Raw genomic sequence first — 67,363 nt, 5'->3', positions numbered from 1 at the left:
TAAGTACTACCTTTTTTATTTTATAAGTCACAAGCGTGATTTCTCTTTGGACTATATTTTTGGAGCTAACTTTTGTTTGCCTACAGGCTCCTGGAGGGGACAAAGGACCAGATGGAGAATCTGGCTCTAAGGTGGGATAGCTGTTGGGAAAATTGAGAGATGTAGTTATGTACAGATCTCCAACCGTCCCATTTAAACCTTGTTGACTAACCTCCATCCTCCCCTTCTCTCTACAGGGAGAAATAGGTAGACCAGGGATGCCAGGAGAGAAGGGAGATGTTGGTGATGTGGTAGGTGGCTTCCTCCAATAATAAACATAAAAAGTATGTGGCATCCAACACTTGGTGCACCTGCTGAAAAAACTGTCCGTTTATCCCATTTCTTTCTTACAGGGCAGGATTGGCGACCCTGGTCCTGTCGGTTACAGTGGAATGAAGGTACAGTGCACTTAATAAAACATGCTGATAGATTGGAGCTGGGATCTAAGGGAGCCTTCATGATATTTTGAAGCAAAGTATTTATTTGTTTTTTAAATTTTCTGCACTATTAAGTAAACTAGAAGGATATTAATCCTGCTCCAAGTAAATTAAGTTTGACTTCTCAAGAGGAGGCAGTCTGGTAACTCTGAGTATGTGTATGTTTGTCTAGTCATGACCGCTGACCTCCAGTCAGTTTTCCCACCTTATCATTCACCTCATCCCCCATGCTGTGTAATAATAATGACGTATGTGTTTCTGTTTCTAGGGAGACCGTGGCCCAAGAGGAGGGAAGGTACTGTCAGATACCCCCAAAATATATATTTTAGTAAGATTCAGTTCTGTGCTTTAATATTCTCGAGTGACTGACTCTGTGTTTGTGTGTTTTCTGCAGGGTGACAGAGGACACAAAGGCTACAAGGTGAGCTAATATTGACTTCTTGTCTTCAGAGAGAGAGGCCGTTGTACCGGCGGTTGCCCTGGAATCTTATGGTTTCCTCTCGCTTTAATTCTTTCTATTCTTTCCATCTGTTCCATCTTCTCAGGGAGACAAAGGTCAAAGGGGAAAGGATGGAATCGACGGACGCAAGGTGAGTAAAGTCCGGCCATCTGATGCGTCCATCTTTCTCCTCTCAGATGTATCCGTTTTTTAGATGTTTTTGTGTGTTTTCCCCTTTAGGGTGAACCTGGTTTCCCTGGACTTGCTGGCTGTAAAGGCTCTCCTGGACAAGACGTGAGTTTAAATATATACATTGAACCTTTTATGACCTTTAATCGAGCACCATTAACACTCATGGCCAAGTGCAAATGGGAGCTAATCATGAGATCCATGACACTAATTAGAAAAGTTGCAAATGTGCAATCAGATGTGTCGACATTGGGACAAACAGAGTTTATGTTTTGTCTTAATTACACTCCTGAACACTTTAACACACCCTCAGATAAGCCAATGCTGTTTTCAGCGTCTTTGTTTATAGATTAGCCGTTAGCTATTGTGTGCATGCCTAGGAATGTCGCTCTCTTTCTTTTTATTTGGTCCAAACACAAATTCTGCCTGGTATCTCCAGCAGACCACACCATGTGCTCTTTAATCTTTGGCTTAGTTTACATTCTTTTCTGTCAGACTGTTTGGATGAGTCCATATAGCTGTACTGTAAACATACACACATATACATGAGCTTACAAGTACGGCAGCCTCCAAGATGGAGTGTTACCTCAGCTGCTTCTGATCATGCATTGAAACTGTCTCTGTGTTGTGTGTTTCCAGGGCTCGCAGGGAGAGCATGGACCAAAGGGAGACCCTGGCTCTTATGGAATTAAAGGAGAAAAAGTAAGAGAGAAGGAGTTCTGGGTGCTAGAATTTTGTGTGGCCTTTAACGCCCTGTATTAAGGTGCTGTGTGCTCATTCCAGGGAGATCCCGGGAGGGACGGCGAACCAGGACGACCTGGAAACTATGGACCATTGGGCCCAAAGGTGAGTCAGCGTACAGAGAAACACAGAAACGACGAGAGATGACAAAGCAGGAACTTTGATACAGAATTAACCATGTTTGTCGTGACAGGGTGATCCAGGCCCTCGTGGTCCTGACGGGGACAAAGGAGAGCGCGGCGAAGATGTAAGCGATAAAGCTGGATAAAACCAAAAAAAAAATGAAGTTCATGACTTTCACTGTAGCTTCTATAAGTTTCTGCTATGTTTGCATTTCAGGGATTACCAGGGAATGATGGACCTGCGGGCGAGAAAGTAAATATATTGACTTTAAAATGGTGTTTTTGTGTGTGACAGCTACCAAAATGCACGTTACCGTCTCAAAAATCTCTCGTAGGGGCTACCTGGAGAGAAGGGGGAGCAAGGTTCCCGTGGAAACCGAGGCCCAAGAGGAGAACCGGTAAGTGCTGATAAAAGGTTTAACCCCAGTCCCTCACGGGCCTTCACCAGTTCAGCATTTTCTCCTCAGAAATTCATGGGAAATTCAGTTTGGCACGTGTACAGTATAGTGAGTCCACTGTAACCACACTGACCTTAATAGAACAGTTTTTGTGTAATTCCTCATGTACTCCCACTGAGCTGACTGTTTTTTAAAGCCTGGCTCTGTCTGCGTTCCTTGTCTTTTGTTACTGTCTTGAATGCCTTTAGTCTAATTTATACATTTGTTCTTTTCCTTGCCAGGGGGATCCAGGACCCCGCGGAGAACAAGGGAGGGAGGGCACAACTGGCCCCAACGGCGCCCCCGTAAGACAGAAACACTCACTCAAATATGAGCAACCATGCAGGCATTCGAGCAGGCACGAGCAGTTAGCGGCCCTGCTTACAATGCTGCGTGGTGTAGCACGGCACAGCCCCAACTATAAACCACTCGCTCTTTCTCTTGAATGATCCTTTTTTTCCTTTCGTAGGAACATGTTAGTGGCTGCATGCGCACATGTGAGCAGTTGTGCATATTTCATGTTAAGTGGGGATAAACTGGCCAGGTTTTCCAGAAGTAAGACCTGGCTGTGTCCCCGCAGTGCTGCCCACTCCTCCCTGCTTTAACCCCAACTCCCCTCCTCTTATTCTCCATTTAACTCCTCTTCCTGGGAACATCAACAGTCACTCTTTCCCCTCTGACTCAGTTCTTCTCTCCGTCCTCTCAAGCCAAAGCCTCACCATGGTTTTTCTTAATAAGGCACCAGGCAGTGTAATAATAATAATACGTTACAAGCATCAGCTGCGGCAACCTCCGTGATGTCAGAGCGTTCAATGGCTCTTTTGTGCTTCTGACTGTGCTACTTTCCTTGTCAGTGAACACTAAGGAAATGATTAGTATGGAAAACATGGAATAACGGACAACCGGAATAATGGCATAGCATTACTCTACAGGAGTGTTTAACAGTATTTTTTGTGTGTTAACTAGAATATAAAGAAGTGCTGTGGTGTGTTTGTCTTATTGCTTGAAAGTCCAAAACCTAAATCCAAACCTAAATATCGTATACGGCATTTCAGATTGATCCAGATGTTACCAGATCTTAGCAGTGACTTTTAATTGTTTCACAACATCCTACTGAATAATGTTACAATGCAGAGAACATAATTTCTTTTTTCACTGCTCTCCGGGCGATTATCTGCTCACATAGACACAGCGATGGGAAGAGTTGAGTAAATTGAGAAACTTTTCCTCAGGCAAAGACTCATGGGAAGTGTAGTTGTTAAATAGTGACGCTGTTAAAACTTTATTTTTTTTAAAATCCCCCTTTTTGTTATGTACAGTAAAAGTGTTTAAACAGTTTGTCATTAATGTTGTTGTTTTCCAGGGTGAAGCTGGCAAGCCCGGGCCTCCCGGGTACAGAGGAGATGAAGGCCAAGCCGGATCAGAAGTGAGTCCAACAAAACAAATGTACAGGTTATAATGAAAGTGCAGGAGTGTTTGAAGACTCTGGGAGTTTGTTGTTCCTCCATGAGCGAGAGGCTCCTAAATGAACTGCCCTTTATCTGCCAAAGTTAAAACTGTAATTTTACATGAGAGACTTTTTTGGTCTGCCTTTTTGTTTAAAGTTGACGAACGTTAGAAGCAAACAGAGACTGTCTCATACTTTCATGTCATTTACAAAGTAATAGTAAAGATTTGACTCTGTGTTTTCAGATAGCAAAGGCTAAAGTGCTACAAACCCGCTGATGTAGCTTTAAATCCATAAAAATTTTGTGAGTCAGCTTTGTTTTCATTTGTCATGTCTGTTGGTGGTTTGATGCTCGTTATCACACAATCTAGGCAGTCAGCTTGCCAGAATCTCTGACAGATTGCAGATACTAATAGTTACTGTTAAGCCTTTATATGGGACTGACGTGTCTGTTATTAAAACGGATCAGTGCTCAGTATTACTGTCAGTAAAACAGATGCTGCACTTTTGTTTGTGTTTCTTTTCTGATTAATCAAATTTGGTTTTAGAGCTCACTGAATCACATGATTATTTACTGAATCATCACGAGAGAGGCTGCTATTTACTTTCTGATTTAGAATTTGAACTTCCGTCTGATCCCACTGATGTGATCAGGGAGAGGTTTTTTTTAGGTGTTTTTCAGGTGGAAATTTCAAGAAATAGAACTGGTTCACAGTCTTGGTCCACACATTAACTCAAAGACACACACACACACACACACACACACACACACACACACACACACACACACACACACACACACACACACACACACTCAGTATCTGTCAGCAATATCCAAATGTTTTCATGTTGCATTTCATGTGTTTCTAATCTCATCATTCCTTTCTTCTCTCAGGGACCCAGAGGGCCGAGAGGAATCAAAGGAGCTCCAGGAGACAGAGGCCCTATGGGAGAGAGGGTGAGTGAGAAAGGGGGGAGACAGATGTGTGCTATCGATCATAACTCCGGTCGTGTGTGTGTGCAGATGGATCTGTAAGTGTCTCTCTTTCTTATTTTCAGGGAGCGGATGGTGCTCCAGGAAATGGCACAGAAGGTTGTCATGGTTTCCAGGTAGGTAGTTAGGGCATCTCAAGTGTGGAGCAGCTTTCTCGCTGTAACTATGTATATTTTTGATGCTTATGTGGTTTTATTTTTTAGGGTTATCCTGGGCCCCGTGGAGACCCGGGTGAGCCGGTAGGTTCTTCTTTTTTTTTTTTACATAGACAATCAGGGCACTCTTTTTTTAATTTGAGATCAGATGTTGGGATGCACGTTTGTTAGAGACAGCGATTAACTGAGCTAAAATTAATGGGCTTTGTTAGCCCTTTTATCATCATTATCATTTAATCATCTGTCTTTGCCAGTGCTCCCCTGTAACTGTTTATATCTGCTGTGCATTTATCAGGGTGGCAGGGGGACGCCTGGACCCAAAGGAGATGATGGCGAGCCCGGAGATCCAGGCCCCGATGTAAGTCCAACTCTGACTTCTTTTCCCTTTTTGAGTTGCTACTCGCTCTTGATCTCATTTTATCTTTCCTCCTTTCCTTTCTTGGCGCAGAGAGCTGACAGGATATGAGTCACATGGCTACTATTTTAGATATATTTTCATATCTCCTTATTCATTTGCCGTCTTTTAACACGTCTCATACTACAAAGTGACTTTTTGTCTTTTCTGCTTTTCATTATTTTTTTTCTTCTGTAGTCTAGAAGTATTTTGCTGCTCTTGTTTTTTTGTCTTTCTCCCACACTTTCCTCCTGTTCAGCAGCTGGAAATGCTTTAAGTACTTTTGAACACATTGGGGATGAGGGCTTTGAGCTGATGCAGCTGTGTATATGTTGTTGTCAAGGCTACCAGGAAGTGAGCAGAGACGATGAGGGGACTGCATTACTTTTTTTCTGGAGTGTGTGTGTGTGTGTGTGTGTGTGTGTGTGTGTGTGTGTGTGTGTGTGTGTGTGTGTGTGTGTGTGTGTTTACATTTAAATAATTTCACTTCCAGGGTTCGAGTTTCATGGCTTAAAAGTTTCTATCCATACATCGGTGCACCCTGACCTTTTTCTGCAGAACAGTCACACTCTGTGAGCTGTGGATTTACAGTGCCAGATCAGTTTACCACTCATCAAAGCTTTATGTTACTGCAGCCAGAGCAGGATAAGATGCCGTACAATTCACCCAGTCACCCAATATTTTACTAAAATTTGCTTGGTACTGTAGTAATGTTTCAGTAATGTACATGATACATTCACTCTGACAGCAGAGTAATGGGCATATTCTGTTAAATGAATACATGAGGCAACCCAAATTATCTGGTTAGCTTAGCATAAAGCATGAAGACTATAGCTTAACTCAACCCAATGATACTTGTTTGAGGTATGCCAAAAGGGCTGACCTGGTACATAAATCAGCATTCTGCACAAAAGATATATATATATATATGAGCTTTTAGAAGTGCTAGTGGGTGCATGCTGTCATTGTAAACCACTTTGAACACACAGGAATTAGTTTAGCAGAATGGGTGCTAAGCTAACCTGTTGTTGCCTGCAGCCTTGTATTTGGACAGTGGTCCAGTGGTGACTGTTCTCTTATCTAGGTTTGGAAAACAAGTCCAGTTAGTTACCAAAATGACGTACCATTTAACAATGGTTTAATTTCCACACCGCACCCTGTATCGGTCCATGACAAAATCGTAGACTAAAAAAACCATAGTTAACATAATTAGATGCCATTTTTTATATATCTCAGTGAACAGAAAGAAGTTATTATGTTCCACTCATTCTCAGAGGCATGCATGCATTTCTGTTTTCTTCTTATGTCTTTCTCCCTAGACAGTGACTTTCTTGTTTCCACATTCTCAGCTGTTCACAAAAAAGCTTTTTGTTGGATGGTGGAAGGCTGTGAACGGCGTGTGGCTTTCCCACCTATTTAAAGTTGTGGCTAACATACTTTTAAGATCATATCCTGCAAAAGGTATGACAAACAGTTGCATCTGGATGTGATCGCTAAATATAACGCCATAAAATCAAGCCTATGATTTGTCTGGCTGTTTGTGTAACTATGGATGATGTAGTTCATGTTCATTACATCCTAGCATTTGAAGTTGAGCAGTAATTGGAGTCACATGCATTGTGTGCACATGTATGTTGAGATATATGTGTGTGTGTGTGTGCGTGTGTGTGCACACGTGTGTGTTCCTATTAAAGGCTCACGTCTGTTGGCATGTGTGTGAAAAAGCCAGATGGTTGGCAGTACCGTCTCCCCAACAGCCCTCATGTCTCCGCTGTATCTGTCCACTGTAGGTAGATGGTTGTGTTGCAGGAGTGCAGATCTGCTGGTTGTGACTTTACACTGTGAGCTAGTCCCTTTTGCTTACACTGCTTCCTGCCTTACATGTCACTCCCAATCAGAAGGTTTCTAGGACAGACATTTGTCCATTAATGATCTGTAATATTTTCATTCACATTGTTTATGAAGTCGTTTTAAAAAAAGAGAGTAAATACACTTTTATCCAAAATGAGCCGTTTAAAGCACACAAGCACCCACTTTAAAACAGTTTCTGCTCTTCTCGTGTGTTTCAAAGATTTTTTTTTAAAATCTTCTTTTATTTTGGTATCTGCTTTCAGTTTTGGATTATTGTGAAATTCATTTCAGCTGCCTGCCGTCATTCTCAAATTTTTAAGTGTGTAAAAGTATCTGTGGGAACATTCAAATTCAACGATGTGATCATTGTCCTAAATCAATTTGTTTACAGTAGCTCTCACAGCGATCAGCTGTGTGTCAGGGTGCAGCAGCTGCAGGGGCTTTGGCTCCTTTAGCCCGCTGCATAGTTAGATAGCTGGCCATGATGAGACATGGCACAGCACTTCAGTGGATTTCTCCAAGATCAGGCAACAAACTCGTGCTTACAATTTCTGAAACTGTGTGTGGAGCAAGCAGGAATGCATTGTCTTTGTATACACAAAAATAAATGACGGTGCTCCACTTTCTCCTTCTCCTCCACTTTTATGATATGAACTACCACACTCGGAGACAAAACTCTTCTGAAGTTTTACATTTATTACTTATTTCCATAGTCAAGCACAGAGTCATAAAAAAAGTAAACAAATGAACACACACACACTAATCAGGTTGTTTTGCAGTCAGGTAATCACTTATACAGTAAGTCAGTATGAAGGTTTTAGTTGGACTCTGGATCTAAAAAGTGTGTGCCACTGCAGCTGTTTCCAGTTTAGACAAAACTATGAGCTGTGGTTATTGTTTAGCAGTGCTTTGCCACACAGCATTGCACGTTCATTGTGATTAGTGTGTAAATCAACTTAGTTTCTTTAAATAGCTTTTCATCCTGTAATTTGAAAAGATTTACAATCATTTATTTCAAAAGAGAAAAACAAACCAAAGGTGTGACCCTTTCTTTTAATCTCCATTCATTTTCTCTTTTTTGACAGAATAACGAACCAGGGCCTCTAGGACCAAAAGGGGCCAAAGGTCACAGAGGGCCCGAGGGCAGGCCGGTAAGAATGACATGGAGTGTGCACGTATGTTTGTGGTGTATGAATGTGTAAAACATAGATTCATGGGCAATGCTGACATATTTTTTCTGTTAATGTTATTTGTGCACTTGATTAGTTAATTCATTAAAACATTAATTCTTCTTAATAGGAAAGAAATACAGACTTAGCAGGCCTTTAAGAAAGTGAGCTAACAAGAGCACAGCCAGCTTTCAACTCTGTCCATTTCCATGTTTCAGACAGACACCACAACACCAAACCACATGCTAAGAGATGGAAAAACAATCATTCCTATGTTTCCTTAAACCTTAAACTTTGTGGTGTTGCTTCATGTGAAAATATAAACAAAGCTTAATCTAAATATGACATTAATCTAAATGATCGCACGCTCTCTGAGAGGAACCACTGAAAAGTTTGCGTCATGTGCTCCGAGTGCTGTTCTTCTCTACAATTAACGGCTGTCTCTCTCCCTCGCTCTCTTTTCCTGTCTTTCTCATTCTGTAATGTGTGTGTGCTAGTCTGGTGTCTTTTACGCAGAAACGAGTGCCCTTAAACAGAGCTTTAATGTCGGCTAAAACATAACAGATGGTTTTCCTACAGTCGAGAGAAGAAAAAAAAACGACTCCCAAAATTCTGTGGCAGTGAACTTTTGGACGTTTCAGATGTTTGCAGAACGACAGTGGCGAGCATGAAATGTGTGGGCGCGGATTGTGGGTTCAGTCATGGTGAGAACCTTGCGTACAGTCAGAGGAGTAACGTCTTTTTCAAAGAAGCCCCCCATATTTTTTAATTCCAACTAAAACACAAAAACTTTCCTCTGTCATCTTGAAGCCAGACCAGATAGACCTTTGGACAGATTTTTAAAAGAAAAAACAAAACAAAAAAAACATAGACATTTTTCAGGAGGATGAATCACTCAAGTCTCCCTATCTCCTTTTCAGGGACCACCAGGGCCTCCCGGACCACCAGGAGCCGATGTGAGTATCAAGATAAAAATTGAAGCAATCCAATTAATGTGAGCCTTCGCCCTCAATTTAGCCGTAGCACCAGAGTGCTAACACACTTAATTCCCCCTTGAGGCTGTGCAAGTTTTGCATCTGCAACTGATACTGTATGTTCAGTCCAAAGCCACACAACCAATTTCCTGAACACAAAACCCCAAGGCGCTCACTGACTTCTAAGTAAAATATCACGTAGTCATGTTTTCATTTTCTTCTCCTTTGGAGCGGCTCAAAAGCAGTCAGGGAGCTGGCTGTGTGTCGTGTTTGTATATTATGTAATGTGATGTAGGTCTGCGGCCATATTGTAATGTATCCTCTGCCTCTCTCTTCAGGATTGTGAAATTCTGGATATCATTATGAAGCTCTGCTGTAAGTTCAAGACTTAACGGTTTGCCTTCTTGAACACCCACTCACAGAATTTAAATTCTTTATGTTAAAGTTTTCTCTGTCATTCATATGTATGTATATATATATATACATTACAGTTACAGTGGTGAGTGCGAATGTTAAACATTGCAGATGTTTCAGATAATGAGGTCAGCATATGTACAAGTAATCCCTGTGAGCCAAAAGTTAAGACCTCAGATTGTCAGTTTCAGTCTTGGTTTGTATGATGTCATAAACAGGGGATCTCCCTAATGTGGTCATCTCAGGCAAAGAGCTCTGACTAAGAGAACAGAAGACCTGCTGTTTGAAGCTTCTGGTTGTCAGGATCACCCAGTCAGAAAAAAGGATGGCTTAAAGTCTAACTAAAAACACATGTATAGCCTCTTCGATTAAAAACGAACGTCATCCATTTAAATCTGATTTTTAAAAAGTCTCAGTGCAGTCTGGGTAGTGATGTTGAACAGTTGGAACAGTCTTGGACTTTACATTAAGATAAACAGGGAATTATTCTGTTTATCCTTTTCAATTTGAACCTGATTGTACTGTAACTGAGGAGGAAACCATACTGGGTATTAGTCAAACTGGACATCCATATCCAGCACTAATTTTCCTTGAGAGACCCATCCCAGTATAGGATCTAATCCCCTCCACCATGATAAGGTGATGTTTTACAGAGGGGAATTTAGAAACCTACTGTGAAAAAGTAGGTTTGTGAAAAACTGTGAAAATTGAGGAACCTAGACTTCAGTGGGGTTCAGTGTCATGTAGACTGGGCAACTTTCTCGACTGGAGGGCTGTCTAGGTTGATACACCAACGCAAAGCTGCATGGAACTCAACAATAGTGCCTCTGGTTTATCAAACTGGGGTGATGTTTCTTCTTTTTAAGAAGGGAAAACAAGGTTGTGGTCCAACTTTAGCAGAATCAGCAAACCTCAGCTCTCTGGGATGTTCTTTGTTAGGGTGCTTTTGGGAGAGTCTGTCCATTGGTCGACCCTCAGATCCACGAGGAACAATTTGATTTTCATCCTGGTTGTTGAACATATGACCAACTCCTTTTCTTCTCAAGGATATTGCATGTATTTTATAGACAATAAAATAATAAGATATCCCTCAGTGTGTCCTCTGGGATTGCTTTAGTAGTATGAAGTGTCTGCCCTGCTGTCATGGGCCATTCTGTGCCTATACAACCTTAGTAACAGCTTGGTTTGCATTGCCAAAGGTAAGAACCAGCAGGGTTGCACACAGATTTTAGTTATAAATTTTATGGATAGGCAATTTTTAGTTATTGTCAAGCAGAGAAGGGTTTCTGGTTTTGTGGCCTCGGGATCTCCTCTGCTTTTGCAGTTTATAGCCCAGTGTGAAACAGCAGGAATGAGAATTAGCATTTCCAAGCCTGAGGCCATGGTTCTCAGCTGGAAAAGAGTAGAGTGCTCATTCCAGGTCACAAAGGAGTTGCTGCTCAGGTATCTCAGGGAAATGGACAGATGGATTGGTGTAGCATCAGGAGTGGTGCAGAGTGCTGCCACCACATCATTGCTTAGGCTACTGCAAAGATGAGGCAGTCCAAATCTCTGCTTAGACTGCTGACCCTGTGTCCCAGACCCTGAAAAGTGTTGGAAAATGAATGAATGGATGTTGCTCCACTAACAGTGTTTAACAAAATAAGCATCTACTGATGTAATATAGTCCTCTACCATCATTCCTTTTTTAAAAAAATCCAAATAAACTTTGTGTTTAAACAGTTATACATGGTCCACAAACATCTGTTTATGCACATCTGCTGGCCATCATAGGTCTGCATCTGAAATATTCTTAAGAGCTTGAAAAAAAGAACACAACTGAACTTAGAGACGCTTCTTCATCACTAAAAACGAAAGGTGGAGAGTCTCAGGTATTTAATGTCTACTGAGTGTTGTCTCCTTTGGAAATGATCCTGAGAGCTGTTGTTCTGCTACTTGACCTGCTACTGACTATTGGTTAATACCATCAGCGGTGTTTAAGACTGAAACTACTGTGAGACCCTGCCCTCCTCTGTCATGTGACCTATTGATGTCACTTGAGGTGAGGTGGGGGGTTGAAGCAACAGTGAAGGGATCTCAAGACAGTGGCTACAATGTAGCAATGGACATAGGTGGCCTCCTTTACTGGTTTTACAAACCATCTGTCTACTCGGTCCAAAATATGAACATTGTCATTGTCCTTTAAGTACAAGTGTACACCTGAGGGTTGTGCTGTTGAATGATGAGAGGTGAAACGTTTTGACAAGCTAAAGAAGTTAAGACAAGCTCTTAAGGCTGCCATGACCTGGATGATGGACAGACATCTGACATACTGGTCTTAGTTGGAGGTTGCTGGTCACTTATGGACTGCTGAGCTGATTGAACTGGCAGGTTGTCATCTTCCTATTTGAACAGGGTCATGACCAAACGTTTGCTTTCGGAGGTTGTAAGTGTTGGATGTATTGGACGGTTTTGTGCCTAGCATGAGAGGATTTTATATTTACCATTGTTGACTTGAAGTCCAAAACCATTGATTCCTTTTGATTTATTCATTGTTCATAACCAGCTGCGCCATTTGGTATATTCATCCCATCAATGCAGCAAAAGTATCATAAGAGAAGTGCTCAAAACACAGCCACAGTCCTTTGGGAAGGTGCCACAAGCATTTTCCTGCTCATTTCTCGTTTCTTCACAACAGGAAAGATGTTAAGGCTAATATCGCTTCCTTTGTTTCCTTTCAACTGGAAATGAAAGCCAGATGCAGAGCAGTGTGGCACAGAAACTTGTAATAATAGCGTTTGAGTTTAGATCATCAGCCCAGAGAAAAAGTAACAGCAGCTTTCATTAGGTCATAATATGGAGTAAACATTGAGGATTGTTTCACTTTTTTTCACAGAGTATTTCAGATATTTTAAGCTAGTGCTTTAATAGAAGATGGCATTTATTGCATTTTGAGAGCTTCAAGTTTTTAGTTTAAGAAAAGAACAGCTAAAACTGAACCAAAGCAAAGCTTACACAGTCTTAAAATACAAATATGGTGCAGGAAATTGATATAATAGGGCCACTTTAAACAGTTGGCCTTCTTTAGCTCAGTGCTACGCTAACCCTAATGAAAACCGAAGCAGATTGTATCATGATACATTTATTTCTGCATTTCATTAACTTTGATTTGTGGTTTTTTCCCCCCATGCTCTTCTAATCACCCCCAGCTTGTTGTGGTGAGTTTGGAGTCATTGCCTATATTGTTCTCCACTGTCTGTAGCTACTTTGACGATTAGCCTTTATGAAATTATTCATGTGTGTGTCTCCAGAGTGTAAGTGTGCACCAGTGGACCTGGCGTTCATCGTGGACAGCTCAGAGAGTATCGGTTCTACAAACTTTGCTCTTGCCAAAGACTTTATCATCACAGTCATTGACAGGCTGATAAAAGACCAGCAAGTAAAGGTAACATCCTCCTTTAATTTATCCTCTGTTTTGACAGCATTGCATTTCATATTCTTCACCTTTTTCCTAATCTCTACCACCATCTGTCAGCCACATGCTTGACCTTTGTGGGATTTGTTTATTTAAAATCATTCCAAGAATGGTGCTAAAGCTATTTTTCAGAGATGTTACGAAATGCTCGCCTCGAGAGCAAACCTCAAAATAGAAAAGTGTGAATGAAAGATATTCTCTTGGGTTTGGAACATGCTTTTATGTCTCTCCAGTGACTCTCCTCTCCCAGTTTGGTTGCAATTAGTCAGGATGGGTGGGACACAGAAATGTTGACAGAGGAAAACACACACAGACCAAAACACACAGTCACCATGCAGTGCTTTGGGTTTTTTTCTTTCCAGTTTGCTGTCGACGAGTCCACAGTGAGTGTTGTCCAGTACAGTGGATCAAGAGCCCAAGAAGCTGTCAGACTATCCTCAAGCCTCACCGAATTCAAACAGTGAGTTCACACACGCGTGCGGCAGGAGTCTCTGGCTTTCTTTGTTCTTTATAAATGTACTTTAAGAATTTTGCAGTGCAGTAAAAAATGAGAGAAGGGTAGCATTGCAGATGTTTACGCTGATAACACAAACATTATGCAGGAGCAGGTAATAGATAATAGGTATTGATTTTTCAATAACCGGACATGAACATGGAGAGTTTCCTGTATAACTTAGATTTCTAACTAACAAGGCCGCTCATTCTCTTTCTCTTGATAATATTTTCTTTAAAGTTATAAGACATTTTGGGGTCAACTTGAAAGAAATAGATGCAAACTATAATAGTATATTTCAAATCCCCATATACCAGGATTATTCCCTAAATTCTGCCAATATAAACAAAAGCAGTGGATATTTAAGTCATTTTTAAAGCGTTTTTAAAGATAATATTAGAAAGTTTGACGAGCAGGTCAGAAGTCCAAAGTAACGTCCCCTGTATGCCTTTATGATGCTCTCAATACAAACAATGGCAATAATGGACAATGAGGGACTTTTCTACCCTAAAAAAACAGCACTATAGATCTGATCAGAAATAGATCTGTCGCTATTAAGTTAAATACACTCTAAGTGGTAATTACTTATCTGGAAACAGAAATGACTGTTTAAATGTATAAAATGAAAGAACCTTTGAATACAGCATGTTGTATATTTTGCCTTATGTTTCAATGCTAAGCACGTTTTCTTTGTGTGTGTGTGTGTGTGTGTGTGTGTGTGTGTGTGTGTGTGTGTAGGGCAGTGAGAGACATGAAGTGGCTAGCTGAGGCCACGTACACAGGCGAGGCCCTTGATTTTGCTTTGAGCAACACAATCAGTGTCATGAGGAAAGAGAACAAAGTCGTTCTCGTTCTCACTGATGGACGCTCTGATATCGACAGAGACAAGACCCCCCTCAACATACTCTGTGGTAAAGGCCTCCAGGCAAGTGTGACACACTTTGAAACACACACTGTAGAAGGTTGAATCACATCCCTGTACAGGCAACCCTAAAAGGTCCCTGCTTCATCTCTAGGTTGGTGGTTTAGGAGTAAAGGACTACTCAGGCCGTGAGCCCAACCAAGAGCAGCTCGACGACGTGGTGTGTAAGAGCGACCCCAAACCAGGCTTTTCCTTCGTGCTGGATAACTTTGCTGAACTTCTCGACGACAACTTCCTGCAGAACCTTACAGACAGAATCTGTAAAGGTACAGCACAGCTCCACATATTTAAATAACCTATGAATGCACTCCTTATCTAGTTATTAGTGTTGTTTTAGCAACACCATATTCACGATATACAGCGATATCCAGGCGTCTGTGTCAGTTGCGGTAACAGAGAAACATTAAAGACTTCTTTGTAGTAACAAAACAACACGCCAGTATCTGATCTTGCAGTTATTTAACCAGCTGGAAACAGTAATTTGGAAATAAACTGACTTATCTTGTGCTTTCTGTTACAGAGAAGAAATGCCCAGACTACAGATGTCCCAGTAAGTCTGATATTATTTTCCAATACACAGTTACACTGGGTTGTATTATGTTTGTACTATTTTACTGGGTTTGACAATGTCTTACATCCCTCATTCAGAAATCAGTTGTTCAAAGCTATTTTTCTATAGCACCTTTCATGCAGGTTAGTGCAGGTCAAAGTGCTTCACAACTGTCAAAAAGACATAATAAGGAGGAACAAATAAATTATATAATAAATTAATATGCAGCAGACAAGAAATAAATCTAAATTTGAAATGGCCTATAGGTATGATAAGAGTAAGTCAAATAAAGCTTAAATCAATTTAAAAATAGATATTAAAATATTACATTAAAAATGTAAAAATAAAAATAATCACAAATAAAATAGCAACAAAAATACAAAGTTAAAGATATAGTTAAAAACATAGAAAGTTATTTTAAAAAATCAAATAAAAATATGCGACATCAGTAGGACATGTAAGAAAACCCCAAATCCAATCTTTTCAGCATAAAAGATTTGATTTAAATTTCTTTTTAGAGATTTCAAAAACCTTCTGTTGCTCTTGGGTGCTGCTGCTGTTTTAGCGATGTGGGTAAAACCTCATGGCTGCCTCTAAACATTTTCTTCCTCCACACTGGAACAAGAAAAAGACCTGAAATACTTTATATGCCATCAGCACGTGAGACATAGATACTGGAATAAGGCCACGAGGTGGTTTAAAAACAAGTAAAATGATTTTGAATTCACTACTGACAGGCAGCCAGTATAGACTTCAGAATCAATATAATCTTTCTCTTATCTCCAAATAAATGATCTAACTTCTGCTGATGTAACACATTTTAAGTCGACCAGCTAGCAGGGCATTACAATTATCCAGCTTTGTTGGCATAAAAGCATGTTATCAGTTTCTTTGTGTTACTCAGACTTAGAAAAGGTCGAACAGTTTAAAGCAGAAGGAAGGAGACTCAGTGACAGACCCCACATGAGCTCTGACGTTCAGATCAGAGTCAGCCCTCCTACCTCTATGTTTTGTGCTTAGTGGCTAGAGGTAACTCTGAACGAATTCCCTTTTTCTGTTTCTGTCTCTAAGCTTTAGGCTAAAATTTAATTTTAGTTACTTCTGCCTCTGCCTCACCTTTTCTATATTATTTTAAGGATTGTTTGAAAAAAATACATCTCAACACAGTCACGTTATTCAGTGAACGAAAGTCGAAAAAACCCCAAACCAACAATAAATTAGAATCTGGATGTTAAAGACATCATAAATAAATGCTGTGTTTCTCTCTCCTGTGTTGGAAATCTCTGACCAGATGTGTTGTGTGTATTATTTCTGCTTATATTGCAGTCGAGTTTCCTCAAAGTACCGATATTTTGGTGATGATGGACAGCTCGGCCAGCGTAGGCCAGAAGAACTTTGAAATAAGCAAAACCTTTGCCCAACACTTGGCTGATCGCTTCCTGAACGCAAACAGGTCGCTTGGTGCCCAGATTAGAGTGGGTGTGGGCCAGTATAGTCGGAATGCTCGCTTGGACGCGCCGCTGAATCACAATCTGACGGTGTTGTCTGAGGAAATTAAAGCAGCTACCTTCCAAAACGATGGCACCAGCGTGACCCAGGCCTTGGAGTTTGCAATCAGGACTTTAGCCTCCCGCGGGGATGGATCAGCAGGCAGTAAGAAGCTGGTGCTCTTCTCTGACGGCAGGTCTCAGGGCGTCACCCAGCCTGTCCTGGAGAAGCGTGTTCGCGAGGTGGCGGATGCTGGTATTGAGCTCTATGTCATCTCAGCTGGCACCCAGGTCAGCGAGGCTAACCTGCGCACTCTGGTGAGCAGAGGACGGCTGGCCGACATCACATACGCTCAGCGCCATCTGTTCCGTCTCCCAGACTACCCGTCTCTGCTCCGTGGGGTCTTTTACCAAACCGTCTCCCGCAGGGTGTCCATGCCCTGAATGGGGATACACCATACAACAGGACTAATACGCTTTACATTTTTAGTCCAATGAATATTCAGTCTCACTCATTTACAGTACACTGTGTTTAAAAAAGAAAAGAAAGTCGCAAAACGACTAATGATTGTGTGGCAGAAAAAATGTAAATTTCTTCAAAAATTACCCAGAAACCTTTTTTTTTTTTTTTACCCCAACTTGATCCTCCAAGGCAGACCATGTTAGGCTGTGTACAAACCCCGGTGCCTTCGCTGAGATCATAACCAAACGAAGGTATTTGACCTAAACCTCCCACTTTTAGAAATTTCTGCCTTGGAGGTAAAGTTCAGGGTAAAAAAGTGCCAAATAAATGGGTAACTCCGGTCCTGGAGAGCCATCAGTATTAGCACGTGTCTATTTCTAGCTTTCATCTGCATTAGGCTGATTTCTACTCAGGTATCCCTGTATCACTGTCAGCTCTGACTTCAGCTTTAAACAAGGCTCTTTGAAACAGCACTTACTTGCCTCTCCAGGACCGGACCTCCTGCCCTTTCAAGGATTGTGTTTAGAGTCTAATGTGGATTCTTTTTTCTTATTTTCATTATAACTCTAGCCACTCTTTCAAGTGGTGTCAGATCTGTTGTGTGACAGTAACGCAAAATGAAGTGACCAATCACAGCTGTGAACTGATTTATTTTAAACTCCACCTCCATGATCTTTAAGTGTTAACTTAGTCCACAATTGGAGAAAACTCACACTGTTCATTATGTCAAAGTTATATTAAATCACCAAAACAGGATGTGACATCAGATAGGCTTATGTAGAAAGCCTGCTTCACCAGAACTCCACAGCTCGACCTTACCTGTGTGGTTCTGTCTGTGAGTATGTGTGAACCCTCTCAGTGTGTGGACATCATTTACATGTGAATGTGTGTTTTACACAGAGCCTCGGGGCGTTGGTCCATAAACAGCTGTGCTATGGTCGCTGGTTCAAATAATAGAGTAATGATAAAAAACTGTTCTTTATTGTCTGTGGAGCAGAAAAGCCTCAGTTTCACACACACATACGCTTACACGCATACATTGGTTCAGTGACCTTGTAATCTGCCATGGTGGAAACCTTGAAAATAAACATGGCACTTCTCACACCTACCCACACACAGAAAAATACACACAGGTTTTTAGATCACCTTAAGTGGAAGTTCAAAGGTGTTGTTATCTTCATTGGCTCAGAGTCACTGAGCTGTTGTTGTTATCTGTGGTGCTACTAGTTTCAGTGTATTAGCCTCTACCCTTTTTGTTAAAGAAGATATTTTTACCGTGGGGATGCACAGCCGCAGTAGTTTCATAAGAGCTCCTTCAATAAAGGTTGCTGCACCTAAGTGTGATTGTTTTTGTCCTGTACACACACACTCGCAAAGGTAGTTTATAAAGATCCATTCACACATGTTCATGTACCTCTACTGACAATTCTTTGGTTCAGATTAAAACACTGAGGAGAAAAAAAGAATTTTTACATCTCTCAGGTAGTGTTATAAAACAATGCATACATTTACATTGCTATGCAGATGATACTCAATCATATTTATCTGTGAAGCCAGCAATTAGTTAAACTACAGACAAGTCTTCAGTACACAAATGACCGAATTTCCTGACTGAATTTCTCTTCACCTAGACTCCAACAAATTGAGGTTATTGTACCTGAGCCCTAAAAATCTTAGAAAGTGTGGTTTCTAACCAGGTTTCTACTCTGGATGGCATTACCCTGATGTCTGCTAACAGTGTGAGGAATTTTGGAGTCATTTTTGAAAAGCTAGTCCATTTGGGGCAGGTAGGTAGAGTGGTTGCCCCATGATCAGAAGGTCGGGGTTTTGACTCCACTGAACGGCTACCCTGAGGTACCCCTGAGCAAGGTACCGTCCCTACACACTGCTCCCCGGGCGCTGCATTGGTGGCTGCCCACTGCTTCACTGGGTGAATTGGTTAAATGCAGAGGAGTAATTTCCCTATGGGGACTAACACATACACATTATTTGTTACTCATAGGCAGGAATACTGTGATTCATTACTGTCAGGCTGTTTTCAAAGTTCCCTGAAAAGTCTTCTGTTGATCCAAAATGCATATTTCTCCCATATTAGTTTCTCACCATTTGCTCCCTGCTAAATCAGGGAATCAAATTTAAAATCCTTCTCATATACAAAGTCTTGAATAATCAGGCCCCATCATAACTTAAAGATGCCATAGTGCCTTATTATCCTAACTGAGTACTTTGTTGTCAGACTGCTGGCTTACTTGTGGTTACTATGGTATTTACTATGGAGGGTGATCGTGGCCGGTGGCGCCAGTGTCCGGCAGCCTCGCCTCTGTCAGTGCGCCCCAGGGTGGCTGTGGCTACAATGTAGCTTGCCATCACCAGTGTGTGAATGTGTGCATGAATGGGTGGATGACTGACTGTGTAAAGCGCTTTGGGGTCCTTATGGACTAGTAAAGCGCTATACCATTACCAGTTACAGGCCATATTTAAAAGTAGAATGAGAGGCAGAGCCTGCAGCTTTCAGGCCTGTGGAACCAATTCCCAATTTGGATCCAGAAGACTAACCCTAATTCTCACTACTTTTAAGATTAGGCTTAGAGCTTTCTTTCTTTTCTTTTTTTTATAAAAACATACAGTTAGGGTTGGATCAGGTGACCTTTAACCCTCCCTTAGCTATGCTGCTTTAAGCTCAGATTGCTAGACGTCTTTTTCGTACCTCTCTTTTTACTCTTTAATTGCGGTCTTCTCTTTCTGAGAGTTTGTATTTAGCTCTTATTTCTCTTTTCTCTTTTTAATCTTCCCCTTTCCCACTAACAGGTGAGGCCTGTTTCCTTGTTATTCCTGGTTATAATAAATTAAGCAATTAAGCAGATAGCTGATTAATGTCATTCTCAGTAACAATGATGGCCAAAGAGATATCAGTGGGCAAATCCATCATCGGGCAAATCCATCATCGGGCTTAAAAAACATCATAAACGTATCAGGGAGATAGCAAAAATATTTGGGAGTGGTAAAATCAACAGGCAACGTACTGGTCAGCTCAGCAACACCAAAACATCTGGAAGACAGAAAACAACTAAACTGCAGACAACTGAGAGAATTATTTCTACGGTTAAGAAAAATGTCTTCATAACATCCTACCAAGTGTACAACGCTGTCAAGGAGATAGAGATCTTATACAATCAATAATGAAAATGAGACAAAATAAGAATGGAAATACAGAGGGTTTGCAACAAGACGCAAACTACTGGCTTCACTCGAAAACAGGTAGGCCAGATTCGATTTTGCCAGAAAACATGTAAAAGAGTCTGGAGAGTACTGAGAAAAAGGGAAAAGAATAAAGAAAGACAAAAACAAGAGTGTCAAAGTGTCAGGGTATGTCAGCAGGTAAGTGACGGAAGTGACGGACAAGGTAAGCGACTCATGTAACTGACGTCAGACGCCAGAGATTTTGGCAGAAAATTAAAGCGAATGGTAGTTTAGAATTGAACAAATTCCTTTAAGCTTCAGTATTACCAAATACACTTATCAAATGCAGAGAAACTCACAAACAAACAACAACTGAAGGTGACTATGGTAAAGGCCTTGAAGAGCATCTCAAAGGAGGAACCAGCATTTGGTGATATCTATGGGTTATGTATCAGTAACTACTGAGTGCAAAGGATTTTCATCCACACAAACCCATCTACCTATCCATCTATTTTCATCCACTTATCCGGGCAGAAGCCTAAGCAGACAAGTACAGACCTTCCCCATTCACCTTCTCAAGCTTATCTGAGGGAACACTGAGGAATTCCCTGGCCAACTGAGAGATGTAATCTCCTCGGTGTGTCCTAAGGCCTCTTCCTGGTGGAACATGAAAAATTTCATGCATAAGAGTTTAATCTTCATTTCATACAAAACTAAAAAAATATATTGTGAAACTTTACTTAGATAAAAGTGTGGTTGTGAGATTAGCAAATTAGCATGCAGCATTGCCATTAACTCTGGAAATTCTCCAAGAGTTGCTAGCTGTGCTGTAGACATGTTTGGTTTTTTTTACCTGTTCTTTGCAACAATATTTAATATTCTTTTAAATAAAACAATAATTTTGATAGATAATCAGGAAAGAGTGAGGAGAATTTTTCAGCCTGTTTTACACTGCTAAATGTCCAAGTGCTAACGTCACCATTTCCCATTTGAAGACAGCTTAATGTTCCATCTCTCAGTGTAACAGGCCAGTAGTCTTGTACAGCTTCCAAAGTGCTACCCATTGTGACGGCAAGTATCAGCCTGTTGAAATGCCCCTAGCAAGACAAGATACAGGACTGCTGACCTCTTTGCAGAAAAGGACAAGAGAAGGAATTCGTTTAGCAAAAACTGTCCATGATTTATTTAAAATATTTGCCTCTTCATCACTCTGTATCCACAGACACAAATGTTTGATTTTCTTGCTCAATGCGAAACACATGTTTTAAATTAAATCTCCTTAGTCAGAATTCAGGAGAAATTCGTTGAGACTGCCTCACTAAATCTGCTGTTTTCCCCTCCAGTGATCCTGATTTTTTTGTTCAGATCTTGACTGTGCAGCATTTATGTGTGCACCAGACATTCACTTCTGTTCGGGGTGTGTGTATCTCTGTACTGTTTGGTACATAACTTCCTGTGTCCAAGTAATTTCAAAATGACCTGAGCCCGAACTGCGCTTATCAGATTGTTCCACAGATCTTTCCCCAGTGTGCATGTTCTTTTATGCGCATATGCATGGGTGTGTCCAGTTGCATGTTGCCATGCATGATTTACATTTGCATGCACCTTTTAAATCTGTTGCATGCATGCAGCTATGCACTTGCACAGTGGTGCCAAGCACATAGCTTGTGTTGGCTGTTCTGCAGCTTTTCTGCAATTTCCCGTGCTCCTTCTGTTTTCTGAGGGGACTGGACCTTTCTGTGCTGTCCTGCCCTCAGACCTCAGTACAGACTTTTTCCAAGGAAATTCACTGAAAGTGTAGAAAATGTTTTTGCAAGATGTGTCCAAAAAAGCGGCAAAAAAGTGTTTGTCTATTATAGTTCTCTAGAACTCTGGAAATGGTTATGCATTAAACCTCCTCAGAGGGTGAAAGAAATGAAAAAAAGAAAAAAACAGAGAAGAAGAAATTTAAGTGTGTGTGTGTGTGTGTGTGTGTGTGTGTGTGTGTGTCTGTGTCTGTGTGTGAGCATGTGTGTGTGTGTGTGTGTGTGTGTGTGTCTATTATAGTTCTCTAGAACTCTGGAAATGGTTATGCATTAAACCTCCTCAGAGGGTGAAAGAAATGAAAAAAAGAAAAAAACAGAGAAGAAGAAATTTAAGTGTGTGTGTGTGTGTGTGTGTGTGTGTGTGTGTGTGTGTGTGTGTGTGTGTGTGTGTGTGTGTGTGTGTGTGTGTGTGTGAGAGAGAGAGAGAGAGAGAGAGAGAGAGAGAGATGCAAAGAGGTAACAACTACCAGCTGTTTTGTCTAAAGACAAAGCACATCTGGATGAAGAGAGAGACTGCCAAAAGAAGCAAAAAATGGGGGTTAATGTTAACTTGTGTAATGTTTATATGTAATATCCTGGCATTTGTTCACATATACATATACAGATCAAGAACTGCTCTGGAAAACCTCTTGAAAGAATGGCTCACATTCACACACCCAGTGACCATCACAGAGATTAAAGCACATCAAATAACCCATATCTGCACTCAGTTTGTTCTGCGCTCATTACAGACAGCAAAAATGTTTGTCTGCTTTTTCACTGCACAGCTCTTAACATTTTTATTTCCCCCCCTGCCCATGTTGCCCTTCATGTGCATTTGCAGTTGTTTGCAACAGGCACAAATAAATTGTTCCTTGTGACCTTTTCCATGGAACTGTGAGAAAATAAGCTGCAGCAGTGTCTGAGTATGATAGTTTTCTAGACACTTTTCTTCTACAGTAATCCCTCTACAGAACTCTCTTTCAGTCCATGTGACAAAAATTAATGTGTGTGTGTGTGTGTGTCAGAGAGACACAGAGAAGCAGAGACTGGTTTACTCTTATTCGGGAGGAAGGTCATTCCTATCCTATGAGTCACCCAGTTTTAAGAGAGACCAGAACACCCCCATCTCTCCATCACACACACACACACACACACATTGCTCCACTCTTCTCTTTTTAAGGAAAAACCCTTCCTCATCCAGAGAGAAGAGCTTCACATAGTAATAACTCTGGTCAGCAGCTGGCCTTCTCTTCCTCGTCATTCTCTTTTCTGTCTCAGCACTTCTTCTCATCTTCCCACACGGCAGAATGCTGATTCCTGCCTCACCTCCAGACACCTCTGTAAGCGAGGTAAAGTTAAGAGCAACGTCTTCAAAAATGTCCTTTCACAGATTCGTTACGTGTTCATTCGTGTCGCTTCGTCTAAAGCTTGACAAGGTATTTTATGTTGATCCTTGGTACAGCTTCAAAATAAAACTCCAGATTTTCATTTTTATTTTTTACAGCATCTTCCTTCCACAGTGAGTTAATCCACATGACCGCTTCATTTCCACATTGTTGGCTCTGCCATGTAAAGGATGTACAACTCTGTTCCTGATTTGCCTCCTGTGATAACATAAATTAAGACATGCTTTCCATTCACACTATAAATCTAACTGTTTGTGCAGATGTGCACAGACAGGGTAAATCCCCTAAAAAAGGGGAGAACTCCCACTACGTTAACACATACAAGTAGGTAAATAGTTCGCTTTAAGTCCCTCAAAATATGTAAACATGTGCGCCTCCTGTGTTCTGCGCTGGATTACACATTAGTGGCAGTGTTAGTCTTCACTGCAAAGGCAGCTCCAGCAGCATAATCTGCAATGATAACATAAATTAAGACATGCTTTCCATTCACACTATAAATCTGTTTGTGCAGATGTGCACAGACAGGGTAAATCCCCTAAAAAAGGGGAGAACTCCCACTACGTTAACACATACAAGTAGGTAAATAGTTCGCTTTAAGTCCCTCAAAATATGTAAACATGTGCGCAGAGTCATGCACAGGCTGCCTGTGTTTACACCAGGTATAAACTACAGAGCTTGGCCTACTAATTGCAAGCATATCACCAGGAACAGGCAAGACGGTGGGTTAGGAGTATGGAGGGGGGTGAGTCTGCTCTTTATCCTGTTTTATTTCATTCTGACCTGCCACATGTCTGAGATCAACTGTGAATACCTCCTAAATGCTTTAGCTCGAGGACCTGAAAGCTCAGCGTGTCCTAAGGTTTTCACCATGTGTTCTGTGGAATGGCAATGATAAAAAAAAAACTGTGGCGTTTAAGACAGAAACAAGTCTTGGCATCCCAAATTAGTGGTGCTTGGGGGGAAAAATTGAATGCTGTAAATGACTTGTTGGCCTATAATCTGTCAAGCATATCAGAAATATATCTCTCATCAATGATATCAAGTCATTTTGAGCCAGAAGAATATTCATATGACAAGACAGAAGATTGATCAGCCCAAATATAACATCACACTTCTATAAAGAGAATTTAATTAGTTTAAGTGGCCAAAGATGTAGAACACGGAGCTTGTATGATAATGCAGAATCATAAGAATATTTCCATATCAGGTCATTTCTTTATTTTATATATGAGTTCTTCATAAATACACGTTGACTGCAGACTTTATATCAGGATAAGTAAATACATTAGAACTAAAGAGCACATATAAACACTGGCGATCACTTTCTGGCAAACGACCACCTGTTGGCACGGCAGGCACTTGGTACACGCACGCGCACACACACGGGTTCCAGCGAAGCCACGGCGCCTCCAAGCGGACGGCGTTGCGCACTGAGCTGAGCTGGGAGGAGGAGGAGGGCTCAAGAGCTCGTAGCTGGGGTTGGACCGGGACAGGCGGACGAACGGACGGTTCTTCTGCGGGAAGCAAACGCGCATCCAGGGTGTCATTTCCCACTCTCTCTTCCTGTATCACTCGTTCTCTCGGCTCCCCCCCCCCCCGTGGAGATGAGGAGATAATCAAAAGATAAGGTGCTGACGAAGTTCTGAAGTTGTATAGAGTTTGGGTAAGCTGCACTTTTACGCACAGACTCTTTTTGCTTCTGTTTCGCTCTCGCTCTCTCCCCCCGTGTCTCTCTCGTGAACCTGCCTGTCTCCCTCTTCTCTCCTTCTGTGTCTTGTAATTTAGTCCTATGAGCTGAAATGACGGTGTTTTCTCAGCCGACGAAAACTGTTGTGTGAACTCTAGCTCTCAGGCGAGAAGTTTGTGAGTTCTCAGAGCGTCAACCTTCTCTGAGAACTCACAAACGTTAAACAAACAAATAAAAATATCAGAGAGTGGATTGTATATTTCTTTGGGTTTTTTGCACGATATTCACCCGCTCTGAGCTCTAAAGCTGTGAGAGCTCCCACTCGCTCGTGGCCCGGGCAGTGGAAGAGGAGTAGGAACATCTGCAGAAGCTGCAGGACTCCTGCGCAGCTCACAGCCTTTTGTCCGCTAGAGGGACCCGCAGCAAAGCGCGTCGCTGACGAGGTTCTGGCTGATATTCCAGCATTAAAATAAAATGTAGGCCTGTATGAAAACTCACTCAGCAGCGCTGGTGGGGGAAAAATCATTTTGTTTCACAGATACGAGCTCCACCGGCAGAACAGCTGAGCTGTGTAGAGTGACATATATGAATGACACATGTAGTATTGGAAATTGTGTTGAAAGTTCTTTGTTCTCAGACGGAAGCTGTTTTCTCCTGTTTTGCGCCGTTAGTGTGCGTTTTTTCATACTGTGCTCTTGTAGACATTATTTTAGCTGGAGTTCCTAGTTTAAATGGAGTGATGGGCAATAGAGTTCTTAGCTTCTTTCATTTTGCTTCTGCCCAGATCATAAGAGCTCCCACAAGGCCCAATGTGCAACTGGTTTCTGTACATTTGTTTTGAATGGCAGAGACATGTCCCGTCAAAGCTGTAAAGTGTGTGATGCAAATAAGGTCACCGAGCCTGCCCTCAATGAGTTAACCTTGCTGTGACAGCTTTGGCTTTATGTGAGAGTGGAGAAATCCTGTTGATGGCAGTAGAGTGAGACCTTTGAAAGAATTTGGTTTGTGATAAAAATGTGTGCCTTTCTTTTTATCCAATCAACAACCTGTTTTCTGGTCTCCAGATGCAGCCATAGGCTGACCCTGATGTTCAGGAACACGGCTGAGGTTTCATGCTTTTTGTTTTGAGAATATAATCAGGTCAATACCTCGTAGCTTTGAGCTTGAACTGAACTACTTCACTCCTGCACAAGTTTTGTTGTTCTCATTGAACTTTGATGGAATCTGGTTGTAGTTTAGCAGCGGGTTAAGTTTCTACAGCGACACAGTCATACAGTCATACAGTTATTACATTTTTTAGCTTTTCTTTTCTTTTCTGTCTTTGGACACACACAAAACAAGTTTGACTCATGTGATGCTTTCAAACCTCTTACATAACTGCACGGCAGCCATTTTGTTCACTGTACAACAGTCCCTGCATGTGTTTGTTTGACACTGATGTCAGATGAAGAAAATGAAAAAAAAAAAAAGTTCAGTTTTAAGCAGGAAAAAAGCACTCTAGATACAAAAAATTCATATAGTGAAGCGTGCATTTTCAGGGTTTTTTATAATGTTTTATATATTAAAGGCTATTCTCTCATCATTTCTTTTTTTCATCTTAATAATCTCATCATGCATGTCTTTGCCTTTCTTTGCTGTTTTATCCTGCAGTTGCCGAATTCATTTCCCAACTGCAATAACTGAAAAGTGTGTTTCAATGTGCCGTGACAGGAGAAGAAGAAGATGGTGGGGTTAGAGTTCGTCCTGTTCGCTCTTCTCTTTGGAGCCCTGACTCGTGCCGAGAAAACCGATTGCAGCAGTGAGCACGACAAAACTGAACAGCCACAGTTTCACTAACACAACATGGAACATTTGTCTGATTCAAGTACTCTGTGATGTAACAGGAAGGAAGGTTTAAGTTTGTGTTTTTGTGTTCTCATCTTTTCCCTTCTAGAAAAAAACGAATGTCCCATAGACGTGTATTTCACCATAGACACGTCGGAGACTATTGCCCTGCAGGAGCCGCCTCCTGGAGCACTTGTGGAGAGTATCAAGGTTGCTCATTTATTTACAACTCTGTGGCTTAAAACGATCCCTATTGTTGGATTTAGTAAAAGTAACAGCCGTGTTGTGTAATGTTGTTGATGCTGTAGATATTCACGGAGCGGTTTGCACAGCGTTTGGATGATGAAGAGCTCAGGGGTGTCGTGCGGATCACCTGGAAAATCGGTGGACTGCACTTCTCCCAGACACAAAGTGTTTTCAGTCGGTTTGCATCCAAGAATGATTTCATCACAGTGAGTGACGCACATCTCAAAAACCTTTAGTCTTTCAAATACACCTGTTCACTTTTTGTCCAATAGCCAGCTGGCCTAATTGGCACAGAGACGGATCAATTCAGCTCAAGTTCATTTTATGTATTAGCACCAAATCAAAACAACTGTTACCTCATTGGGCTTTATATTGTAAGGTAAAGACCCTACAATAATACAGAGAATCTGTATTATTCTAAAGCATCTGGGAAGGAAAAACTCCCTTTTAACAGGAAGAAATCTCCAGCAGTACCAGGCTCAGGGGAGCACAGCCGTCTGCCCTCCCTGTCTGGGGCTGAGGGGAGGTAGGCAAGACAAAAACCACATTGTGGAAGAGAGTCGACTAATAATAATAACTAATGATTAAATGCAGAGTGGTGTATAAACACATAGTGAGGGAAAATAAGTGAATGAAGAAGAAGCATTCAGTGCATCATGGGAAGCCCCCAGCAGCCTCGGACGAATGCAGCATAACTAAGCAAGGATTCACGGTCACCTGATCCAGCGTTAACTGTAAACATTTAAAACAGGAAGGTTTTAAGCCTCATCCTATCAGGCTTCTCCTTTAATGTTTCTGCTGTAAATAACATAAAATAACACAAATTTTGTAACTCATCCTTCATGATAACGCCTCTGATTTTCTATGTTTCCAGGGTGTGAGGGGAATCAGGTATTTGGGTAAAGGGACCTACATCGATTGTGCCCTCAGAGAAATGGCAAAGGAGATACAGAGCTCACCCTCATACCCCAGGGCCCTCCGATTTGCTGTTGTCATCACTGATGGTCATGTGACTGGAAACCCGTGTGGGGGTATTAAGGTGGCAGCAGAGGAGGCTCGTGACAAGGGCATCCATATCTTTGCTGTGGCAGCATCGAATAACATAGAGGAGACTGGGCTGAGGGACATCGCCAGCTCTCCAGTGTCCCTCTACAGGAATGAATATGCAGCTGTGAACTTCAGCCAGAACAGAGTCACGATAGATACCCCAACTATTGATCGAATCATCAAGACAATGGTAACTTCCAAACACACACGCATAAACAGTCACAGCTACTGACAGCTACTGCTAACTTTTTGTGTCCTTTGTCTTCACAGAAACATCTGGCATATGTAGAGGTAAGACACACCTGAGAATCAGAAGAGGATCAGTTTATGAGCTGCCTTCCTTTATCTTCACTGACTGTCTCTCCTTGTGTCTTGTGAACCGCAGTGTTACAATGTGTCCTGTCTGGAGACAAAAGGGCCTCCTGGTCCAAAAGGCCACAGGGGACAAAAAGTGAGTTTAACACACACACAAACACTCATGCTTAGAGCACTTTCACCTATGTGACTTTGATCCTCACAAATGTTTTCTCGTCTGAACTCGATGACTGCAGGGAGCTAAAGGAGACAATGGCGAGCCAGGAATAAAAGGAGAAAGAGGTCGCCCAGGAGACCCCGGTATCGAAGGTCCAATCGGTCAGCCCGGTATCAAAGTAAGAAGCCACACTTTCGCCTACCCATCATCTTCATCAGTGCAACTCTTAACATTGATTTAGGCTTTATAATGACACATGGTTTTCTTTGTCCCGTCTCTGTAGGGAGAACCAGGTCTAAAAGGCGAGAAGGTGTGGCTTTTGGATTTTTTCAACTATGAATGGGCTATGGAGATGTTTGAAAATGAATGAAAGTAACGTCTGTGTTTCTTATACATAAAATGACTACTGACTTTTGTCTGACTACAGGGAGAGATTGGAACTCAGGGGAAAAAGGTATGTCTAATCTAACGTCATCTCTAAATAATCATTAATGCTGGAAGGTGATTTGCTTTTCTCATCTAACTGTTTCCTCTTTGTTCTCATTAGGGTGTGGCTGGCATCCCAGGACGCAACGGGACAGATGGGCAGAAGGTAGGACTCAAGCAGTCTTTCCTTAAATGCTCTTATTTTGAAATGACGCTCCCAGTTTTTGATCATGGGATGCTTTTCTGATGTATTTGTCGTTGTCTTTAGGGTAAAATTGGGCGAATCGGCGCTCCAGGCTGCAAAGGAGACCCAGGCGACAGGGTATGTCACGTCACTGATTACTATTCAAAACTATTATTACATGCTATCTATTTATGGTCTGTTTTTTGATGGTTTGCAGGGTCCTGACGGTCACCCTGGAGATGTCGGTGAACGTGGTCCTCCCGGATCTGATGGAGACAAGGTAGATGGTCGCTCCTGCTGTAAAAATAATAAAATTAAAAAATCTATAATTTGTTCAAGAGGTGATGAAAGTCTGCTTAATTGTCTTTAGGGAGATCCTGGGCGCCCTGGAAGATCTGGTCCGCCTGGCCCAGACGGAGATCGTGGACCAAAGGTAAATTCTGTACCAGCAAACAGACAGAATAGCAGCATGGAAGTCACATTAGTATGATCAGTGTTGGAGGTGATAGACTAAACTCTGGTGTTTCATCTGCAGGGAGAGAGGGGAAGTCCTGGATCACCTGGTATTCCTGGAGCGAAAGGAAACACTGTAAGATGCATCCCCACATAAATAACAAAGTCACACTCATTCACCTGCTTCAAGGCGCTGATTGCTGTGTTGTGTGTTTTTAGGGAACCTCTGGAGTCCCGGGTGTTCGAGGCGAGAAGGTGAGAACACCTATTTCATTTGCCAACAGTCGTTCTCCTGCGAGCTTTGTCTTTATGTGGCATCACAGCTGCCATGCCTTTTTTTGTTTGTAGGGTAGAAGAGGAGACTATGGTCCAAAGGGTTCACAAGGGCCTCCAGGCACTAAGGGAGAGAAGGTATGTCTTTATGTACACACTGACACAAATCGTAAATGTCAGGTTCAGGTGGTTTGGTCTACAGTAGGTGAGCAACTCATCAACATACACATGCAAAACATAAAACAACAGATAAGCAAAAGAAATGAATGCTGTTTTGTACTTTGAACACTGCCAGCCTTCATCAAGAAGGAAGAAACTCAAAGTCAGTATGCAAAGGATGCGAGTGGTCAAAGTAAGATCGAAGCAGCCGACCGCTGGAACTGTCTGGCCTCAGCTGTGGCTCACCAATCAGCCTTTTAGACCAGTCAACAACTTAACTGAGAGGTTTTTTTGCTTACAAATAAGCATCTGACCTGCGCCAACAAGGAAAAGGATAGACTAAGAAAAAAGAGTTTCCTCAGAAATGACAGTCCAATCAGTCAGTAAAGGCTCCAAGATTTTTACAAGACTTTTTTGTAAATATTTTTTACATGTCACACTGACATCTACTAAATCATCCAGGACAGCGCTGTGGTTGGTCTTATCGTCTGAGGTCCCACTAACTTTTGGGACCTTTTGTAACTTTTACATCACCTACGTGATGAATTATTCGCATATCCTCAAATGATTTGTATCTTAAATCGGTTTTATTATTCCACCACTGGGAGGCTGAAGGGCGTTTTTTACTGTGTTTCAGGGTGAAAGTGGGCCTGAGGGCCAGAGGGGCCTTCCCGGTGAAACAGGAAGCGATGGGGCAAAGGTAATATGAACTGCGGTGTCACATTCATTGATTCATTGTCATTGAACACTATACAGTCTTGAGCTCTTTAATCTACTTGAGTTTGTTACATGTGCACTTTTCTTTGTTCTGAACAGGGTGATGTTGGCTTGCCAGGACCTAGGGGACCAGCAGGCCCACCAGGAGAGAAAGGAAGAACCGTGGGTTAAAAGTCACATTTGAGAACTATATTTAAAAGTCCCTTAAAGACATATATGTTAATCCACTCTCCATTTACTCTGCTTGTATTTTAGGGCAGCAGAGGTGACCCTGGTGATGCTGGACCTAGAGGAGAGCCTGGAAACCTCGGACCAAAGGTTAGACTCTCCACGTTTGTTTCTGTGGTAGCTGTCTTCATAGCTGCAGTTCCTTGTTTTAACTCTTTGTTTTATCGCTACTCAGGGAGACAATGGAAGAGCTGGCTTTAGCTATACAGGATCAAGAGGAGAACCGGTAACTTAGAATCAATGCGTTAACACTGCTTATAGTTTCTGCCTGACATGGCCAGGTGATGAAATTTTCCCCGATAATACGCAGGGTGACAGAGGAGACAAGGGTAAGCGTGGACCTCGTGGCACCAGAGGTGACTGTGGTCAAAAGGGTGAACCTGGACTTAAAGGAACTCCAGGACAACCAGTAAGTAGCACCTCGGATGAAGTTTGAAGTTTCTCTTTCGCTCAAAGGAAAGCTGTGTGATTTATTTCCTTCCAACAGGGCGAGCCAGGGTCCCAGGGTGAACCTGGATCAAGAGGCCCAAAAGGAGAAGCTGGGCGTGATGTGAGTACACAAAAAACAAACAGACAGATCCATAATGTAGTTGCATTCGCAGTGTGATATTTCGCATTGTCTTTTTGCAGGGAGATCCTGGCCCTGAGGGGGATCCCGGCCTCACTGTGAGAATATTGCAACCAACTACACTTTTATTATGTCAGCACAAACACATGATGATGATTTAATGATGTTTCCTGTCTTTTCCTGCAGGAATGTGACGTCATGAACTACATCAGAGAGACGTGTGGCTGCTGTGGTGAGTTTGTTTGCCTCTCTCTAAACATTCATGACATCAAAGTGCTCTGTCAGATTGTCAGACCTTCACAGCGTGCTGCGTTTTCATCTCTAGACTGTGAGAAACGTTGCGGACCGCTGGACATCGTGTTTGTTATCGACAGCTCAGAGTCCGTGGGTCTCACCAACTTCACCCTGGAGAAGAACTTTGTCATCAACACCATCAGCAGACTGGGATCATTTGCCAAAGACCCTCTGTCAGACACAGGTAGATACAGCTGTCAGGCTTTAAGTTCACATTTTTACAAGATAACTCCCAATTACACCTGTTAATAAGATAGCCACGCTTGTTTCCAGGCACTAGGGTGGGAGTGGTTCAGTACAGTCACAGTGGAACCTTCCAGGCCATCCGGCTCAACGACCCCAAGATTGATTCATTGGCTGCTTTCAAGGTCTCACACAGACGGACACAAACACATGTGTCAGTTTATTTTTAGAGTAGAGAGGAGATTGTTCTTTACACCAGATGTTTTTTTTTTAATGAACTAGGCTGATCAGTCTGCACATGTTCCTCTCAGTACGTTGCTTAGTAGTGTCTGAGCTGCAGAAGATGGAATTCACCATCATAAAGCAAGTGTCTGGCCACATATGATGTTTTTCTTATTATAAACAAATCAGAAAAGAATAAAAACGATGATACACTGCATATAACAGGTTGATCAGCCACTGTGATGTCACCCATTGACTTGGGGGCTCTCATTTTAAAGCTTTCAGTTTTACATTTTAGCCAGTGCTATTTCAGTTTTTTAAAAGCACATGTCCCAGGCCAGGGATGGATCATACTCAGATCTTGGATTTCAAGTTAATACTGAAGCAATTTGCAAGTTAGAAGGCTACCACGCCCAGAGATATGCCTCATTTATTTCATTTTCATTAGAGCTTTAATCAACAAACCCAACAACACGTTGGATGGAAGATTTGAAACTTAGCACTGAGATTTTAAACTAGTTAAGAAAGTGTTTTCCAGACATCATGAATCAAATTTTAAAAAAGCAGAGTGATTTTCCCAGACCTCTTCACAATTGAGGCTTAGACGATCTGCCCCCTGCTTGGCATTAGAAAGAATGTAAGAAGTGTAATCCAGCTTCTCTCAAAATATTGTTTGTTACAATTGCTGATTACATTTGGTAAACAAGTTTAAATTTGAACTTGAATGTGGTCAGTGCAAACTTTATCCTATTTTATTACATTAGGGTGTGTCTGAAAAAAATGGAAATAACTTCTGAATCTGAACAGTGATGTCAACACAGCAGTACCTTAAACCTGCATTCTTTCTAATGGCCAGACGGGGGCGACTCATCTGGTTGCAAAAACAAATCTGTCTCTATGAAAGTTTATGGGAAAATATATCCACTTATCTATTGACTCATAGCCTTGAAAATCACTTCACTGTCAAATTCATGGTCCCATGTGCTAGTTTTAAGTCCTATTTAATAATACAGAGTGTTCATTTTGTAATTTATGGTTCCACTAAGAATGAAAAAGATAATAAAACAGGGTATAATTTAGGGATAGTGCCTTTCTGATCTGCAAGCTACTGTAACCTCTATAACTATAATTAAGGTAAAATGCTTAGTTTCTTACCGACATCCATCCTTTTGCTTGTTTCATTTCAAAAAAACCAAGGCAGTAAATGACAAAAAAAAGGGATTCAACAAACCATTGGGTGTCATTACAGCCTATAATTTCACCTCAGCACATATTACCATAATTGTTTTTATAGAACAAGGCCGTAGTCAGACATGAAGCGCCTTTGTAAAAATAATGGTGGTGATGTGACATAATACGCGGCAAACTCTCATACTGTCGTCTCCATCGCTCAGGATGCAGTAAAGCGTTTGGAGTGGATCGCAGGAGGTACGTTCACGCCGTCTGCTCTGAAGTACGCCTACGACAACCTGATCAGGGACAGCCGCAGAGCGAAAGCCAACGTCACTGTCGTCGTCATCACCGACGGACGCTTTGACCCCAGAGATGACGACAATCTGCTCACCTACCTCTGCAGGTGCTACTGGGGCTGTGGTTTGAGATTCATTTTTTGTGAAAAGGATCATTTTTATCTCATCGATTGTGTTTGTGTGAACCAATGCGTGTGAGTAGAGATCCCAACGTTGACGTGAGCGCCATTGGTATCGGAGACATGTTTGAGCAGATCGAGGAGAATGAGAGTCTGAAGAGCATCGCCTGCCAGAGGGATGGTAAAGTAATGGGAATGAGACGCTTTGCAGACCTAGTGGCAGAGGAGTTCATTGACAAGATCGAGACCGTGCTCTGCCCAGGTAAATACACAGAAATATTCATTATGTGCAGCATGTAGTGGACTAACCATCTTGTTTTGTTCTTCATGGTTTGACATATTCGCTATCTTTGTTTTAGATCCTTTCATCGTGTGCCCTGATCTGCCTTGTAAATCAGGTAGGATTTTTTGTATAAGTCTAAGTGTCCTGTTATAGCTTCATTTATTCCTATAACATTTACTATGCTTCAAATTAAGTTACTTTTTGTTTTGCCTTATTGAAAGTTCTTCCATCGAGGTACTTTTACCTATTTATACAAATCGCCCTGCATTTCACTTCAGTGGTGGCCATTTACAACTTAAATACCAATAGATTTGCCTTCTTTTTGAAGCATACTGCCCCGTTAGACTGCATTAGGATTTGGTTGCAATTTGTTAAACCGTGCGAGCAGTAGGTCAGTAGAGATCATTACACCTCCTTTGTATTGGTGCGATTACATTTTTTGGCTCAATCTAAGAATTTTCAAGCAACTCAGTGTACCTCCGACATCTCAGTTGGCTCTGTTGGTGCCTCGTGTTTGTGGGACCACGCCCACAATGTTATTCCGCCCACTCGTTGCAGGAGGGGGCATCTCTGTGGGGCAAGCCCCACCCCCCTGGAAGCCACTAGCCGAGGAAGGCAGCCCCTCATTGGTCCCCACCTCTTTGGAGGGTGTGACCAGCCTGCTGAACGGCCTGAGCGAGCAACAGTATGGGATTGGTGTGGCGACCATGGCGTACACAGCCCAGAGAGCCAAACTCGCCCAAGGAGCGGACAGGCAGCAGTGGACCCAGCTGTTCATCAACTCCTTCAAATATGTCTATGGGGACATTATGGGGGACCCAACGAAAGCCATAGGACTTTGCTAATGCTAATATGCTAACCATGCTACCTCGCCATTATGGATGCCATTGACTAATAAGCTTACTGCTGGACAAAGAATAGAATTTATTCAAACTGTGGGCATTGTTTTATTGTTTAAACTATGCAGGTGAAATATACACCTGGGCTGAACTGCATGATATGAAGCTGGTCTTTTACTAAGCTTTCAGAGAACCCTTTGTGTGAATTGACTTCAGTCAAAATGTGGATTCATGATCCCTTCTGGCCTCAGAATATAAATATAAATATAAACATTTATGGATATAGCACAGTAATCCTGAGTATGTCTGTTAGTAATATGTACAGATCACGTATTTCAAAACATTTTCAATTGAAATGGAAAATGAATGTCATGCATTTGTTGGAGGCAGATTTGTCTACAGGGCCGTTCTTGTTATTCGGTTACAGTTGATGGAGCCTCATTTTCACTGTGAATCACTCCGATGACAGTTTTTTTTGCTGTTTTGCACGTATCCATGGTTACAGCCTTTATGTTTTTTTCCCCTGTGAATGAATCACGTCGGTGAAAGGCTGTTGCATGTGGAAAATATCTGGTTTTACACAATTTACAGCATACTGTATGTGAGTCAGAGGATGGTGTATGTTAATGTTTGGTTAAATGAATTGGCACCGACTGTGAGGGAACTATTGTATGATGTGCCCTTGACTGGTGCATGTTTTTCGGGGGGATTTTTTTTGCATGTGGCTTGGCTTGCAAAGTAGGATGACTTGAAGAAAAGGACCACAGAGTGGCTTCAATCCAATGTCATGTTATTGTTTTAGCTCTGTGACTGCAACTTGCTGATGTGAACATTGTTCACGTTGTTCATTTTGTTTCCTGTAAAATGGGATACATTCATATATTATTTTTATTTTAATGTCTAAAGAGAATAAACTCAACGAGCAAACTAAAACAGTGCTTTATTGACAAGGCCGGTCAGAATCTGGGAAGGCTACTCAAAGAAATACTGAAAGAGCCGGACTGCAGCTGGCATGCATGGAATTACAGCATGTTGTTGTTAATATGTGTATATATATTTTTGTTGTTGTTGTTGTTGCGGGCTTTGACTCTTGAGCATCTGTTTTCCAGCTGTAGCTCACCGAACACCCTGCTATGTATGTATGTGTGTCTGTTCCAGAGCCTGCTGTGGCTGCTTGTGTTCAGCGGCCAGTGGATATGGTGTTCCTCCTGGATGGTTCTGAGAGGATGGGGCTGGAGAACCACCGCAGGGCCAAAGAGTTCATTGAGAATGTGGCTCGCCGTCTCGTCCTGGCTACTGGCGAAAATGACGATAGGAATTCCCGCCTGGCTTTGTTACAGTACGGCAGCCCCTCGGAGCAGAGGGAGGAGTTCGCACTGACGCATAACCTCACAGTGATCTCCGATTCACTAGCAGGCGTCACCTACATGGATTCTTCCTCTGCTTTGGGCAGCGCTATCATCTATGCTGTCAACAATCTGGTGTTCAAGGTATAACAAATATACACATCTTATTTTTTTTTCATTTGAGAAGTCCAGACCACTCCCTCCAGCTGTTTGAGGTGACACGCAGCTTGTGTTCTAGCCAACACCCGCTTCTAACTGTAAATGGCTGAAGGTGCTTAATGTCTAAATTGTTGTGTTACTTAAAAATTAACCTAAACACAGAGACTTTGAAGGATGAAGTCAGTGAAGTCAGCTTGAGAGATCAAAACTGTTTTTTACTCTGTTGTAGCATTGTTAACTCTGTTGTAAAGCTCAGCATTTTAACAAGGGAGTCTGTGGGGATTGACTCACTTTTAGAGCCTGCCTCATGTGGCCAGACGAGGTACTGCAGTTTTTGGCATTTTGGTGTGTTGTTTTTTTTTTGCAGTCCTAGTGGTTGTCTTTTTGACTCCCTGGAGTTTTCACTGATTGACTGATAATCTTCTGGCATCACTAATGTCGCAAGTATGGAGCAAAAAATGCTCAAATGATACGCGACTTTATTATTTGTTTTATGTTGTGTTTGTAGGGCAACAGTCGCTTGTCACGCCGCAACGCTGAGGTGGCCTTCGTGTTCATCACTGATGGCATCACAGCCAGAGAGCAGCTGGATGAAGGTGTGAGCGCCATGAAGAGAGCGGAAGGCGTTCCCACGGTGATCGCCATGGGAAGCGACACTGATGAGGAGGTGCTAAAGAAGGTGGCGCTCGGAGACACGTCAGCCATCTTTAGGGGAGACGATTACGCCATGCTGAACAAGCCGGCCTTCTTTGAGCGCTTCATCCGCTGGATATGCTAGAAAGGAACTGTAAAGCTAGAACGAGAATTCATGGGAGGAAAGAAGGACCAGCTCCTTCAGCGTACATGTAAACACACCCTCACAGACCACACCTCTGTGGTCACTATCATTACTGGATGGAAGGCACTGAGGGGGCTACATATCCTGTCATTATGGGAGAAAATTAATTTACCAAAAGCAAAAGCAGTCTATGCAGGACCAACACACACACACACACACACACACACACACACACACACACACACACACACACACACACACAAAGACATGCAGTATCATTTGTATCAGTTGTTCTTTTAATCTCAAATCTATATTTTCAGCCAAAGACCTCCCAAAGGAGAGGTACGTGATTTCTGAATGTGTACCACTTTATCAGTAGGCTTTATTTTGTATTAATTTTTGGTTTGCCGAAACACATTTTTCCTCCCTCTCTCACAGACGTGTGCACACACACAGTCCTTTTTTCCAGGAAGTCAGTATTTACTTAAAAGGTGCTAAAGTAGAAAAACAAGGACAAAGCCATTTTATTTGGTATTGAATGTGTTTTTTACTTCATGTTATGCTGTAAATGTAGATTGATCAGGGCATAAAAACATGTAGACATGCTTCAAACACAAATTACACACACAAATGCATATTCAGTAGATAATTGCACACTGATTAACACGCAAGCCTAAATGAACCAAATCTGTAAACCTGACGTCCAAATAAAGCCTGATATTATGATCCCAGCACTGTCTGTTGTGTCTGCCAGCCTGTTTGTAATTTCTTTGACACCAGTGACTTTCCTCGGTTTTACGCAGTAACTGTTAGTCAGCTTGCCTCCTGCTGGAACTGCTGGATAATGATTCAAACCAATAAACTAGTTCTTTATATTGTAAAGGAAAATATATTTTGCTCATTTGCTGTGTATTTTTCTTTATGTATTTTAATTATAAAGGCCTGTATAAAAGAAGGACAGCTTTGACTCACAAACAAACTGCTTAGCCAGACTGACACTCTGCAGAACAGGAAGCTTTCATGCTCATAACTCTCCGTAACTAACAGCGGGTTGTATTTTTTCCCCCATTCACCCAGAGCAGGTGACATTAAAAGACAGGGTCAGCTTCTCTAGCAACCATGTGGATTTAAAAAATTAAATGTATAGACCACACCAGCAACATTTACATCCATATCCTATAGACACCAAAGAGAGGGGTGTATAAGAAGGGTTAGCAGAAGTATGGACATTATCAGATTTTTTATTCTTTTGGGACAATGTTTACATTTTAGTAGAGGTAGTCAGATCTTTTTGAAAGGTATTGAATGGTTTCGCTTTCCCGAGCCTTGACTTGATGCAAATAGACTGACCATGTATGATAAGAGTTTTTAGGAGTAGCTTAATTATTTCTTCCATTTCTTTTGTTTTTCATATTTGCAGTTGGTTAGCAACTGTAACAGTAGAATGGCTGTCACAATAACAGTGTAATGCCTTTTTACCAATAATGTAATTTGGGCTGTTTCTTATAGTTACAAAGGGCTTTCAAAGTTTTTACATCAGAAGCCGATCCTGTTGCAACCCTCCCATAAAGGACTACTTTTTAGCAGCCCATCTATGACCCTTGGTGCAGTGGTGTAATTCCAATAGAAGACAATAGAATTATCCTCAATGAGCACACATTACAATCAGTACTTGGCTGATTGTCCCTCCTAAATGGAGGGACAGTAACTGCGTCTCTCCATTTAGGCTTGGACTTTGTATCTTTTGTAGGCTTGGACTTGACTTTGGGCAGGTGCAGTGCCTGCAGGCCCAAATATGTTGCTGGTTGGTCCACCTAATTATGATCACCTCTGGGTCCAAAAAATCAACATGGTGGTGTCCGTCACACTACACACAACACAGAGTGCAATAACCAGGGGATGAGGTCACGATGGCTGTGTCCAATTTGACATCACGTGTCAGCGTGTTTGTTTCAGTTCCTCAAGTTCACGAAGCCAAAGCCAGCCAGCCTGTGGCAAAAGACAAACAGCACCCCTAGCCGATGCACCAGCCAAGGAAGAGCCAACCGCTGCCACTGCCGCTGCTGTCTCGGCACCCTCAGAGCCTGAGCCCACGCCTTCCTCATTTCCTGATGACACATCCCTGAAGAACCAGGAGCCCCGCCTGGGACCCAAGCCTCGCTCACACAAAAGGGTCCTCAACCCTCCTGAGAAATGTCTAATGTGCTGAGCGTGCCACCTCTCCCAGTTTGTGTCCATAAACCTCTTTTTCTGCTCCCCTGTTAATCTTCTCTCATTCTTACACTGCTCTTTGATGGTCATGTGATCTCTACACCTAAATACAGCCCAGTTATTGTTGTTGTTCACACCTGACGCCTGGGCTCATAAGTTGTCCTCAACATCTTGCACTTTCATCCCCCGTTTCTGACTCCCTGCCATCTGTCTTCTCCTCGATATTCTTCTATAACGAAACCTGCATTTATTACAGTCACCAATGAGTCAGCTGAATGGCTAGCTGTCACATTATCACTTTAACTGTAACACTTTTCAGTCTCAACTTTGCAGTTCCTGTTTTCATCGTTTATGGTACAAGCATTTGTAAGTGTAATTTGTTTGGAGGCACAATCGTTGAATTTTGTGTATGTGAAAACATTTCTGCATCTCAGGAACGGTTTGGACTACTTGCATAATTTTCAGCTTGAAACTGACCTGCAATTTGGTTTGGCTAAAAATTTCACAGCAGACATTTGCCCAAATTTCTGGGAGCTTTCTGGGGTGAACACAGCTTCTCATCAGTTTAATACAGATTATAGCCTTGGGCTAATTTCCATCTGCAGACCCTCTGGCAGGTTGGTGTTACACACAAATTAGTAAAAACATACAGAGACAACAATAACAGGACAAAAACAGTGATCACATTAAATTAGAACAAACAATGACAAGAAGAGTGGAAAACAGAGGACAATACAGATAACAATAACGGAAACACATCAGTTATATTGCACAAACCCCACACATGCCCTGACTGTCCTGATATTGCACTGACCCATTACACTAATAGTTGTTTCCCTTTTTGTAATACACTAACTCTTTTTCACGTCCAACATAAAGCATGATTAAACATGATCACATGTTTGCGTGTGCCTCAGCCACCCTTTTAAGTGACTCTTAAAGATAGGGAGACTTGCACTTTCCCTCACTGACAGGGGAAGAGTATTCCAGAAGCTCAATGCAATGACAAAGTTCAGACCTTAACCTGATGGAAATCCGTTGGTGCGACCGTAAGAGAGATGTGCATAAACAAATACCCCCAAACTTCAATAAACTGAAGCAACATTGTAAAGAAGAGTGGACCAAAATTCCTCCACAGTGATGTGAAACAGCAATAAAATCATACAGAACATCATTGCTTCAAGTTATTACTGCCAAAAGTGCTGCAGGTTTCTCTGTGCTGCTTTTTTGTTGTTGTTGTTGTTGTTTTTTTTTTTGTGGGGGGGGGGGGGGGGGGGAGTCACTTGGGGAACAGTTTCAGGCCTTTATTGGCCAAGCTATCTATGATAGAGATGCAAAATCTATAGATTTGAACAATCATACTGAAAATCAAATGTTCAAAATGTAAATTTGGTGACAGGTTAACAGAAAGCTTGAAATATTTATTCTGACAGGGAATCCGTGTCTGAGATTTGAATATTTAACCCTAAAGGGCTGTTTTCATATCTGGAGGCAACGGGATTGTAAAGCATTGAGTTTCATTTTTGGTTAGTGCATCGGCATAATTATTCTGGCACCAAGCAGCGATGTGACCTGTGGATTACTGCAGGATAAAATAATACTTCTGGGCCCAGCTTTCAAAGTAAAAGCAGTTGTGGGAAACTGGCAAATGCTTTATTTCCATCAGCATTTAAAAAAGCTAAAGAATAAATAAATAAATAAATACATAAATAAATAAAAAGGGTGAGTGGTGCGCTGGATGAATGAGAAAACGACTCTGTGAAGACAAAACAAAGCTATAAAAATGTCCACGTGCACAGACATGCACACAAAAACTGCCTGACTCCTTGCTGGCTGTAACTCACCGCGCGTGATCACCTGTAATGTTCGTTAATAAGACAGACACGTGACCATTCTGATAGCCGTGTGCCATTTAAATTAGCATAGCTCACCAGCCATCATGGAAATCCGATAACAACGCAGTGGTGGGGGGTGGGGGGGTCGCTTCACATTCTAACTTTAAACAAAGGATTTTAAAGCTATTTGGTGTGGGTTTAAATCACATTTAAAAAAATCTTAACTTTAAAAAACTGATGAATTGATGATTATCTTATACATCAACACTTTGGAAAAGTGGCAAGAGGGAATCTCCCTCTAAGATCATTTCATGCACCTTTATGAGCAACATTTTACACTTCCATCACAGCTAAATGAGCCCTCATTCATTTGATCATATTTGGTTCATTTCCTGGGATTCATCTGTTCCTGGGATAGATGACAGTGTGAAGGAATTCCCAAGCTGGGCGCATGACTCTGGGTAGCTTGCATCAAAAACAAAAAAATGCTTTGATGCAGCCATTAACAGACCTTAGACTCCAAAACACATTGCTTGCATTAACTGAACTTTCAAAACAGAGCTACCTTAAATTACACAATTGAAACATATGTGTATTGTTTGTGTATTTATACACAAACACTCATATATATTCAAATGATTTAAAAAAAAAAAGTCCATTTACCTGTTACTACCACACCAAATCTGGTCGTTAGTACTTCCTGTCTTGTGTAGCCACTATGATCCTGGAGCATTTCCATTGTGTTTTGGAGTTTGTAAGTGCTTTGTCTCTAGGGGCCACCGTAAGTATACTTTTATTTATTCACTCCACATAAAATCTAATAAATAAATTATAAAATACAACAAAAAAAAATTACATTTCAACTTTTAACCTTTTAAATGTTCTGCTTTTTCCTTTTAAACAAATTTTCAAGTGAAACAACACAAAACACTGCAAACCACAGCACAATAAAACATAAATTAAAATATGCAAAACAAGAAGAAGATACACATTCTCTGTCATATAGGTCTGGGATGATTTCTGGGAGAGTGTTTTCCTGCTTGGAATCGCAAACATGGGATTCACTGCATGGATAAACTTTCTGAATCCTTTTTCATCCGCAACATCAACTGAAAATAGTTGTGGATGATGACTATACCTTTCTAACGTGACGATGTTGTCTCTTGTTGTTGTCCCTGGCTCGCTATCTCTCTATTTCCCTCCTGCTCTGTTCCTGCTACTGTATTATATGCTACTATGCTTCTATATTAGATTTTTTTTTTCTATGATTTATTTTATGATTTGCAAAAGGTTCTCCCTGATTGTACTTTTTTCATTATTTTTGACTCCTCGAGGACACCGTAGTAATGTGATCGGAACTTCCATAGAAAAAACAAATTCGCTGTTTTGAAAAGGTAAGCTGTGGTTTGTGCTGCATATTTCTGCATTTTTTGTTGTTATTGTTGTTGTTTCCGATGCTTGTTAATGTGCTGGTGGTTCCCTCACTGTTTCACAAACGCTATTATGCAGATTCGAAAGCAGTATGATTTTAATTTATCTATCGTTATGATGCACGATAATATTATCAGAAGGTCTTTATAGTACCAAAAAGAGGAGGAATAAAAAACTGCTTAAAGAGTGAATTGGATCACATACGATTTGATGAGTTGCAGTGCATTTGTAAAGTTAGTGTTTAAGTTTAAGTTAGTGTTGTCAAAGTTCAAAGTGCGCTGCGTTACATAATCAGAGACGTTGCAAAACTACACCCAAGTGTGATGAAGTTTACTTGCTGATTCGTGCATGTATAGCAGATACTTATAAATATAACTATTGAAATATGCTGGTTGAGCCAATCATGCAATAGAATTTAATTGCATGGGAAATATCTGAAGTGCTTTGTGTGTGTGTGTGTGTGTGTGTGTGTGTGTGTGTGTGCGTGTGCGTGCGTGCGTGCGTGCGTGTGCACTCCAGTGCTGCCAGTATGGAGGGAGATCCTCTCTCAGCCCTGTGTACTCCTGCTTTTGTGGTGGACGTGGACAAAGCGAAGAGGAATGCCCAGAGGATGATCGAGCGCTGCCAGAAACTGGGAGTCCAGCTTCGTCCACACATGAAGACCCACAAAACCCTGTATGGATTCATACGCTCATGCATAGACACGCACACAGCACATGCTTACAGACTTGCTGCGTATACAGGATTCTGATGAGGTCTCTGTGTGTGTCTAGTGAGTGTGCTGACATTATGACGGGTGGATCACAGAGGTGCATAGTGGTTTCCACCCTGGCAGAGGCCTGTTTCTATGCTGACCATGGATATGATGACATCCTCTATGCCTACTCTATTCCCTTTGATAAGGTTCTCTCAGCTCACACTTTAAATGTGTCCTTGTTTTATATTCTGTGAAATCATAAAAGCTGTAAAACATTAGAAATGGAAAAAATAGATTATTAATAACTGAGCCTGCTGAAAATGTATGAATCATATTTAGTAATATTATCACTAGAAACAATACATATATGTAAATATATGATACATGTATATCGCCATAGCACTTGCATGTAAAATAGCTCCAGTTCTATGCCATTACTTTGACATAATTTCTCATCACTTTTATATTTGTTAGTTGTTAATGTCCCAGCTGTGCTCTCTGTGCCATTTTTAATGTATGTCTCTGTGTGTCTTTAGGTAGAGCGTTGTGCAGCCCTGTCAGAGAGACTGGATCTCTTCCAGATTTTATTGGACCATCCTGATGCTTTGGAGCAGCTCCGAAAAAGACCCCTGAAAGATGGCCGGCAGTGGCACGCCTGGCTCAAACTCGACTGTGGCAATGGGAGAGGTAAACGTGCAGGGAAACCACGATAGATTTAATCATAAGTGCCTGCGCTACACTTCACTTCTCTGTTAACACGAGGATTGATCATGTGTCGGCTCTTTGTCATAGCTGGCGTCCTGCACTCGGAGCCAGGAGCGCTCAAACTGGCTGAAGCCATCGCTAAGACGGAGGGCGTGGAACTTACAGGAGTGTACGCCCACTGTGGGAATACCTATTACTGCACAGGAGTTGAGCAAATACAGGCTGTTGCCCAGGAAACCACCAAACTGACTCTGCAGTTCATGGAAAAGTAAGCTGAAAGCTTAAAAAAAATACACTGACTCATTAAAGCTGCTCTAATCAATAATTTTATCTCACTGGCTATTTAAGAACGCACACGACATAACAGCTGTTGCTCATACTCTTGAAAATTAGTTTTTATAAGCTGTTTTAACATCTTTGTTTTGGTTTCACAGCCCACAGGTTTCTTGTATTGAGTCATGCAGCTTTGTTTCCAGAAGCAACAAAAAAATCATACATCATATCTAAAAATGATGTATCCCATGTTTTGCACCAGACTGTAAACATGTTTCTGCTCTAAATTTGAGCATTTTCACATGGGTGTGATTGACTCTCTTTTGGAGCCATCTGGGAGAATAATTCTGCATTAACTTTCAACTGGTTTTTTGTTTGTGTGTTTTGGGATTTTTTTTGTGTCAGACTGAGGGCTGTTGGCATCATCTGTAAGTCCAGCATTGGCTCCACCCCTTCCTGTAGCCATCCAGTCAAAGACATGGCGCAGCTGAGCGAGGTCCACCCAGGAAACTACGTCTTCTATGGTGTGTACACATAGACCCACTGTTTCCTAGTTTAAAGGTGACGTGTAAAATCCACTTTTTCGTTATTTGTTGTGTATATTCAATATTCCCAGCGTGACTCAGTAAACATGACAAAGACCACGCCCTTTGACTTCACATCAGATGGGAAGCGTAGAATCAAAAGAGCCCTTTGCCCTATAAAAACAGTCCCCGACAGTACTGTCCTCTTAAGGTCATGACACATAGCTGCCTCTTAGTTTTGTTTACTTGCCCGACATGTTTCTAGTTGACTTCGGGACCCGACAATGTTTAAAGCTACAGGCGCTGAAACAGCCTGTTTGGAGCAGAGGTTTATTAAACAGTCTATAGGTATGGCAGGATAAATGACCTTATTGGTATTTTGAGCTGAGGAATAGTCGGGAGACATGTCACACTTAAAATATATTTTTCAAAAGGGCCTTTAAATTACAATTTCTTTTAAATGTATGTTTGTGGCATGCAGATGTGCAGCAGTCTATGATTGGCTCATGCTGTCTGGAGGACGTGGCTGTGAGGGTTCTCACAAGAGTCATCGGTCACTGTCCACACAGGAACCAGCTCCTGATTGACTGTGGATGGGCTGGAATCAGGTGGGTTCAACTTCATTCAATGGGAGCTAATACCTATCCCCTAAGTTCTGTTTTTTGTTTTACTCATCCCTGCTATCATCAGTGTAAGCTCTGTTTTGGAACAACCATGTAACTTAACCTTTCACCTACTCTTGCTTGTCTCTCTCAGTTTGGACGGAGCTGGAAAACTTCCCACTGGATACGCTGTGATCGAGGGGCATCCAAACCTCAAGTAATGCTCTGGGGAAAAAAATCTCAGTCTATTTTAGTATCTTTTTTCTCTTTTACTCTCAGTACCAATGTTAAATGTGACTGGCGTGTCCCTCCAGGTTGTTGTCTATGACCCAGGAGCATGGACGAGTGGAGCCCATCTCAGGACAACTGGACTACAGCAAATACCCCCTGGGCTCTCTGCTCACACTGATTCCCTACCATGTTAGTACTAAATGATTTATAGTACATCTTATTCACACATCAGTTTTATTGCACATTTTCCTGTTGTCAGACAATGTCTTTTTTTCTGCAGTCATGTGCAACAGCAGTGATGCATCCTGTGTACCATGTACACTCCAAGGGTCGTCTGGTAGGGAAGTGGACGCCCACTCGCGGGTGGTGAAGAGCTGGACGATGTCTCCCCCTTCTTGTCTCTTTGGGACAGATGAGATATATAGAGACTCATTCCAAATAATTTACACATTAGAAACACATACAGCGATTCCTTCTTTGTTAGTGAGATGTGCCATCTTGATGGTAAAACATATAATTAATGAAAATATTCTTACTGTGGGCTTCAGAAGTTTCATACTGTAACAGAAACCATGTTGCACTAATGTTATGTCTTTAAAATTAATTTTTGTGTTCTGCACCTGTTTTTCACTGCCTGCAAGGAGACCTAGCTAGTGATGACTTAATAGAAAGTCATATCACTTGTGCTATCAGCTGTTAATACCAATGCTAATAAATGTTTATGAATGGCCTTTTATATACAACTGCAAACTTTTGTGATTTATTTTTTCTATCAAAATAAAGATTTTCTTGGTCCCCTTTAATCTTCTATTTTTCTGTAATCTATGAATAAATAAGTGCCAGCGTTTGAACGGACACGTAAAAAATATCTTGGTGATAAATGTTATTTTTTTAAATATTACAGAAAATACATCATTCGCATTAATAGTAACCTACATTACTTATTGAAAATATAATAATTAATCCGTCGGTCAAAACCCTTCCCCTGTAGGGTTTTAGCCGCACAGACTGAGCTGGTGTTCGAAGTGCATTTTGGGAAATGTCGTTTTAGCTGGAAGCAGCGTTCCAGTTGGCCACTGAATGACCTTTCACTTGTCACGTGGTTTAAAAACTTCAGCGGGATGGCGCGGAAACTTGTCCCAGCAGCACACTGCCTTGCTGTCACTGTGTGAAAGTCGTGTTTACATTTTCATTTGGCGGTACTGCCGCTGTACAGTAAGTTGTGTCGCTTTAGACGCGTTTCTGTTTTTATTTCCCACTTTTATTTGGACTTTCGGCGTGTGGCCGCTGGTTGAAGCAGGGCTGCTTCTCGCTGTTTGAGAAGAATGGCCGCCCTTCACTGTTCGTGAATAGAAACGCACTGACTGAAAACCTGCGTTAGCATCTACACCTCTGAAAAGCAAATTATATGTTGTAGTGTTACGAGCAACTAACTAAAGTCGTGCTGGTTGTCATTATTATCTTTAGTCATGAGTGTGCTGGAGGTGAAGTTCATCGGGGATGGCGATGTCCTGGAGCACATCGTGGACAAGCAGGAGGGTATAGATGCTCTGCTACTGTAGAAATGTTAGTTTACGAGCACTTCTGTGTCTCTCTGACTGTGCTTTCTGTACTGTGCGTACCTCCATAAGGTGCGCAGAGCATCGCCGGGTCCGTTCAGAAGATGGTAAAGTTTAAGAGCCCGGCTGGACGACGGGGATGCAGAGAGGATGCGGAACATGATGGAGATGAAAATGGAGTCCACGATGAGCAGGATTATGTCCAAGCTTTAGGAACAGATAACGCAGAAGGTGAGTGCTGAGCAGGGGTAATGACTTTCTTCACCAGGAGGTTTGTTTTCTTTGCAGACAGACCGTGATCAGCTGACGATGCTGCTGACTCAGCTCTTTACTGCTCTTTGTAGATTTACCCAAATACGTTTGGAAAAATGCAGACAGACGTTGGCTGATTTTCAGGCAAAGTACAAATGTGGAATTTAGCAAGTGCTGGTTCACCAGCTGAAATTCAGTTTAGTGACAGAGACTGCATATAGTTAGCTCAAATCCCTACAAAAGCCTTGTAAAAAATATTCCTGTCACAGAGGTACTTATGATTATGACAGGAGACTTTCTGTACACCTCAGTTTCACTCCATTGCACACATTAAGTGTGTTTGTAAGATGGACTATATTGCTGATATTGACATATTATATGCTTATCAATACTGGCATATAGACATATAATTTTTGGTGGGAAATTTGAACATTCATAATGCTGTGAAATTTTAGCTTCGTATAAATGCATGAAAAATATCTGAGGCTTTTTCTTTCTTTCTTTTTTAAATTCATTTTAAAATGACCAGTTTTCTCTTGGATTTACAGAAGATGAAGATGGCTTGTCAAGAGTGGCTGGATCCTCCATCTTTACCTTTCAGAAAGTCAAACGCAGCCACAGCATGGCCCAAACCGGTGAGAGCCTCCATTGTCTTCTCACATAGATCGGAAAACATTTGCATATTATACATCTCCTTCCAGTTCTTTCTTTAGACATCGTATATGCTCATTTTGTGTTGCACACTTTTCATAAACAGCAAGTGAGCTGGCTCGGACTCCTGGAAAAAGCGTGAGCTTCAGCGCGACCCCAAACTTTGAACCCTCAACCCCCAGTCGAACGGGGCGGAGTGAGTACAATAAACGTTCATCATCTTTTCCGTATACTCATCTTTTTGCTCATTTTCTCACAGTTAAGTATTTTCTTTTCTTCTATTTCAGACCTTAGAGGTGAAAGCAGAACACCACAGAAGGTGAGACCATAGAAACCTTTAAACTTCTTAAAGTCCAAAGCCAGCAACCTCTGGTGCCAACTTAAGAATTTTATTTTATTTTTACTTAATGGCAGAGCAAAAAGGTCCAGTTTGTCTCTACAACACCACACAGGCTCAGGAAGAGAATAGCAAGTGAGTCTGACTGGGAATAATTCAATTCATTCTAAGTGAAATTTCACCTTTCCTCTAATCTAAATGTTTTGTTTTGTTTGTTTGTTTTTTAGCTCCAAGCTTGCGGTCAGACAGCGACAGCGAGCTTTCACCCTCTGACTCGGGTGAGGAGGAGGATGAAGATGGGCTGGAGGAAGAGCAGAAAGGAAAGAAAGAGGATAAAGAGAACGTGACCACCCCGAGAACACCCAGTAAAGGTTTATCAGCAGCTCTCTACAAGACTCCTGCCAAGAAGAGCAAGAGCACGCCTGAACCTCAGAACCAGCCCAGTATGGTTGAGGAGTACTTCGAAGCTCACGGCAGCTCGAAAGTGTTGACGTCAGACCGAACTCTGGAGCGTTTAAACACCCCTAAACTTGACAGGGTTTGTTTTTAACTGCATTTTGAAACATTGTAAATGAGCTGCTTTCCTAATAGATTTAGTGTGAATTTATCTTTATTTTTGTTTTTGTAGGAAACGTTGGTCCGACTTCTGGAGGGAAAACAATCCTGCTACTCAAAAGAGATCCAGCAGCTGCACGACAAACACAGAATCCACTTTAGCAAATGGATGTTACAGTTACAGTAAGTGAGGTTGCAACGTAGTTGTGTGCATTTTCTGGTGTTTTAAGAGCAGTACAAAGTGTCTGTGCTGGTCTGTGTGTAGGCTGGGATTCAGCGTGCTGGTCTATGGTCTGGGAAGCAAAAAAGCTCTGCTGGAAGACTTCAGGGAGTCTCATCTGTCGCAAGAAATTCACCTTGTGGTTAATGGATTTTTCCCTTCCATTACTCTTAAATCAGTCAGTATACACACACACATCAAAATATTTTGCATAAATTGCATAATAAAATAAATATCCCTGATCATGAAAATTAAATTCTCACAGATATTAAACGCGCTGACGTGTGAGGTTCTGGATCACCAGGGAACTTTCCGAACCCCCTCGGACCAGATCCAGTTTATCTCCCAGACCTTAAAAGACAGTAAGCCCATCAAACTCCTGTGCATCCCAAGCATGTGTGGTTGTACCGCATGTTTTACACCGATGTCCTCACAGGCCCAGATCTGCACGTGTACCTGCTCATCCATAATATAGACGGACCCACGCTGCGAGGAGAGAAGACCCAGAGTGCACTGGGGCAGCTGGCATCCCTGCCAAACTTGCACATGGTGGCTTCTTTAGACCACATCAATGCTCCACTGGGTGGGTGTTCATAATAGTCTGCACTGAGGTGGTAATTCTGTCGAAATCTATCCTGAATACATCCTGCTTGTTTTCAGTGTGGGACCAGTTGAAGCAGAGCCAGTTTAACTGGCTGTGGTGGGAATGTGTGACGTTCCAGCACTACTCGGAGGAGACATCGTATGAAAACTCCCTCCTGGTGCAGCAGACTGGCGCTCTGGCTCTGTCCTCCCTCACACATGTGCTTCGCAGCTTAACACCCAATGCAAGGTAACTCCAAAGACCTACTGGGTAGTTGTTTTTAATCTTCTGTCTAAATGAACAAGGAGAGAGCCATGGGAGGAGCTTAATGAGGTGCTAATGAGTTATTGAAATACTAGGATCAAATATGACATCAGATGAGAAATGTTAGCTCGCATATTAGCTTCCTTGTGATTCCTCCTAGTCCACTCCACAAAATCATCCAATAGTGTTTTGCACTCCTGCCCATCACTAATACAGTGGTGTAAAAAGTGTTTGCCCTCTTCCTAGTTTCCTATTTATATGTTTGTCCCACTTAAAGTTTTCAGATCATAAAACAAATTTAAATATTAGACAAAGATAAAACAGGTAAATACAAAATGCACTTTAAAAATCAAGGTTTTCTTTATTAAGGGGAAAAATCCAAACCCACTTAAATAGGACCTTCCTGACAATGTGGAGCAGACTAGAAGATCCTCAAAAGCCAGTCATCACGCCACAATCCAAGGAAATTCAGGAACAAATGAGAAATGAAATAATTCAGATCTCTCAGTCTGGAAGAGGTGGGACCTGTGGGACTCCAGCGAACCACAGTGAGAGCTGTTATCCACAAATGGCAAAAAAACATGGAACAGTGGTGAACCCTCCCAGGAGTGGCCGGCCTACCAAAATTACCCCAAGAACACCGCATCCAAGAGGTCACAAAAGATCCCAGAACAACATCCAAAGAACTGCAGGCCTCACTTGCCTCAGGTTAGGTCAGTGTTCATGACTCCACCATAAGGAAGAGACTGGGCAAAAATGGGCTGCATGGCAGAGCTCCAAGATGAAAACCTCTGCTGAATAAAAGGAACGTAAAGGCTTGTTTCAGTTTTCCCAGATGATCCCCAAGACTTTTGGAAAAATACTCTGTGGACTGAAAAGACAAAAGTTTAACTTTTCTGGAAGGTGTGTGTTCCATTACATCTGGTGTAAAAGTAACACAACATATCAGAAAAGGAAAATCATAGCAACAGTAAAATATGGTGGTGGAAGTGTGATCCTCTGGGGCTGTTTTGCTGCCTCGGGACCTGAAAGACTTGCTGTGGTAAATGGAACCATAAATTCTGCTGTGTACCAAAACATACTGAAGGAGAATGTCCGGCCATCTTTTCATGACCTCAAGCTGAAGAGCACTTGGGATCTGCAGCAGGATAATGATCCAAAACACACCAGCAAGTCCACATCTGAATGGCTTCAGAAAAACAAAATGAAGACTGACCTGAATCCGATACAGATGCTGTGAAATTACCTGACTGAATTACAACAATTCTGCAAAGATGATTGAACCAAAGCCTCACAGGCTGGGATGAGATGAACGTGTTTACTGACACTTCCTGTAGCTTGTCTCTGAGTAGCAGTGGCTGAAACATATTAAAGGCACTTGAGAAATCAAAAAAAGGTTATCTTCACCACGCAGCTGTTATTATCTAGTTGGGAGTAAATATAGATGATTGCAATTATTCATCCACTCCCAGATTTGGTCTGTGTGCAAACTGCAGAAGGTCAACAGGTGTTTTCACCTGTGGTCTTAGATGGGCCCAGACCAGTTTCAAAAAACTGCATGTACAGACTCGACAGTCAAATCTTATTGTGAGAAGTGCTTCAAGACTTGTAGCTTTTCAAAGAGTTTATGAAACTTTTATTTCAAGAGTGACAACACAGCAAGTGTTTTTCTACCAGGACACTGAAGCCAAGAAAAATAGTAAGTGTATATACTCATAGGGAATATGGTTGTTTGTTGTTGAGAATGATATTGTTTCTTTTGGACAACCATTGTCTTTGCTGTGACTTTATTCACTCATTTCTGATTTCTGTTCTAAATTCTGTTCGAGTCTGACCTCTCTCATTATGTACAGAGCTGTTGGGGGGAAAACTCAACTGCTTGTTTTTCTTTTTGCAGAGGAATCTTTAAACTGCTGGTCAAGTTCCAGCTGGAAAACAAAGATAATCCTTCATACGCAGGTGCGCATTCACATTCGGCTTTTATGTCCCCGTTTTCTAGTGCAGTTTGTAATCAGTTTGTCCTCTGTGCAGGATTGTCATTCCAGGATTTCTACCAGCGATGTCGAGAGGCATTCTTGGTGAACTCTGACCTCACGCTGAGGACTCAGTTGACAGAGTTCCGAGACCACAAACTGATACGGACACGCAAGGTGGACTTCCACTTTAGAATTCCCCAACTCTCATTCATTAAGTGTCTGCAGTACCTGGTGCTTATCATATTTATTTGCTTTGCTTCAGGGAGCAGATGGAGTAGAGTACCTGATTGTTGCTGTGGATGCAAGCACACTGATGGATTTCCTGGAGAACGAAGAGGGTGACTGAGTGGACAAGACTTCAGACGTATGAATCATCTCTTCCCGCAGATGTGCAGCAGCACAGTTACATTGGAATAAGATGTGAGCCCCAGGGTTCTGAACAGTTTAAATTATAGATTAAATTTATTTTTTTGCACCATTCACGCATACAGCCAACATCTATGTAAATAAAAACATTTAAAGTTAATGCATTGCTGTTTATTTTCTTTACAGAAATAGATTTACATTTAGCAAAACATACAATCTTTTGTTCTTACAAAGCAATAAGGCATGCAGCTATAAAAAAGACAGCAGGGGAACTGATGAGTCCACACGTGAAAGCTGGAACTGAAGTAGTGTCATGCCATGCATATTGCAGGCAGATGTTAATGGGACAAAGTGGGCACCTTTTATGAACCTGAGCTTAGTGTTAAATGTGGAAGGATGGGGTTAGCCCTGAGCGCATGCTGTGAAACGTATCAATGTTGGATTTCAGCTGTTTTCTGTGTTTGCTGTGTCTTTGTAAGCCTTTCTGAGTCCAGTGTGTAGATCTGAAGTCTGTTCTGTGTGGCGGTGTGTACAACATGAAGCTCCTCTTCATCCAAATCTTTCAGCAGCAGCAAAACTGCATCAAGAGCGTGCGACTGAAAACACAAGTTTTATTGTTAGCTGGCAGATTACAAACCAAACATTCCAGGTTTGAATGAATTTCACAATATAAATAGATCTATTGGCTCTATTAAGTTAAAAATGCATGCCGTGGAAGAGTTCAGGTCTTAGGAGGGTAATATGCTCCAAAGGCAAAAAAAAAAAAAAAAGGGCACAGTAGTACTGTTATGGCAGTATTGACTAATCTAGTACCCAACAGTAACTCGCCCATTTGCATTTGGCCTTAAGTTAGTGACGTGGACTCGGTTGGTTAGACTTCAACTTTGCTAGTTTGGGACACTAAACTCTACATTTCTATTGTATTGGTCAGTTGTTGCCAAAATTAAATAAACTGTCTGAAAAAATGATATGGTCTGCTGTGAAGATATAGCTAGCACAGTAAATTGCACAGTTTTTTTTAGTCTGTTACTGAATGCTCATTTTTTGTTATGTGTTTTTGTGAGATACACATGTACAGCTTATAAATGCTGCTGCTAGCATCAGCTGATAATGCCGACCAAACGGTGGAAAAAATCTAGATCGCCATAGAGCTAAAGTGGAAGCTCCAAAATACAGAGTCCCGAAAACAACTGAGGCGGTTACACACATCTTTTATACACTTTCTATGCTTGAACGTTTGATCATGAGGGGTGGCCAATCTAAAGAAAGCTGGCAAGGCGGCACCAAGCTACAGCCCAAGACAGAGGAGCGTTTGTTTGAACTGTGAGTCATACAAAGCTACTTTAGTAGAGTCCAGGCCCACAAAAATTTTAAGGGACACAGTGATGAGAGGAGCTACCTTTTTGATTGGTTTGCTTTCTCTGGTTGATGGAGAGGACAGGGAAGAGAACTTGTCTCTGGAAAGTGGCTTCATTCCCAGCTCTTCTCTGATTTTGCTAGAAACAAAAGTTAACAGAAATATTTTCTTCTGTTAATTTTACTTCAGTTTTCGCATTTTCTGCAAACTATAAGTTGTTTCAGGCCACAAGACCTACTTTGTCTCCTCCATGTTGTAGTTTAGAGGGTCGTTCTCTGTCTCTGCATCCTGAAGTCCGTTGGTTGTATGCTGGTTCTGGATACTACCTGGGGGTGTTGTGACCTCTTCACCTTCCATGAGAGCCAGTGAAATTTCATCATCTGTCACTACTGTACACAGGAAACATTGAAGAATAGCTACAGTAAGAGTCAGACTTCAATTCAACTTCCTAGATCTGACACTGATTTTCAACCTCAACTTTTTCATGAGGAAGATGAGTGGCTGCTAATAAAGTGCTTAAACAGTCGAGGTAAGCAGACGGTAGTGTGGCCCCAAAACATCACACAGTCACCTTGGTTATCGAGTTTCTGGAGACGAGGGAGGCAGCGAAGCACTGTGAGGCGATACTGGGTGGCATCGGTCCCACAGCAGGGGTTCTCAGCTAGCCAGAGCACTCTGAGACGAGTTAACGGTCTCAGGTGAGAGAGCTCAGAGAGCGAGGGGATCATGTTCCTTCTCAGGTAGAGTTCACTCAGAGACAGACAGCCAGCCAGAGGAGAGAGAGACAAGATGCTGTTGACACTGCAGACAGATGAAAGAGAATCATAGCCTGGTGTTACTGGGTCGTCCCAAATGAGTCTGTGCATTTGTGACTGTGAAATGATTTTATGTGTGTGGCAAAGGGACCTACCTCAGTGTCAGCACTTCAATGTTTGGCATCTGAGCGAAGATAGAAATCTTAGAAGACACATGAATCCATGCAACTTTCATTAAGTATGAACACTAAATTAATTGTCAGAGTAAACATGACATCCAAGTTTGCTACTCACATCAGTCAAGTTGCATCCCCTGCAAAAATAAGATGTAACCTAACGTTACCACAGATAGGAGACACAACACAAATGGTACCTGTTCACGTCAATGATCACTATGTAATTAAAAGGGCAACAAAATTACTGGTATGCCAAAATGGATGCACTTACCAGCAGTTCAGTTTTTTCACGCTCTCCAAGTCGGAGGCCTTCGCCTTAGCAAGAACCAGTTTCCGTGTTAGCTTCATAACAAAACATTTAACTTCCTTTTAAATTAATAATATTTTCAATGGGCTAAATATTCACAAACAACAAAAGCCACATCGTGACAAGCTAATTGACCAAAGACTTCAACTCGCAGCCGCAGGGATGTTGTCGTACGCCACATTAATACGCATGCGCATATCAGCTTAAGCGTCCATGGTAACGGGTTAATATCTTTTATTTATAGTTTTCCGTAGATTACGCTGTTTTATCAAAAATTCTAATTTAGCTATAATACCAGAGCTAAAAAATATATTTATATATATATTATCGTAAGCGAACTTTTACGTTTTTGTACAATGTCTGCGTTTTACGAAAACTCAAAGTCCCAGAATGCAGCGTGAACGGACTGAGTAAATCGCGCCTGCGCGTTAAGCAATCCCTCTTTGGACCTACGTCTCCCACTGAAACGATGGTGAGCAGAGCTTGTTCCGACCCTAATCCTTGTCAATCTTACAGTTTCACTGCTATAAATGATATAATCGCTTATTAGGAGGTTTCGTGTTGACCTTTTTTGCCATACCTAGCCTTCATTTATGTCCGTTTTGGGATTGGATCAGCAGTAAAAACGATGTTTTCATTCTCCATTGAGACAGAAATGGCGGCCACCATTGCTAAACTGTGTGAGCTCCAAGTACCGGGCAGGCTAGTGACACTAGCTCCTTAAGTCCCGGTCTTTTGAGCGTCCACAATTAAATAAGTCCGAACTGAAATGTGTAATGCCCCACCAGAAAGTGGTCGTTTGATACAGTTAAACGAGAACTGCTCAGTTGACTTTAGTTAGCATTTTGGCTAACCTGCTGAAAGGAAGCTTATGTTGGCTGGCTAATGGTCACAGCAGCTTCTTCACCCTTGTTGCTCAGATTTTGCAGGATTATAGTCAGAAGTAGTTTTTTTTTTCGCTTTCTGGGGCCACCCTGGGCGCTTCTCCCGACACTTCTTCCTGTAGTAGTAACGGCAGAATGCTGAAGCCATTTGCTTGTAGTTTTAAACCACAAAATCCCATGGTTACTGTATTTTCTCACTGTGTGTTCATGTTATCCACAGGCCAAGCGCACCAAGAAGGTGGGGATCGTTGGTAAATATGGCACGCGTTATGGCGCGTCGCTGAGGAAGATGGTGAAGAAAATTGAAATCTCCCAGCATGCTAAGTACACCTGCTCTTTCTGCGGAAAGGTAAGGACAACAGTGGAGACCACCCACATAATGTACAGTAGCAAAGACCTGGTCAGTGTTAGAAATGCTTTCTGCAGACTACGCTGCTTACATTACATAATTGTAGTGCTCAAGGATGTGTCCAGATAAGTTGAGTTTCCACTTTTGTGTTCTCACTATGCAAATTTGTATTTACAGACCAAGATGAAGAGGAGGGCTGTTGGAATCTGGCACTGTGGGTCCTGTAGAAAGACAGTGGCTGGAGGTGCCTGGACTTACAAGTAGGTTACTTTCCCTCTTTGGTCTAATTCTGTCATTCGACTGCTGCAGACGCTGAAGTTATGATTAGAAAAGGGGTTCAAAAATTCCCTCAGCTGTTTGTCTTTTTTTTTTTTTTCTTCTCATCATTAAGTTTTTCTAACTTGGGTGACAGTGTGCCCACGGCGAAAGCAGGATTCTTTGTTTGTTTTCTGCTCACCCTCCACCTGCATTGATTGTGCCCCTCCACACTCAGAACACCTGTGTGATGTGTTAAAGCCTTTAATGGTCATCAGGTGTAAATAATTGTGTCCATCTAAAATAAATAAGCCAGAGTTGACTCAGTGAACATTCATATCACTCACTACATTACTTTGAAAAAAGTATCCAGTCATCTTAGAGACCTAATTAAACTTTGAAATTCAATCTACTCAGCCTGAGTGATCATTTAAAGGGTATGTGTCCAGCTTTGTGCTGTGCACACACTTTTTTACATGCAGTTTGCATTTATATGGTGCATGACAAATGTGATGTAGCTATATAACCAGCTCCCTCTCCGGTGAGCTTCTGATACTCCAGCTCTACGTATCTTGGCCTGCTGCTGGTGATGGTAGGTGTTTTGCTCGACTGTGGCACATGAACCAGTTCTCCACATGGTTTCCTTAGATTCCAGATAGCAGGAGGAAGACTTGTTAACAACTTGAGTCCAAGAATTTTGTGCTTGAGTGCATCAGGCTGTTGGCCAAGGTTTTCTCTAGAGAAGGAGCTTACTAATATCAAGAACTGGCACAGTAGTAACCTGGAGAGAAACCAGCAGGTAGGAAAGGCAGAGGCTGGATAGATAGCAGCAAGTTTAAAAAATAAAAATGAATTACAGCAACACTGCATTCAGTCTAATAAGTAACAAACCAATAACTTAAGTGGAAATGCTTGTTTCTCCGTTGATGCTAAAAGGCTTCAAAGAAAAGTGAATGTTCTTGGTCTTGGCGAGTTCACAAAAACCAAAGTGGTTCTCACTACAGAGCAACGTGTCCGTCCTTCAAAAACATTGAGAATGTTGTGTTTGTAGAAGCTAATAATTGTCTTTGCACCCCCCCAACTTCTCTTGCAGCACAACATCTGCTGTCACAGTCAAGTCCGCTATCAGGAGGCTGAAGGAGTTGAAGGACCAGTAAACCAGCGACCATGATAGCTGGTGGATTTGGGACTTTGTTTTCTATCATTTAACCGAGCTGGACATGTCCTCAACATCCAAAAATAAAACAGTCTGGAGCGGCGTTTGTGTCTTTGTACGTTTGTTTACTGTGCAGCTGTAAAATAGAAAGTGCGAGGGTTGTAACCTGCAAGAAGACTCTTCAGTAGCCCTTCATTGAGGATACTTCGGTGGAGTTCAGGTTATCTCTAAACCCTCTGAAACAGCAGGTCTTTTTGGGTGGGGGGTAAAATGAGAAACCACAGGGGGTCTTTGAGATCTATGGGTAACATTTTGGTTTCAGTGAAGCATCACGTGGGAATATCTCTGCAAAGTTAAAGGAAACATTGATGTGAAATTATAACTAATCTATCTGTAACAGCTGCAAATACATGTGTTACACCCGTACACCTTTGATTACTAGGCAGGATGTCAATTTATCCATCCTTGTACAATTGCTTTAGAATGATATCAGTTAACCTTGTATGTCTTGGTGCTGTGAGAGAAAACATGCAACCTGTGAACTCCACGCAGAAAGAGCCCAGCCAAACTGGTTTAAGCTTTATTGCAACAAGTCAACATTGCTGACTGCTCCATCGCTGTGGGACATGCATTAGGACCACTTTGGTGAGAAAAATGGAAAAAATAGTTTTAATGAATCAAATGGTTAGGTTGAAAATATACACAAATTTGTTGATAAGATGATGAACAGTAAATATAAACCAAAATAATCTAACCTTTTTGGGCTGGAAGGGGAAAAAACTAAAATCTAACACTGATCCAACCTGTTCCATGGAGCTCAGAAACATTTATTTAAATGAATTAAATAGCATTTACACTCACACGAAAACATTTGGTAACCCCTCTCAGCATCATAATAATTCACTCTGTTTTCACCAAAAAAGATGACAGTGGTATGTCTTTTATTTTCTAGGAATATCTGAGTACTGCTGTGTTTTCCAGAAAAAGATTTTTAGTGAAGCAGTATTTACTTGTATTAAATTTAATGTAAAAACCTGCTGTGCAAAGAATTGGGTACACAACAAAATTAGCTTGTTAAGTCTTGAACTTTAAATACAGATGTGTCCAATCATAAGAAAAGGTATTTAACCTTTGGATGCACAACCTACCAATACCTACACTCTTCCACGAGTGGGGTCAAAAATGACCCCAAATAGAAACAATGCATTTTGCTATAAACTCGGTTGTTATTCTTCAAAATCTTTAAAACGAAGAGTTGTAATATTTTCATATTCCAGGTATTCCTCATAAAACATGTTTGTGACATTTTTATTTATTTTTTCATTAATTTTAAGAAATTGCAGTTTTTGTATCACTTTTGTATGCTTGCTCTGCATATACTGCAGAAGCTGGGTCTTCCCTCTGAAAGGCACAAGTTGTTCATCCACTGTAACACAATCACTGAGGATGAAATTCTGCCTGCAGTTAACCAGGAACACGCCCCATATGTAGCAGAAAGCTGCCATGTGGTTTGTTTTCAGTCGGTAGGCTCTGGTCCTCTTGTCATCAATGTGCAAGAGAGGGCAAATATCTTTAAATCTTTGAATTGACATAGTGGCCTTGTAAATGGGTTATGCAGAGGACTCCCAAAAAACACACCGACTGGTACATCCCAGTTCTTCTCACTTCCTGCAAGAATGGTCAATCAAATGAACGCCAGGATGTTTGATTACATCTTTCCACTCTTTTCCCCTGTCTGTGGCTACTCTTTGTGCCTCTATGTTTGTGCATGTCAGCACCTCTTCTATTAAATTATCAGACATGAACATCTTCCATGCATTTACTGGGGAGAAAGTACTAAACCCAGGTGCAAGCCCTGGCCGACTAATTCAGAATATTGTGGCTAGAGCAGTAAGAGGGGCTCATTCTGTTAGACTCAATATCCATTTCCTCCTCAGAAGACTCATCAGAGGACTCCTCTGTATCTGACTGGCCTTGTTCAGTGGGGGGGGGGGCAATAGTCTGGGTCCTCTATATCTTAGATGTCAGATTCTGAGTCAGTGCTGATGGGCTCTTCATCCCATCCGTCCTGGATCATTTGTAGGTCAAGGTCCACAGGGATCCTAGCTGGCCTCATAGCAGCCATGTTACTTTAAATATTTAAAAATAAATAAATCAGAAAGAACAAGGTTTGAAATGCACAGGAAATTATAACCAGGGCTGTACATAAATGGTCCTGAGGTGCGCATTTGCTGTCAAAATAAAAGATAGATTCATTTAGGAAGAAAGAGCTTTGGACTGATGAAATAATAGAGTGTTTTGGTCATAACAAAAAGCACTTTACATGGCAGAGGAAACGCCACATTCCAAGAAAAACACCTGCTACCCACTGTCAAATTTGGTGAAGACTTCAACATGTTGTGGGCTGTGGGGCTAGTTCATAGACTGGGGCCCTTGTTGAAGTCCAGGGTCGGATGAAGACCCTGGACTTCAGAGAGAATAACAGAGAAATCCTCAGCAATCCGATGACCCCCTCTGAGCAAGCACGTGACAACAGTGGGAAGGAAGAACTCCCTTTTAACAGGAAACAACCTCTGGCAGAACCAGGCTCAGGGAGGTGCAGCCATCTGCTGAGACTGATTGTGGGGGTGAGGGGAGGGGGACAGAGACAAAATACACACTGTAGAAGAGAGCAAAAAAATAAAAAAAGGATAATAACAATGCACAGTAGTGAGGTGGGATGTGGATGGGGCAGCTTCCGCAATGGAAGTGAAGGAAAGTGGTATTTGGTCTGCAGTATTTTCAAAGGTTACAGAGATAAAGCAAAAAGCTACCGGAAGAGATCCAGAAGAGGGCGCTGTTGGTGCTACGCTCCCTCGGTTTTCCTCAGCGGGGCCCAGAAACAACACAGGCTTTGGTGTTTGTGGTTTGGTCTCTCAGCGTGACTGTCATTGTTCTCCCCTCCAGTCTACAAAGCATGGATGAAGGAGCACGGAGGCGCCATCGTCAGCATCATCGCCAACAGGTGGAACGGCTTCCCAGACGCGGCGTAAGAACAGTTTCCCTCATTATATACACACAAATCTGCAAAGTCACACAGTTTAAAAAAAAATAAAATTAATTTGCCTGCTGCATGGTGTGTCTCCTCCTCCCCGACAGCCACACAGGACCCCCTGATGATCCTCTAATCGCCTGAGCCAAGGTGTGAAACTGGGCGTGGGTCCCAATCAGCCAGAGTTTCGGGTGGGTTCATTGTGAAACCTGGCCCCACCTTATCATGCAAATTCCTGAGGCCCAGGATGTGAGTGGGCGTTAAGGCGTCTGGGAAGGGATCTCAAAACTGGATTATAGATGGCAGAGAGTTGGTGTAGTAAACCCCCGCCTCTGTTCAAAGATGGTCGCTCACAGTGGACATAGATGGCTTCTTTCACTCCTCTTTCAAACCATCTGTCCTCTCTGTCCTCTATGTGAACACTGGCATCCTCGAAAGAGTGTCCTTTATCCTTAAGATGCAGATGGACTGCTGAGTCTTGTCCTGTGGAGGTGGCTCTTCTATGTTGTGCCATGCGCTTGTGAAGTGGCTGTTTGGTCTCTCCAATGTAGAGGTCTGAGCATTCCTCGCTGCACTGTACAGCATACACCACATTGTTAAGTTTGTGTTTTGGAGTTTTGTCTTTCGGGTGAACCAGTTTTTGTCTGAGCGTGTTGCTGGGTCTGAAATGCACCGGGATGTCATGCTTGGAGAAAACTCTCCTGAGTTTCTCTGATACACCGGCTACATAGGGGATGACAATGTTGACAATGAACACACCCGAAATTCTGGCTGATTGGGACCCACACCCATTTTCACACCTTGGCTCGGGCGATTAGAGGATCATCAGGGGGTCCTTTTGTCCCTCTGTGGGGGGTCACTCCCACTAGGTTTATATCTGGGACTCTCCACCATTTGACCTTAGAACTGAAGAAGCTTCTCGGATGAGAGGTGAAACGTCTTCAAGTAACTTAAAGAAGTCCAGACGCTTTTCTTTGCAAGCTCCTTTGACTACGATGACCTGGATGACTGAGAACCTTCACAGACATAGCTCTCTAACACAACTGCACTGTAGTCTTCACAGTAGATTTAGTACGAGGAGCTAAATTCTCGTGTTTGTCTCCAGACCACAGTGCATGGCCTGAAGCTCCAGAGGGGGAGAACCTGGATGCTCTGAATGAACTGGTCGACCCAAAAAGCAAACTCTGATTCACTCATGGGACGGGCGAGAGCACAAAATCCCCACGCCAAAAAGCATTGTGGACTCTGAGCCACAAACACTGTTAAGCACACCGTGCTGGCCTGGTTAGAAAGTCTGTATTTGTAGTGTGTGACTGATTATTGAGAATCTGCACATAATTGTATGTAATTAATAGCACTACAAGTGTCCAGAGGTAAAGATTTGTAACATTCCAGCTGCTGAAATGTACATATCGTTTTTCTTTCCAATGCTCTTGTCAGTAAGTCTTTGAACAAAATTTAATAAAACTGTAAAACAGAATAATATCACTTGTATTTTTTATTTGTTTTATTTAACCTCTCTGTGTCTGTTTTGAACTCATTATCTCATAAAAGAGTCTTTAAAAGATGTCTAACTATATATTAAACAGATGGGAAATACTTAATATCATATTTAGCACTTCTTTTGTTACAGCAGTTGACAGGAATATGAAATGACATTAGTACTAATAATGATAATATGTGGAAAGGGATTCTCTGCCTGGCAGATATGTTGTATTATAGAAGGTTACAGCATGTGGTATCAAAGGTTTCCTGCATCTGTTCTTGGTGAATTGTGTAAATTGCACGTGAGAAACCAAAGAATGTGATCCCCATTATTATAAATGGGAGTAAGCTCTCGACAGCATGTAGATGATTACAAACTGTTCTCGCAGTTTTGACCTGTGTGCGTTTTAGTTTCGCTCTTACAGCAGGCGACAGGGAAGGGGCGTTTGAAAATAAATGTTAGAGCAAATGCAAACAGAAAAACGCCTCTTGCTGACATAATGTTTGCCTCCTTGTATGTGTGAAGTTGAGGTTTGATTGACATATTATCCACTAATTGCTCGGTGATTTTAACCAGGCAGGTAATGCAGTGATAATGTTAATTAACTATTTAAAGGTAGTTAATCGCTGTTAACTTTGTCCGAGGAAGTGAAAATCGTCAATGTCAGCATTTTTGTGTTTGTTACAATTACAACATCACAGTAATTCCAGTAAAAAAACTGTCCCTATTCACGCTTCCACTTTCGTCTCACTTTACGGAAGCACAGCTTCATACACTTTGCGGTCAGCATTACTAAAACATGGACCACAGTAGTCAACAGTGCTATTACATCCAGGCTGAAGTACTGGAACCAGTAGAGTTCACGGAGAGCCGATTTGAGTTGCTTTGCTCCTTTATGCCGCATCACAAATTCTGACTCCCTCGGCCTTCCTCAGCGGTACCACGCAACAAGGATGGCGGCTTCCAGTGTTTTCCGACCGGGCTTGTTCAACCACAAAGTTGCAATAGTGACGGGTGGAGGCACCGGGATCGGTAAAGCTATCTCTGCGGAGCTGCTGGAGCTGGGTGAGTGAGTTCTAATAGTTGTTGTAGCGCAAAGAGTCTGAAGTGAGGAGCAGCTGAGTGACAGCAAGTGAACTTCGACACAGATACAAACAAGTCTGTAAGAGTCGCACCAGTGACCGCGGTCAAGTGCGCGCAGGGACACTGTGAAAGTGTGGCTGTGAGTGTTCGCTAACAGCTGGAAACACCAAACATCTGGTGGCTTTCAGTGTTGTTTCACAGTAAATTGACTCGAAGCTTTATTTCGGAAAGTGCTGTAATTGTTTTTCGTGGCTCACTTGTTGGTCTTCAGGCTGCAGTGTGGTGATCTCCAGCAGAAAGGCAGACAGGCTGGAGGCAGCAGCTCGGGAGATGAGACAGAAAATCCCTCCCTCCAGTCCTGCAAGTGTCACTGCTGTGCCCTGTAACATCCGCAGCGAGGAGGAGGTGAGCAGCTCTGCATCTGCTGCTCGTTTCAGTGCATAAGTGGCTGATTTTCTTTTTGTCTTTCTGTCATTTGAAGGTGAAGGCTCTTGTGTCATCAGTGCTGAAGCGATATGACCGTATAGACTTTCTGGTGAACAACGGAGGAGGTCAGTTCAGAAGCCCTGCAGAAGACATGTCCTCTAAGGGCTGGAAGGCTGTGGTAGACACCAACCTGACAGGAACCTTCCACTGCTGCAAGGAGGGTGAGCCGGGCACAGATAACACAGGCTTTGGTGTTTGTGGTTTGGTCTCTCAGCGTGACCGTTGTTGTTCTCCCCTCCAGTCTACACAGCATGGATGAAGGAGCACGGAGGCGCCATCGTCAGCATCATCGCCAATATGTGGAACGGCTTCCCAGACGCGGCGTAAGAACAGTTTCCCTCATTATTCACACACAAATCTGCAAAGTCACACAGTTTAAAAAAAAATAAATTAATTTGCCTGCTGCGTGGTGTGTCTCCTCCTCCTCGACAGCCACACAGGAGCAGCGAGGGCAGCGGTGGATAACTTAACTAAGAGTCTCGCCATCGAGTGGGCAGCCTCGGGGGTCCGAATCAACGCTGTTGCACCTGTGCGTACAGCTCAGCACATAATCAGTTTTGTTTCAGTTTTTCAAGATGTGCATGATTTTCATCTCTCTGTTTGGCTGCAGGGTAAAATCTTTTCCAAAACAGCGATGGAGAACTATAAAGGTAATAGACCAGATCTTTTCAAGATGTCCGTTCCATTCACTCCTTCGAAGAGGCTGGGAGTGCCCGAAGAGGTTTGTTAGAGAAAAAAGTCTCCTTAAAATGTGTTACAGACAGAATGACTTTAACATATAAGTCGGAGTAATTCTAATTCTGAAAAACGAAAAAAGAACCCAGACCCCAAAGGTCTCACAGTGCTCCATAAACAGCATTAGGATATAAAGAAGTTGTGAAGCCATACAATAGAAGGAGAAAGGTTAAAGCACAACTGTACTGAACAATTTTTGAATTGCCGTCTTTGCCCAGGTCTCATCTGCAGTGTGTTTCCTGCTCTCTTCTGCTGCTTCCTACATTTCTGGAGCCACGTTGAAGGTCGATGCGGGACAAAGTTTGTATACATCCATGTGGGAGATACCGAGTACGTATAGCTCTCTAACACAACTGCACAGTAGTCTTCCCAGTATATATTAGATTTAGTATGAGGAGCTAAATTCTTGTGTTTGTCTCCAGACCACAGTGCATGGCCTGAAGCTCCAGAGGGGGAGAACCTGGATGCTCTGAATGAACTGGTCGACCCAAAAAGGAAACTCTGATTCACTCATGGGACGCGCGAGAGCACAAAATCCCCACACCAAAAGGCATCGTGGACTCTGAGCCACAAGCATTATCAAGCACTGTATTTGTAGTGTGTGACTGATTATTAAGAGTCTGCACATTACTTTATGTAATTAATAGCACTACAAGTGTCCAGAGGTAAAGATTTGTAACATTCCAGCTGCTGAAATGTACATATTGTTTTTCTTTCCAATGCTCTTGTCAGCAAGTCTATGAGCAAAATTTATTAAAACTGTAAAACAGAATAATATCATTTGTGGGTGTTTTTATTTATTTAACCTCTCCGTGTCTGTTTTGAACTCATTATCTCATAAAAGACTCTAAAAGATCCCTGATTACATTAAACAGATGGGAAATACTTTATATCATATTTAGCACTTCTTTTGTTACAGCAGTTGACAGAAATATGAAATTACATTAGTACTAACCAGTGTTGGTAAAGTTACTTGAAAAAAGTAATCAGTAACTAATTACTGTTTAGTTACTGATGTGATTCTTGGACTGGCAGATATTTTGTATCATAGAGGGTTACAGCATGTGGTATCAAAGGTTTCCTGCATCTGTTCTTGGGGAATTGTGTTAAATGTACTTGAGAAACCAAAGAATGTGATCACCACTATTATAAATGGGAGTAAGCTCTCGACAGCCTGTAGATGATTACAAACTGTTCTCGTAGTTTTGGCCTGTGTGCATTTTAGTTTCACTCTTACAGCAGGCGACAAAAAAGCAATATTTTCACCAGGGAAGGGGCGTTTGAAAATAACTTTTAGAACAAATGCAAACAGAAAAACGCCTCTTGCTAACGTATTGCTTGCCTCCTCATATGTGTGAAGTTGAGGTTTAATTTACATATTATCCACTAATTGGGGGATAATATGTGGTAATTATTTAAAGGTAGTTAATCGCTGTTAACTTTGTTCGAGGAAGTGAAAATAGCATTTTTGTGTTGTTTACAATTACAACATATATTACAGTAACCCCAGTAAAAAACACACACACACACAAACTGTACTTATTCCTGCTTCCTCCTCCGTCTTAGTGATCCTTCCAGTTGTGTCCTTCATCTTCTCTATCCATTGACGAGTCTTGTGGTCCGTTTCCAATATGAACTCCCATCCAAGAAGATAATACTTAAAGGAATAGCATGACTATTTCATCAAGGTAAACTGCAGCAAAATCAGATATGTCAGACAGTACCTGATCCATCAGTGTATGGAACGTTGCTGGGGCACCATGCAGTCCAAAAGGCACGACTGTAAACTGGAACAAGTCCTGCGGGGTCCAGAAAGCAATCAGCTCTTTTGAGTGCCCAGTCAATGGTACCTGCCAATAACCCTTGCAGAGGTCTATTATTGTTAGATATCTTTCCTTCCCAAGGTGCTCAACTATGTCATCAATGCAGGGAGTTGGATGTGAATCAGATTTTGGAAGGCCACCCCTTTGTTGGAGCTTGACCTGATTAAAGCACTTAAGATCAACAATATAGATGGGAAATTTACATACAAAAAAAAGAGGACCTGGTATGGATCTGCGAGAACCCTAATAAAAGTGAAATAATGGGCAGTCATTCACTTCCTCTTATGGAGGATTTGTCCACAAAACTGGCTGGTGCTACACACTATAGCCAGAATGTTTAACCTGAGCTTATCATCAACTGCATCTTCACCCTGACAGTCGCAGTGACTTGCTTCAGCACCTTCTGCCTTCGAGAAGATGATGCCCACAGCTCTGAAACATCTACCAGGAGTGCAGAACTACTTGGATGACATTATAGTGTACAGGCATTCCAAGGAAGAACACGATGAACATCTACAGGCTGTTCTCCAGCGTCTAACCAATGTTGGTCTGCAGATCAATTCCAGTAAAAGTTCATTCGGGCAGAAACATATTCTGTTCCTGGGACATGTCATTTCAAAGGAGGGCTTGTGCCCTCACCCAGACCAGCTGACTGGCATCTCTGAAGCTTCTGCACCAAAGGTGCAGG

The 67,363-nt window shown here is 41.9% G+C and overlaps 7 protein-coding genes across 15 annotated transcripts in view; 6 read left to right on the top strand and 1 right to left on the bottom strand.

Moving 5' to 3' along the window:
- The window catches only part of col6a1 (collagen, type VI, alpha 1), a 24,197-nt gene extending 5,688 nt beyond the window's left edge, over positions 1–18,509 (top strand). The window contains exons 8-35 of the mRNA XM_085253848.1: positions 87–131; positions 237–290; positions 393–437; positions 745–771; positions 871–897; positions 1,022–1,066; positions 1,156–1,209; positions 1,744–1,806; positions 1,888–1,950; positions 2,039–2,092; positions 2,185–2,220; positions 2,303–2,365; positions 2,647–2,709; positions 3,768–3,830; positions 4,747–4,809; positions 4,911–4,961; positions 5,049–5,084; positions 5,296–5,358; positions 8,331–8,396; positions 9,335–9,370; positions 9,727–9,763; positions 12,991–12,999; positions 13,093–13,226; positions 13,619–13,716; positions 14,488–14,674; positions 14,766–14,937; positions 15,192–15,221; positions 16,548–18,509. Coding sequence (XP_085109974.1) covers positions 87–131; positions 237–290; positions 393–437; positions 745–771; positions 871–897; positions 1,022–1,066; positions 1,156–1,209; positions 1,744–1,806; positions 1,888–1,950; positions 2,039–2,092; positions 2,185–2,220; positions 2,303–2,365; positions 2,647–2,709; positions 3,768–3,830; positions 4,747–4,809; positions 4,911–4,961; positions 5,049–5,084; positions 5,296–5,358; positions 8,331–8,396; positions 9,335–9,370; positions 9,727–9,763; positions 12,991–12,999; positions 13,093–13,226; positions 13,619–13,716; positions 14,488–14,674; positions 14,766–14,937; positions 15,192–15,221; positions 16,548–17,152 — 2,289 coding nt within the window. The 3' untranslated portion in view covers positions 17,153–18,509. The remainder of the gene's footprint in view (positions 1–86; positions 132–236; positions 291–392; positions 438–744; positions 772–870; positions 898–1,021; positions 1,067–1,155; positions 1,210–1,743; positions 1,807–1,887; positions 1,951–2,038; positions 2,093–2,184; positions 2,221–2,302; positions 2,366–2,646; positions 2,710–3,767; positions 3,831–4,746; positions 4,810–4,910; positions 4,962–5,048; positions 5,085–5,295; positions 5,359–8,330; positions 8,397–9,334; positions 9,371–9,726; positions 9,764–12,990; positions 13,000–13,092; positions 13,227–13,618; positions 13,717–14,487; positions 14,675–14,765; positions 14,938–15,191; positions 15,222–16,547) is intronic.
- A 6,499-nt stretch (positions 18,510–25,008) lies between these two features.
- On the top strand, positions 25,009–38,251 carry col6a2 (collagen, type VI, alpha 2). 2 transcript variants are annotated; one of them, XM_085253960.1, is made up of 32 exons: positions 25,011–25,207; positions 26,942–27,029; positions 27,165–27,265; positions 27,364–27,507; positions 28,176–28,538; positions 28,619–28,639; positions 28,734–28,799; positions 28,900–28,998; positions 29,104–29,130; positions 29,248–29,274; positions 29,368–29,412; positions 29,515–29,568; positions 29,648–29,710; positions 29,801–29,863; positions 29,966–30,019; positions 30,103–30,138; positions 30,232–30,294; positions 30,953–31,015; positions 31,132–31,194; positions 31,288–31,350; positions 31,436–31,486; positions 31,571–31,669; positions 31,748–31,810; positions 31,891–31,926; positions 32,015–32,060; positions 32,154–32,306; positions 32,396–32,490; positions 33,922–34,103; positions 34,199–34,377; positions 34,475–34,513; positions 36,396–36,727; positions 37,251–38,251. In XM_085253960.1, exons 2-32 carry the CDS (start codon positions 26,954–26,956, stop codon positions 37,518–37,520), a joined length of 3,036 nt encoding a protein of 1,011 aa, XP_085110086.1. In that variant the 5' UTR covers positions 25,011–25,207; positions 26,942–26,953; the 3' UTR covers positions 37,521–38,251. The 2 variants fall into 2 exon arrangements, with proteins under 2 accessions (XP_085110087.1, XP_085110086.1); XM_085253961.1 differs by lacking the exons at positions 36,396–36,727; positions 37,251–38,251 and adding an exon at positions 34,957–36,363 and having other exon boundaries at positions 25,009–25,207.
- A 4,584-nt stretch (positions 38,252–42,835) lies between these two features.
- Positions 42,836–46,832, top strand: LOC146554101 (D-serine dehydratase). Of its 2 annotated transcripts, none has more exons than XM_085253965.1 (10): positions 42,836–42,960; positions 43,517–43,672; positions 43,771–43,900; positions 44,231–44,381; positions 44,487–44,667; positions 45,078–45,196; positions 45,678–45,804; positions 45,953–46,015; positions 46,113–46,218; positions 46,289–46,832. In XM_085253965.1, the coding sequence occupies exons 2-10, from the start codon at positions 43,527–43,529 to the stop codon at positions 46,397–46,399; spliced, it is 1,134 nt and encodes a 377-aa protein (XP_085110091.1). In that variant the 5' UTR covers positions 42,836–42,960; positions 43,517–43,526; the 3' UTR covers positions 46,400–46,832. The 2 variants fall into 2 exon arrangements, with proteins under 2 accessions (XP_085110091.1, XP_085110092.1); XM_085253966.1 differs by having other exon boundaries at positions 42,837–42,960; positions 46,310–46,832.
- Positions 46,833–47,105: 273 nt separating this feature from the next.
- On the top strand, positions 47,106–52,900 carry orc2 (origin recognition complex, subunit 2). Of its 3 annotated transcripts, none has more exons than XM_085253923.1 (16): positions 47,106–47,244; positions 47,497–47,568; positions 47,661–47,819; positions 48,389–48,475; positions 48,598–48,687; positions 48,779–48,810; positions 48,906–48,963; positions 49,056–49,366; positions 49,457–49,566; positions 49,649–49,781; positions 49,869–49,965; positions 50,040–50,186; positions 50,264–50,435; positions 52,348–52,409; positions 52,482–52,600; positions 52,689–52,900. In XM_085253923.1, the coding sequence occupies exons 2-16, from the start codon at positions 47,499–47,501 to the stop codon at positions 52,770–52,772; spliced, it is 1,731 nt and encodes a 576-aa protein (XP_085110049.1). In that variant the 5' UTR covers positions 47,106–47,244; positions 47,497–47,498; the 3' UTR covers positions 52,773–52,900. The 3 variants fall into 3 exon arrangements, with proteins under 3 accessions (XP_085110049.1, XP_085110048.1, XP_085110050.1); XM_085253922.1 differs by having other exon boundaries at positions 47,150–47,370; XM_085253924.1 differs by having other exon boundaries at positions 47,150–47,405.
- A 48-nt stretch (positions 52,901–52,948) lies between these two features.
- cfap410 (cilia and flagella associated protein 410) lies at positions 52,949–56,566 on the bottom strand. Of its 4 annotated transcripts, XM_085253928.1 has the most exons (9): positions 56,470–56,566; positions 56,242–56,387; positions 55,352–55,422; positions 55,199–55,217; positions 55,060–55,106; positions 54,721–54,950; positions 54,388–54,538; positions 54,192–54,288; positions 52,949–53,388 (listed from the first exon to the last, which is right to left on the bottom strand). In XM_085253928.1, the coding sequence occupies exons 5-9, from the start codon at positions 55,086–55,088 to the stop codon at positions 53,224–53,226; spliced, it is 672 nt and encodes a 223-aa protein (XP_085110054.1). In that variant the 5' UTR covers positions 55,089–55,106; positions 55,199–55,217; positions 55,352–55,422; positions 56,242–56,387; positions 56,470–56,566; the 3' UTR covers positions 52,949–53,223. The 4 variants fall into 4 exon arrangements, with proteins under 4 accessions (XP_085110054.1, XP_085110055.1, XP_085110053.1 ...); XM_085253929.1 differs by lacking the exons at positions 55,199–55,217; positions 55,352–55,422 and having other exon boundaries at positions 55,060–55,088; XM_085253927.1 differs by lacking the exons at positions 56,242–56,387; positions 56,470–56,566 and having other exon boundaries at positions 55,060–55,088; positions 55,352–55,600.
- On the top strand, positions 55,703–58,134 carry rpl37a (ribosomal protein L37a). The gene is made up of 4 exons (XM_085253930.1): positions 55,703–55,859; positions 56,492–56,620; positions 56,798–56,880; positions 57,969–58,134. Exons 1-4 carry the CDS (start codon positions 55,857–55,859, stop codon positions 58,030–58,032), a joined length of 279 nt encoding a protein of 92 aa, XP_085110056.1. The 5' UTR covers positions 55,703–55,856; the 3' UTR covers positions 58,033–58,134.
- A 5,168-nt stretch (positions 58,135–63,302) lies between these two features.
- LOC146554097 (peroxisomal trans-2-enoyl-CoA reductase-like) lies at positions 63,303–65,621 on the top strand. 2 transcript variants are annotated; one of them, XM_085255618.1, is made up of 8 exons: positions 63,303–63,613; positions 63,903–64,036; positions 64,113–64,278; positions 64,359–64,440; positions 64,550–64,646; positions 64,728–64,838; positions 65,071–65,182; positions 65,275–65,621. In XM_085255618.1, the coding sequence occupies exons 1-8, from the start codon at positions 63,502–63,504 to the stop codon at positions 65,355–65,357; spliced, it is 897 nt and encodes a 298-aa protein (XP_085111744.1). In that variant the 5' UTR covers positions 63,303–63,501; the 3' UTR covers positions 65,358–65,621. The 2 variants fall into 2 exon arrangements, with proteins under 2 accessions (XP_085111744.1, XP_085111745.1); XM_085255619.1 differs by having other exon boundaries at positions 63,303–63,770.
- Positions 65,622–67,363: the final 1,742 nt, after the last annotated feature.

Source organism: Mchenga conophoros, linkage group LG18, assembly GCF_057382185.1.
Source record: "Mchenga conophoros isolate Kocher_MC1m ecotype Shallow Benthic linkage group LG18, M_conophoros_male_GT1.1, whole genome shotgun sequence".
Taxonomy (NCBI): Eukaryota; Metazoa; Chordata; class Actinopteri; order Cichliformes; family Cichlidae; genus Mchenga; species Mchenga conophoros.
The sequence above is the reverse complement of the archived record's forward strand: the minus strand, read 5'-3'. Positions and strand labels throughout refer to the sequence as shown.

Coding starts and splice junctions, on each gene's coding strand:
- col6a2 (XM_085253960.1), top strand. CDS start 26,954: ATGGTGGGGTTAGAGTTCGTCCTGTTCGCTCTTCTCTTTGGAGCCCTG. Junction 29,275..29,367: donor TTGGAACTCAGGGGAAAAAG/GTATGTCTAATC, acceptor TGTTCTCATTAG/GGTGTGGCTGGCATCCCAGG. Junction 31,016..31,131: donor CAGGAAGCGATGGGGCAAAG/GTAATATGAACT, acceptor TGTTCTGAACAG/GGTGATGTTGGCTTGCCAGG.
- LOC146554101 (XM_085253965.1), top strand. CDS start 43,527: ATGGAGGGAGATCCTCTCTCAGCCCTGTGTACTCCTGCTTTTGTGGTG. Junction 46,016..46,112: donor GAGGGGCATCCAAACCTCAA/GTAATGCTCTGG, acceptor GTGTCCCTCCAG/GTTGTTGTCTATGACCCAGG. Junction 46,219..46,288: donor TCACACTGATTCCCTACCAT/GTTAGTACTAAA, acceptor TCCTGTTGTCAG/ACAATGTCTTTTTTTCTGCA.
- orc2 (XM_085253922.1), top strand. Junction 48,811..48,905: donor AAAGCAGAACACCACAGAAG/GTGAGACCATAG, acceptor ACTTAATGGCAG/AGCAAAAAGGTCCAGTTTGT. Junction 52,601..52,688: donor AACTGATACGGACACGCAAG/GTGGACTTCCAC, acceptor GCTTTGCTTCAG/GGAGCAGATGGAGTAGAGTA.
- cfap410 (XM_085253925.1), bottom strand. CDS start 55,428: ATGAAGCTAACACGGAAACTGGTTCTTGCTAAGGCGAAGGCCTCCGAC. Junction 54,289..54,387: donor TACAACATGGAGGAGACAAA/GTAGGTCTTGTG, acceptor TTTTGTTTCTAG/CAAAATCAGAGAAGAGCTGG. Junction 53,389..54,191: donor AAAGCAAACCAATCAAAAAG/GTAGCTCCTCTC, acceptor TTGTGTTTTCAG/TCGCACGCTCTTGATGCAGT.
- rpl37a (XM_085253930.1), top strand. Junction 56,621..56,797: donor CCTGCTCTTTCTGCGGAAAG/GTAAGGACAACA, acceptor TTGTATTTACAG/ACCAAGATGAAGAGGAGGGC. Junction 56,881..57,968: donor GGAGGTGCCTGGACTTACAA/GTAGGTTACTTT, acceptor CTTCTCTTGCAG/CACAACATCTGCTGTCACAG.
- LOC146554097 (XM_085255618.1), top strand. CDS start 63,502: ATGGCGGCTTCCAGTGTTTTCCGACCGGGCTTGTTCAACCACAAAGTT. Junction 64,037..64,112: donor ACATCCGCAGCGAGGAGGAG/GTGAGCAGCTCT, acceptor TGTCATTTGAAG/GTGAAGGCTCTTGTGTCATC. Junction 64,441..64,549: donor AACGGCTTCCCAGACGCGGC/GTAAGAACAGTT, acceptor CCTCCTCGACAG/CCACACAGGAGCAGCGAGGG.